Consider the following 70,873-nt stretch of genomic DNA (forward strand, 5'->3'; position numbering starts at 1 on the left):
ATGCAAGCTAAATGACAAGGATTGCTCTCAGCATGAAATATTTCAATAGACGGCTGTCTCCAATCATGCATCCATCAGCACCATGTGAATTTTGCGTCAGACAATGATTACCAAATTGCCCTTCTGGTAAACAAATAATCGTACAAAAAACAAACTCAACATAAGGTGAATTTAGAAATGCATTGCTCTCTAATGTTGAAGTCTTACAAAGTAAACTGTCAAATATTACCACTATTTTACCAGGATATTACCTTGTACAAAGACCCATATATTTTAATTTTGTACCATGTAAACCATAGACCCTGGCATGGTGGATGGGCTGTGTTGAAAAATTGTCTGGTCTTTCCTACACTTCCAAATAAAGGCTTTTTCTGTAGCATGTCTGACCATACAGTCAACCATATCCTTAGTTAAAGTCAGCAAAGTTCCACTTCTCATTTTTAACTGCATCCATTGACATTACTGATTTACAGCAGATGTTAGACTAACAATTTTTCAAGAAACTGAAACTCATTTAAAAAAATAAAAGGTTTTAAGGCAGTGATGAGGCCTCCATCTTGGTTACAAATGGCATTGACCATTTGTGGGTATATAAAGTTGCCATTTCAAATGTACAAATGTACAATTTTGATGTACAAAAGAGTTGGCAAAGTGATTTTATTTTATACATTTATTACAAAAATAAATTTATCAATAAATAAGATGAAGTTATTTGTGCCAACTATTTCAAGTGTCCTTACCCAGTATGCACCCTCCAAAACAAATAGAACATAATTGGGGGGTAGAGGAAAAGCACACATTTACACACACTGCACATCTCAAAAATAATTCTCATATAGTCAACTTGGATGGGGAATTTCAATATATTAAAAAAAAAAAAAAACAAGAAGGAAGGAAGAAAAAAGGAACATTGTTCAGTGAACTACATAATTCGCTTCGGTGTTGAAGAGTGATGGAATAGTCTTTGCTTCATTGCTTGGACATGGAGAGAGAGAAAAAAAGTCCAAAGTCCAAAGTCCAACAAGTTCACCTGATCAAAAGGGCCAATGTTGCCCCAATCCCAGCAAATCCAGCGAATGCCATTAGGGTGTTCCTCACTGTGGATTCTGTATTGGCAATGCGAAAGAATTCCACAAATCCATCCTGAAAATGATCATAGGCAAAGTTAGATGAATTGTGGAGCAATAAGTTGAACACGTGTAACCTTTAACGAGAACACAATAGTTATGCAAGTCACATCCGGTCATGCTAGACATAAAAAAATCATGACTCACCCATGAATTGTTGCTGATCAGCCAGTCTCGTTGATCACCAAGGAGGTAATTGGAGATCTCTTGGCCCACCAACTCAACACAGTTCTCTCTGCCATTTTTCTTCTGGTACTGGCACACCACCGACCCAAAAGCCACCAGACTGACAATACGACCCCAGTTGGTTGTCCCATCACTGAAGATGTTCTTGGCCACTGACGTGATAACACTCATGTCATCCCCTCTGTCATCCAACCTCAGTTTGGAGATCATACCTGTGTGTCAAAGTCTGGGTCAGAAACTTCACTAAGCAAGCTGCATGGTTAGGGTTAACTAACTACTACTGGACTACTAGCATTGTTATCAACTATTTGGGAAACAAAAAAATCTCACTACTTAAACATTGTTATTTCATTGGATAAAAATGCAAAAAATATTGAGAATGCCACAAGCTCAAGGCCTGCCCCATCATAGCAAATTCTCTAATGTCTACTAAGAATAGGAAGTTCTTCCTAAAAAAAATAAGTCCTGGGTCACTAAAAGGAGAAGTGGAAAACGGGCCTCGTGCAATGAGTCACGGATACATAGCAATCCAAGTTGGGCCACTGTATGCCTAGTCTAGCATGGTTGGACTTTTTTCACTTTCAAAATTAGCTTACCTTTGTACGCGAGTTGATGTTTTTCAATTACGTCTTCCACGACTCGTTTCATAGTCGAAAAAGGTTTGCTTTGGTTACGACTACGTTGCGGCCCAGATTGTCCCGTGTAGTCCAGAAGTACACTCCCTATTAGTTCTCTGGTATCATGCTCCAATACTTTATCACCTGAAGGGCAGCTGCTGGTAAAATCTAACCCATATTCCATAGAAGATGACAATTCGGGAGTACAAGGCAAAGAACCCTCATCGTCATTGATTTTCTGGAGTGACCCATGATTCTCCAATATACCGCTTTTACAGGCGCTTTGGACTCCTAAAATCTTGGGTCGTACTGGAGTGTCGCTGGTCAAAGTTTCCATTTGCTTATCCATTTTGGACGGGGCTCCAGTAGCTGTGCCATAGTGCATCTCGACGACTCCATTTTGAGGCGGAACGAGCAGATTAATAACGCTGGCTGTTGCTCGTTTTGTTAGGATAAAACTCATCTTGGCGTTTACTTTGGAATAAATGAAAGCTCAGCTTCTGATTCAATAAAATTTAAAAAAGTATTTAACAAACGTGTGTTCCGTATAAAGATAGCTTTTACCAAGATGCCGAAATGTCCGCCATCTCTGACGAGTAAGGCAAGAACGGAAACGATCCCGAGTTGGTAAGCCTTAATAACGCAAGAGGCCACGCCCAGGAAGACGTTGGGCTGACTTCGACGACGTAGGCTACCTTTTAAATGTTTTGTTGACTGTTGTTTTATTATTTTTGTATACACTTTCTGATGTGGTGATTTTTACAACATGTTTGCTGTCATTGCTATTGCACACATGCATGGTAATTTACAGACACATAGTCGTGCAACAGTAACTTAGCCAGCGAGTGGGACTGCAAGAGGAAGCCCAAATATGGTCTTTTTGTCTTTCGTTCTTTGTTTCCCCTCCAATTCTAAATCTTGAATTTAAAATGTATACAACTTTTGGGGCGTTTTAAAAAATGAATTTGGTGGCCACAACCTTATCTGCTAGGTCGTAAAAGGAAACTGCAGAGCTCTTGCTTTTATTGAATTAGAAGTTACTCTGCATTCCAGACATTGTTTGGGTTAATGTTCACACAGAATTCCAAGTAATGCAGCAAAAAAATGCTGCTTATCTCGGTGTTTCAGTTACGCATCTGACGTAAGTTGAGTGAAGAACTTGGGTGTTACTTCCCTCTACAGGTCAACGTTTGTAATACATTTCCATACATGCAGTCCACCCTTTATAAATCTGTACAAAGACAAGTATAACGACAACAACAAAAAATACAATAAACGTATACAGTGCCCATAATCATTTGTATTAATGTAAAAGTTTATTTCAAATACTGACAAAAATCCACTCCTCTACCCTTACACAGATGAAACATTCTCAGTACTCTTGTACTTCCTAAATTCTTAATTTCAACATTTAGATTTGTCTACCGTCATCATATTCTCATCGAAATTAGTTTTCTTGGAAGCAAGAGTGCTCCTGATATTCCTGCAGTTATCATGGGCCAGGATAAAATTATGTAGTTTTGCAGTGCGAACACATGAAAAATAAAACTTTGCAAAACAACAATAAACTGTAAGCAGCACAAGATACTATAGAGCACAATGTCTGCCATTTACTCTTTTTTTAAAATTTTTATTCTGGCACATATTTATTAAGCTTAAACAGGATATATACACTCTGTCATGGTATTTAAACATACCCTGCAATATACCTCTGAGTTTAAAACATACAAAACCAAGACAGAGCACAAAAAGTAGCATTCAAGAACTCTCATCATCTGTTGCTGGTCAACAACCTCACTCATGCTCTATTCCAATACATTTTTGACACTTTTCCTGAAGCCTATCTTGTCAGGTTACAATTCTTAGAGTGAGATTGCAGCAAGATATTAATTGAAAATGTATGTTGTTGGGGTCAATTTGATCATCTGTTCGAGATTTGTCGACTGTTTCAGCAGCATTTACACATATATTCATATTATACAGATTCACATAGCTTCTGCAGTACAAATAGACAAAGCAGAAGTAGTAATGATTGGGAAAGAACAAAAAACATCTCCCCAATAAAGTATATTACTGTACAATGGCTGGGAAGTAGCACATTCATACTACACCAAACAAGCACATTCAATGCCAGTTTCACACAAACTTAATATTTAAACAACAGGAAAGTGTGGGTCTCTTTCAATGTTCATGTGACCCTTAGTCACCCTCATTCAGAGTGTGATTATTCCCTCAAGAAATGCTAAAAGAATACAGCTAATTTGTTTGATAATTAAAGATCCTGCTTTATCTGTTTTGGACTGCATGCAACGTTTATTTGATTCACTTGCAGAACCTTGTAATGTTGTTGTCTGAGTTAAATGTCTCCAACAGGTGTCAAGACTGTGTATGCCAGCCAGCACATTGCCCCCTCCCCATACGTCATTCAACTCTGACACTTTGCCATATGTGTCAAAGTGAGCACATCCCAAAAGCATGCAGTGTCCCACTTAAGAGCGTGCAGAGGTTGATCTTGGGACCATTTGACACCTGGTAATCAGATTGTTCAGAGTTTACCTCATAAACACAACCGAGATCTTAGATTTGAATATCTGTAGCCTGTCAATATGGGGAAATCCTAATCTAGAATAGATGGGCACTGCGAGGGCCTCATATTAGGAGTCAGCCACCTGACTCCCCATGTGTGAGTCAAGTGGCTGAACGGTTAGGGAATCGGGCTGGTGATCTGAAGGTTGCCAGTTCGATTCACCGCCGTGCAAAATGACGTTGTGTCCTTGGGCAAGGCACTTCACCCTACTTGCCTCGGGGGAATGTCCCTGTACTTACTGTAAGTCGCTCTGGATAAGAGTGTCTGCTAAAATGACTAAATGTAAATGTTGGAAGCCGATGGAGGTAACATAGACAATGATTTAGCAACTTATTAAATCTAGAACTTGCTGTTTCATCTTCTTTCTTGGTAAGAAAGGATATCAAAAGCAACAATGTGATGAAGTCCACACAATAATTAACCACCAAGACCATCTTATAAAGACACCGGATCAAAAAGTAATTTCTGAACACTGGCTGCACACAGAAAATATATTAATTGCATTATACTGCATCATTCCCTATAAATCATTAAGGCTTGCATTAAAGCCTAAAGGTTACATCAAAATTAAGTAGTCGGTGCACTTCCCAGCCTTGAAAAGGAATACAGGGTGCATTCTTTCAAAGTTTTCCATTGTCAGTGTACAGAAGATGTGTATTAATCATCAGGACAAGGAAAGGAGGGAAGGAATAAGGAGTGTAGTGTGACCACAGACATCCCAGGGCTCCAATATGGTTCATTTCGTACTTCCTAAAACTGATCTTACCTTCAACAAACATTGATGTTACATGTTACAAATCATGCAGCATATTTAAAGAGAGAAGAGCTAAGGGAGTCAAGAAATAAAGCAACATGAGCTGAAGAATTTGCAGTTTCATATCCATTTGGTCAGGTAGGAGGGTGACCTTGTTAAACAAACACCTAAAAGATAAACAACCTATATTCCGTCACCAACTATCCCAATGATTTTAGCAATCCATTTCCTTACAGGATACTACCTCTTCCCTTCCCCAATTTGGTATGCAAGCAATAATAATCGCAGATTGACTTCACCAGCATCAATGGAAACACAACATTGCAATGCGGCAAAAGACGCAATTGTGGTTCCTAACTGCTTCACACAACATTATTTTGGTGTCATTCAGGATGTAAAAACGTACTTTACATTATACAAAGTGCGTTAACTCAGCTCACTCCCCATGACACATCTACTGTTATGTATCTTGGAACACCAAACAAAGACATAATGGAGGCAGTAGAGCAGAGTGCAAGGCGGTTTGATGTGTGAGTGAAGAGATGATGGAAAGGGTCCCAGGCAACCATCCCATTGCATCCCTTCCCTCTCTTCCTTCCTACTCACCCACATATTGTACATAAACAAGCAAATGGACTGACTTTAACAGCTCTCCCCGATATTGTTAAGCCAGCTGGAGCCTGGAAATGAATAGGGGGGGGGGGTGAATGTGCACATCTTGGGAGAAGGGTGAGGAGAGACATTTGCCGGGAGCCCTGGGTTGAGAGAAGAGTGGAGGCTAGCCAGCCAGTTTGCTGGTAACCAAGGAGGACTTCCTTTGTGGAAGGTCTTGAGGTGTGGGAATGTGGTCCCCAGTGACAAGGTTTTTGTCAGGACGTGCCACGGGCAGCTGTTTGTTCATTTTATCCTTGGCCATGTTGTAGTCGCCCGAGTCAAAGTACTTTTGCTGGAGATGGAGACAAGAAAAATGCTCACTGCATTTAGAAAGGCTTGGTCAGGTGCCCCCTTTACAAAGTGGTACTTAACTTCTACTAGTTATTCGTCTTCAGAGCCTGATACAAGGTGTGCATGCCTTTTATTCCTTTCTCATTCAACAAATTGATTCCTCACAAACATTGAGGCTAGAAGTAGATCAGTATCACTATAAAACCAGACCATGGTTGGTGGCCTAGTCCTTGTCTGTCCTCTTCAGCTTGCAGTACTTACCCCTTTCTGTAGCCGCTTCATCAGGAAGTCTGAACCTCCGGGCTTTTGGCCGAGACTGGGGTACTTGGCTTTCAACTTGGCCTCCTCAGCCATCACAGGGTTGGCATTCTTTTCTTGGGAATCCTGCAGCACCCAAAAAGAAAACATTTATTTTGAAAGGTCTTGTATGAAATATTTATGACTTGACCGATGTATAAAGGAAGACATATCAATCTAAACATTCTCACTATGTAATATGACCATTGTCCTCATTTATTTGGGGCAATACCTGCACTGTTTCTTTGCAGTCTAGCATTACGTTACAGGTTACTAAACAATAAGATGTCTCAATTACAATAGCAGGGTACACATTTCGTTTTGGCTTTGAAGTTGGGTACAACCAAAGAAATTACTTATGTGTCTCTGATTATTAGTCACACTGCATGATCTCACAAAAACCAATCCCTAACGCCCTCATTGAAAAAGAATGAATGAACAAGAGCTTCACAGCGATTATATCACACTGTTGCACAATTAATGTAGACAAACAACCTTGCCTTTCAGTTTCCCAGCAATGCCATTGTATTCTTTGTACAAAGCCACGATTCTTTCAACCATAAATTATCTGTGTATGTAGGGTTTGGTTACATTTGACACTGGAGTTGTTGATAAGGTTTAAGAGGGTCTGTAACACTAAGTGGGATGGCAAACCAATGTATAATACTTGTCAATTGTTATTGTGACCAACGCCTAGCAAAAAAAATACTCTGGCTATGATGCATGCATGTTTTGTTATAAACCATGCCGTTGCCTGGAGAAACCTTTTCTACCAGTATAACTGGTTAAACCCATCTCTCTAGTCACTTCCTGTGTTACAGGCAGGGAATGATGACAAAGGAAATGTAGGTTGAAGACTGTGTCCATTTTCTGGAGAGCAATTGATTGGGTCAAAACAATTCTATCAAAATGGAAATGTACAGTCAGCATGGCCAAACTTGAAATTCCTTTTAGTCGTAGAGTAGCATTAGGCTAGAGAAACCTATCTCCGAATGAATACTGACAAACAACAACAAAAGGGAGGAACATGACTCAAGGCATGGATGAACAGATTTCCATGGGAGTAGGGGGACATGTGGCACTGACTATGCTGATTCACTTGGATCCATAACTGCAAATGTATGAGTTGCTATATTCAGCCCCACACATGGCAAGAGAGGCGAGGCCCAGTTAGGCTACTTTGTAAGTGTGCTGGTATGTTTATTCTGACCAACTATAATAACCAATCAAATGTAACATTAGGCTATAATGAATTTAGTGCACTCTTTAGTGTTACAACATCCTATTACAATGTCTTCCATATAAAGGTATGCTAACATTACTGACCCCACAAGAATGTAAACATACCTCTTAAAAGCATTAAAATCAGCAGCACATCTGTACTATAGGACAAGCATTTTGACAACAGGCCGCCATTTGACACTCATTATTAAATGTATCGCTACACAGATGCACACAGCAGGCATTAAGTGACATAAAAACGACGAGATATTAACATATTCTGCGGATTACCATAACATAGGTGCATAGATGACTGTTCTAGTATGACAGAGATTGCAAATGACATGGGGAAGCCCATTTTTATTAATGATGTTAACATAATTATTGCTGGTCTGACGTGAGCAGAGGCAGAAGCCTCAACTCACTGCAGTGTTATACCAATCACAGGCCCTGACATATCCCAACCTGTAGACTCGCAAGCAAGGGGGGGCTGAAGGCTTACTACAAGACAGCTAGGTTTAGCTAGCTAATGCAATTTTATGTTTACAGTAAACGTACACAATCGCCAGTCGTTCACACGACCATTCCAGTACGTCTGTTGGTCAGTCAGTTATTGCAAACTTTTATTAGCACATTTTTAGGTCGTGATGCTACAATATCAGTTCAATACTGTAGCATCAGTTGAGCAGAATTTACATGGAAAAGCTAGCTAGTTTCATTAAAAACCAACCTGTTTTTCGTCGTCGTAATCCATATGTGTGTCTGAGTTCAGATTTTCTGACGACATTTTGCAGCTTAAGTGGACAAGGGCTGTCCGATTTGGCAAAGTAGATAATGTATGAAACGTATTGTTCATATACCTGTGCTTTCTGGCTAAACCTAATCCGCCTCTTATGGACACGACTGCTCCTCAACAAAAATGGCGACGAGATAGTGACATCATAATATGGGAGTTCCCAAAAGTGACATACATATACAGTAGCCAATGGATGAATGGAAACCTATCTTTCTATTTACAAGAACAGCCAACCAAAGGTCAAAAATCGTAAAGAAATTGTGATTGACTGTACTTTGTCCAAAGACTTCGCCGCCAGGTGTTGGGGCTGCACTGCATTAAACCACAAAAACTATACATTTATTAATTCAAATAATACAGAAGCAATCCCAAACGTGCATGTACTTCAACAAAGATCAACCAGACATCGTTCAGGGAAAGTTTAAACGATGTAAATAACGGTGCATATTGTGATTTCTGATTGGCTCATTCAGCTGTTAGAAGTTTAGGCGGGTGGACAAGGACAGGTATATTGTCTGCAGCCCTACCGCGGGAAAGATTTTGCCCTCAGAAAGCGTGCAGTTTAGCTACATAGCAGGTAGACATTCAAAATAACACAATTAGACATTAGTTGTGTTTGAGTTTTCAGATAGACAATTGAGACACTCGGTTCAATATTTTCCTTTTTGAGCTATCCAGGCAATGTAATGTGTGTAGATGTGTTGTCTGTGGATAGAACTGTAGGCATATAACGTTAGCTACTAAACTAACTTTGCCTACTTAGTTAGCTAGCTAGATAACTAAGCTAGCCTAGCTTAAGTTTCACCTTGTTTTCAGTGTAGCTCTCCTTCTAATTTCTTGTTGAATCCTGTGAATTGATAACTGCTTATTTTTAGATCATAATTAAAGACAACTTTCTCTGATAACTTGTCCTGACATGGCATGTGAGCAACGTCTGAGGACCGGCCAAGTACGTTCCCTAGCTAGCTAGTTAGGAGCTGCTTTTGGGCAACCTGGCAGATACAGTCTTTATCTGACTTATTTTTAATCTAATGTCATCACATTTTTTTAATGTTAATTATTTCACTTTAGGGTACTCAATTACTGCCTAATTTGGTTGCCACAGAGCAGCAATCTTTGATTGTTGTGAAGAAACTGCTTGCCATTGCAGTCTCTAGCATCACCTACCTCAGAGGTCTTTTCCCAGAGAAGGCTTATGGAAGCAAATATGTTGAAGGCAAGAAACACTTGTAATTATTCTATTTGCTTAGTATTTGTTGTCTGTTACTGGATACTTTTTCAGTATCCTAATGTTTATTACTATTAAAACCACTGAATAATCTTGATTGGAGCATTTGGGAAATCTGAATTTGAGATATCTTTTGCTTGCATTTTCTCTTTCCATCCCTCCATCTCTCCCACAGAGCAAAAAGTGATGATCCTTAGGGAGGAGCGCAGCTGCCCTGGTGCCAGTCAGATTGTACAGTGGTCAGTATCTGGTCTCAGTAGGACATTATAAAATCAATAGCCTATGATTATGATATTGGGCCAAAGCTCTATCATGTTTCAAAGGCCAGAAGGAGACTGAGTGACATTCTATCTTGGCTAGATCACACTGGTCTTAAAGCAACAGTGTCAACTCTGTCTTTCTGAACGGAAGTGTTCGAGAAATGTTAGATAATTCAGTATTAATTCACTTTTCTTTTTTTCTTTTGGTTTTAAACATTACCGGACAGGATGCAAGGATGCTTTGATGCCCTTCAGCGGAAATACGTAAGTCGTTACATGGAGTTGTTGGACAGAATAACCAAGTTGGGTATCTTTTGTTTTTTGTCACTTATTTTGATGCATGTTCTTATCCATCTGATAGCTGCGAATGGTGGTCCTGTCTGTAAGTACATGCAAAACATGTTTAATATAAATTATATAAAAGTTATTATCATTTCATGTTTTGGCAAGTGAACCTCGATTTAATCATTTGTTGTTTTCATTAAATCTGTGTTCACCTGCCACCTTCTAGATATATACAGATCAAGATAATCCAAAGGTACGATTCAAACCGTGGTAACATTAAACATTATGTTGATAATTATCACCACAATTCAAGACAGTAAGACCTTTACTTTAACTTGTTTTTGGTCTTTCTTAACCACTTGTAGAAGGTAACAGAATGCTACCAGTTCAGGATACAGTACACTGACAAGGGACCTCAGATGGACTTTGAAAGGTTTGATTCTTTACTAACTTGTAAATCCGCAATCGGTTAATATTTCATGACAATAATTTTTTTCTTTGAAAATATTTCCTTTCCATTAAGCAAAAACAGTAATAAAGTGTCCATGATGGCTTGCGGCAACACCAAAAAGGCCAGCATCCTGCTGGTGCGTAAGCTCTATACGCTTATGCAAAACCTGGGTCCCCTGCCTGACAGTGTCTGTCTCAATATGAAACTATCCTACTATGACAACGGTAAGCAACACCCCTCTTCAGTGTACCTTTTGTATAGAGTCTATTTATTCTTTTGTGGTCTAGCATTTGTGTGTGTGTCCCATCTCAGTTACCCCCGAAGACTACCAGCCTCCTGGCTTCAAGGAAGGAGACAGCGACAGTATAGAGTTTGAAAAAGAACCTGTCAGGTTGACCATGGGTGAGGTGGCCACTCCCTTCCACACACTGAAGATGGACGTGACCACAGAGAGAGGAAGGCTCGAACAGGTAAGGGTGGAGGTGGGGGGCGATTTGAACAGGGTTTTCGAATATACTGAATGCTACTTTGAATATGCATCAAATTCCTGCAATGCTACTGCTGTCTGAATGCTAATGGGTTGAGAGTTTACATTTACATTTAGTCATTTAGCAGACACTCTTATCCAGAGCGACTTACAGTAAGTACAGGGACATTCCCCCGAGGCAAGTAGGGTGAAGTGCCTTGCCCAAGGACACAACGTCATCTGGCACGGCCGGGAATCGAACTGGCAACCTTCCGATTACAAGCCCGCTTCCCTAACCGCTCTGCCACCTGACTCCCTCCAAGTGAAATGTTATGGTACCCACTTTTCACAGGTGGATGAGGATAAACCTGTCTGTGTCAGAGACAAGTGGATGCTGAAGATGGAGGAGGAGGTGACTGTGAGACAGATCAGCAAGCATGAGGTAGACCTTGGGTTCCCTCGAAAGGAAAATAGAGTTTACATAGAGCTGACACAGGTCTCTGTGATAAACAATAGTAAGTTATGTCAACATTTCTGTCTTATCAAGCTCTGAGTATATCATAAGGTTTAACATAATGCAGTATAATAGGTGTAGAAGAACGGCCAGACATCACTAAGTGTTTAATTTACCATTATTTCCTAATGTATGATCCAATCATATAGGACGTGGATGATCCAAACAACAATCTTAACTTTGACAACTCGGGTAAGAGCTCCACATAGCTGTTCCTCGCCAAACTCAGTTGCAGACAGTGCATTTGCTATCAATAGCAGTCTGACGTCCATTTAGCATTGTACTGTCTTTTTCACAAAACTCCCTTGACAGATATCCTGGTGAGCTGCCAAAAGAATATGCAAGTATGTGAGACATCCACGGAACGCTCTCAGGTGAGTGTGTCAGTTGTGTCACAGTGAAAACAGGAATTAGAGCTTGAAAGGCTCCACATTATTCAATATCAGTAATCCTGTCACCTCCCCTCATCACTTGTCTCAGGTGGACATGGTGGTAAAGAACACCTCTGACCAGGAGATGACCCTGAGCAGGACGAGGAGTGGACGAGTCATTCAGTCGACTACCGTCAGTTTTACATTTTATTCTTCTCACAGGACTTCTTGTTTTGAATCCCCTTAGTTACAGCTAATTAAATGCATTTGCTATGACCAGGAGAAATGTATGGTGGATTGTAGTAAAAACGGAGGTAGTTACTGAGTTCTTTTGAGTTGGCTGGGTTTCACTCGTGTGATTTACTGCTTGCGTCTTCTTCCTGTGCAGGAGAGGAAGGGGAAAACAGAGGTGCACAGCATCAGCAAGATGAAGTCATCCCATGTCCAAGAAAAAATTGTAAGCATATTGGTTGTTGTCATGTAAATGCCATTGCTTCAGTCCTAGTTCTATCTGTATAAGCATGGTGCATGTAGTGTGGTATTTGTTAGTTTGAAAGGTTCGATAGAACCAATTTAAATTATTTGTTTCCATGTTGTTTTCATTTTCAATAGGAATTTATAACCTATTGTTTGAACATAGTATTCCCCCCAATAGCTCAAATAAAATTGCAGCAAACTCTTGTGTTAACTGTGGACTTGATCACCTCCTCTGTGATTGGTAGATGTCCCAGTTTGAGTTCCCCTGCAGCCAAGAGGTCCCACCTGTGGCACCGAAGAAACGGAAGTTTAGTGAACCTAAAGAACGTTACTAACGTCATGCTTCTCCAGTCCAACAATGCAGCCACAATGAAGACATAACTCAGTTAGATTCCTCAGTTGGAAATATTTTTTGGAAAATACTAGTTTTTAAGCAAAGTATAATGTAACTTAAGTCCCTTATTCTGTTGCTCTTAGTGAGATTCCAAAATACTGTACACCTAATTTTGTTAATACTGTTTGTTCAATGGTTGCGTTCTAAAATGAGATGGAGTGTGGATAACACTGCTATTCAAGTTGTTTTCTGTTGATTTTCTGAATGTAATAGGTTTACATATTTTGTTACTTAATATTTATGTACCAAACTGTATCTTTATAATTATATATAGTCTGAAGGTTCTGTAGCATTACCTTATGTTGGTATTCCAATAATTGTATGTATTTATGTTGATTCAAAATAAAAGTTCTTTAGTTTTGAACCAAATTCTTAGTTCAGGCGCAGCAGCTTCTAAATATTTCAGCAACAAACCTGGTCGCACCTGCTTTCATCTTGTGGTTGGAAAAAAGCTTGCTCTTGCTACTGTTGGCAAGATAAAAGAGCCTTTGTTTCCTGTCTGCAAAACTGATTCTGTTTATGGCACGTTTGCAAACGAAAATCATGAAATTGACTAACATACTGAATTGTTTGAAAATGATAGCGCTCTAGAGGGAGAGACTTAACTACATTTGCATGCGATGTGTCTTAAATGAGGCCGTTAAGTGAAAGTGGATTATATCTGTACACACTGACCTTTGGGCAGAGATAAGGGGCCATCAGCAGCCTGCCGCCTGGACGGTCGGCTGTGTGTTTTTAATCTCATGTTGTTTTTCCCAGAGAGGGACATTTGCTGATAGACTGCCTTAACCCACTGCAGATCAATACTGGAGGAAGCCTTTGTGATGCATATCCAAACAGGCCCCTCTCTCTCTCGATCAGTCTAGGGAGGGATGGAGGGGAAAGCAAGAATCCATCAAATCAACTCTTACATTCAAACGTAAGGGCTTTGTCTCCAGGACTGAAGAATGTGTTTATGTCATTGACTCTTTTTTATGGGCACAGGAGATAACATTCCAGTATAAAGAGGAATGGACTGCAAAATCCAGTGCAATGCCCTCTGCACCATTGTCAATACGCACACACAGCAGTGAATTGGCGATCTTTATGAGCTGTGAAATGAATCAGGGTTAGCCAACCTTATATTGACTCAATGGTGACATTTTTCAAGAATTTTCAATTTAAACAGCAGGGCTTCTGCTTGTATTGATAAGGTATGAAATGCAATGACAGTAAAAATAAACTCCCCTGTAGTGTTATACAATATGGTGTAGTTATTTACCTATGTATCTATGACGGATAGCATCTACCCCACATACAACATTGGCATCCACCATCCACATTTTAACTGGCAAATTAATCTAACAATCTTGCTTTATATTGCATTGAGTGTGCATTATGTAAGGTCTTTTCAAAATAGGATTGCTTTCATGGTATTTCAATCATTGGCAGTTGACTGCTTAATGGGATGAAAATAGAATTATGAAGCTATTATAACTAATTACCACCATATTCACTCATAAGACAAATGTAAATAAAAGCTTTTTTTCAAGTTACTGTACAGTGCTTGATTAAATCAAAAGCACTAAAAAGCCCAGTCTCAATTAATTTCACCTCAACCATCCGATCCTCCCTACTGTAGATCCGTCTCTGCATTACTTCTGTACACACGTCTGGGAAAAAATGAATTCAGAAATTAAATTCAGGGACACACATTGAACCACTCGTGTTAACAGATCAATCAGCTGGTCAAACACAAGACTGCTTTACAGGCCGCCTCTCCCTCCCCATCTAAGGCTAGGACTAGGGAGCCTGAGTCAATACGAGAAGGCCAGGGCCGTCCATATGATCAGCAGGGAAGCCCTTGTCAGAAAGACGTGCGGACAGACAGACAGCCTCGTCTAACCCTGGGTCTGATTAAAGGGTGGCTCTGAGAGCATATACAGTGCTGTGATTATGCCTGCAGGGCCTATAGCCCCCAGAGGGGTTTGCGATTTAGGAGAAAGAGTGGGGGGACTGGACACTCATCCCAGAGACCGTGACCTGTTTGACCTTGCCAGAAGGGCAGCAAATGCTTCTGAGCTGATGAACGCTTGTATGGTATAGTGGATAGCCCTGTGGTACCATGAACATGAGAAGCAGGAGAGGATTCTTATCATATACCATAGATTAAAAAAACATAAACGAAACAGGCTGAACCCTGTTGAATGGATGATGTCTGAATAAATGTTAACAGTAAATCTGACATCAATTCAAAATAAGAAAAAAATATGACTTCCCCACACAAATGTATGTGAAGATAGCACCAAGGATAAAACACAATGTTGTAATTTGATGTTAAATTACGTTCCTCAATTTCACCACAAGGTGGCGATGTTTGGCTGTACAATGTCAAGATGATAGACTAAAACCTGCATACAATGGCGTATGAACCATGGTAAGGCATTTTTGTAGCATAAATCAACAGCACACATCAATGGACACCTTCCGGTAGCTTGTTTCAATTGAATACAATGCAGTTGACCACCAGAATTAGCATTGCCTGTATATGACACTACCGAGTCATATTATTGATTTGAATTAGAAATGTGAAAAGGGTCTCTGCGAGCAGGTGTTTGGGAAGCTAACAGATTCAGGGATTTAGCTGATGGTTGTATATGGTCAGCGGTGATGTCTACCTACTTGAAACAGATGCTCAAAGCAATGGGATGTGCTTCTATTGTGATCTGAGTGGACAGCTGAATTGTTTACTCAAAAGGGCTCTTTTCTTCAGCTGCTGGGCTGCTCACAATGGGGCCCAAGTTCTGACACCAAGGATTTCTACAGGGGGGTTGGGGTGGTGGAAGGGGGTCCCAGGGTGAGCTTCTGGACATACCCCCTTTTTCTCTGTCTCTCTATGTGCTCAGATGGACATCTAACCCCCCACCTTCACTACACATCCACCCCTCCCATTCCCCCAACCCCCTCTTCCCCTAAAGCCATCCGAGGGCAGGGGTTTAAATGTCACGCTTGGCCATCAGAACACCCAGCCCCCGGCTTGTGTCTCTGGGGGAAAACATGCAAAGAGAGAGAAAAAAGGGGAGGGGAGGGAGACACTTGCCCTCACCTATTGTCCATGACGCTAGGCATGAGTTGCTAACTGACTCCGAATCAAGTGTATCCTCTCGCCACGCGTGCTGTCTTGTCCCGCTTTGGTCAAACACAAAGCTCTTTTTTTTCATCCATATGTGAAAAGAAGTTTTGGCTATGGTGAATTTGCAAGCGTATTGAAGGACATATAGTTTAAATGTAGACAGCTGGTCATAGGTCGAAATTAGAAATAAACATTTTCATCAGAAGACTCCTTTGTACTATGGTGTGCTCTTGCATTGCCAAAAAATCTATGCAAAATGTAACATTTAATACCATTAGAGGGCTTTAAAATCTAAGGGGCCTCGTCGATGAGACTAACGTCAACCTGGAATACAAGTAAAGGACAAAATATACGAGCTGTTACCAACGTTATCCCCGCCAAGGTCCTGGCCCGTACTTTACTCACTCACAAGATTGAGTGCTTTATGTATTTATTTGTTCTAAATAGTGGCAAACTTGACCTTGAGGAGAGATGTGTGGTCTTCTAACCTATCCTGAGAATCATCCCTGCTGTCAGGGTGCAGGGAGTGACCTTGAACCGCGAGCACAAGCGCAGCTGAGTGCACAAACTCATTTAACTCCTGGGTTTGCTATCGACATGCTGTGATCGTTAACATTATGGATGATGAATAACTACTGACTGCTGTACCTATACGCTAGCGAACCTAGGCAGGACAGGAGAAAATGCATGCTGACGGTTAGATGACTTGGGCTGACACATCTGTTACAACAGATTTTCACTACAGTGCTGGAGCAAATGTTGACCTAATCCTTACAATGGCATTGTGAATGGTATAGTGAATAAGCATAGGCAGTTTGTGTAAAATCCTTTGGATTTCCTTTTACATTCCATGGTGAATGGAAGGAATCTCACACAGGCACAATAAGTGAATAATGCCCCACAAAATGATACATGTTATTCAAAGACATTTTCAAAAGATGAATAGTACATTTAGATTAAGGATTGTTTTCATGTAATTGTATTTAGTAGCACATTCATATTGTAAATATAAAGTCTTAATGTTGGCCAGGTCTACAAAGACCATGAAGTAAAAAGCTCTTCCAATCTAATGTGATAATGTAAAATGTGATTTACAAATGTGGGCCATACTTAATAATTTCTGGACACTTTAGTTTCTTTAGTACTAGAAAACGTCTCCCCTGTGCTACCGCTTTGCATACTGCACTATGCTTAGTTCAGACAGGGCCAGTTTCACACCGTCCCATACTTTGACCGTTTTCACTCAACTAAGCTGGCGGGTAAAAAAAAAGTTCCCTTCCCTGACTCTTCTCTGTCTTTCCCTCATGCAAGAAGCCTGTGGATGCTGACTTCTGCCCTGCTCCTGTTTCCTTCTCTTCGGGCTGAATAGGATTTTCATCTCAGCAGGATGCAAGGGCAGACACTTTGCTTCCTACTTGCTCCCTCCTCCCCACCGCTGTGCACAAACACAGGGTGATTTCCATTTCTCCAACAGTCCACCGCACAGCGCTAACACCACCTCAAGGCTAGCAAAACACAGCAACATCAGCAGAAATACAGCCATGGAGATGGGCTGGCCTCAGACACTGCCACTAGGACCTGTTTGGAGCCACAGGATATATAAAAATATAATTTTAAACCCTTTAATTAAGTCCAATCTTACTAGAGCCAACCAGTAAAAGAACAAATTAATTTAGGCCATAGAGAAGCTAAACTTATCACCTTGTTGCTACACATACTTCTCCGGAAACATGGCATTGGATCCTCAACAGAAAGGGGTATGTGACACATAGCCATAAACATCTTTGGTTCCGTATATTGAGTAGATCAGGCACACTGTTGCAGTATCACAGTATCACCATCACAATTGACCTGTAACATGTGGCACAACTACAACTAAATTGTGGCTGAAATATTGATGCAATAGCATACAAAGCATTAAGAGTGGGGGGCATGAAAGGAGTCAACATGGGACTGGTCTGCTAATTTCATATGGGAGCCTAAGGGCACATTCCTCCCAGTGAAGACCAAACATATTGACATATTGTGTGTAGAGGGAGAGACTGTATATTATATCAGGTGGTGTTGAAGGAGAAAAAGGACCGGGTAAAACCACATATCTCTAACAATGCCAGTTTAAATAAAATGCATTCTAGGCCTACCTCATACTGTACCTTTTGTAAAAAATAGGGCCCAACAGTGACATAGGAGCACACTCTAAAATTCCACTTGATAGCTTTAAAATGAATGCACTGTTCCTTTACTTTCTTGTTATATGTCCGGTTGTATCGTTTCAGCTATGAAAATCACAGCATCATACACTTATCACCTTATCAATCGTTTGCATTGGAATTTCAGAAGGTCATGTATGGAAGTGAGATGAATTGTTATACAAACCTGGCAAAGAACCTCGGAAAGAGCATTGACTTCTTGTCGAAGAAGATGGTGGTTTACCATCACTTGCTCCTCGGCTAATTTCTCCAGAAGTGTCCAAAAGCCTTTGTCCTCAGTATACTTTCATTTCCAGCCTCTCTAGGAATTGTGATGACCGTGCCTCGGGGCGACAGAGACACCTTGAGGAGCGCCCACCTTTAAATCCGGCGCTCCATGACTTCAACCATGACCCCTAGCTTGGGGGATCCCTCAGGCGAGTTTTAAACGAGCTCCCCCCGGTCTGCTGCGGTTCCTTTCACACCATTACTTTAAAAAGAAATGAATTGGCTGTCCTATAACGGTTGCTTGACAATATTTATTCGAATAATAGGGAATAGACAGATTTGAATAAATGGATACAAATTATCAAACCACTTGTGCTGTTACAATGCAATGTGCCTTAATTGCTAGCGTTTGATTTGGGAATGACAGTGACAGAATGACACATCAGAATGCTCAAGGCCTTAGAATCGCACGTTCCTTTTCTTTAGCAAGGTTTCCCAACGCTGTCGCTAAGATCCTGGGAGCACTGCAAATACATACTGCTTTTTATGCCATCTAATTTAAAGTCAATTTTTTTAACCATAAAAATTCGACTAAAATACTATATCTTACATTTTCCAATTATTTTTTTTCTCTCGTTTTGCTATTATGGAGGACGGAAGGCGAGAAAAGCATACAATATCGGGATATTGATCCACGCCCATCACTGCAGAAAAAAAGTCGGTTCAGGGGGATACACAATTCCGACTGGACACAGCGATCGATAACATACTCTATCAGCCGTTTCCATGGAAACTCGCGGGCAGTGAGGACAGAGGCTGTCATGTATTTCATACCTGTCTCTTCCATATAGCATGCCTACGGTGATAATTAAAGTATTAGTAAATAAAGTCCTTGGTTTATAGAGTTATGTTATAAGAATCATTGGGAAAATAAAAAGATAATTTTTTGATAGAGAAAAAAAGAGAGATGGGGGTAGGAGTAATAATCCATGTTAACGAGAGGTAAACACATATGCCACCATTCATAATTTTAGGACATATGTTAAGCCAAGAAAAACTGAAGAAATTCTTTCTGAAAAACATGCACAGATGACAGCAGTTGTTTCCTGACATTGGAGAGGGCCTCTTTTGTGGTTGACCCCAATTTAGAGGTCGAGCAAGCATGATCAATGTGCTGGCCATTAGCTCACCATGAGCAACTGTACAGGCTAGGCCAGGGAGCAAGCAAAGAAATATGTGGGGTGGAGAAAAAAATTGAGAGAGAGAGAGAAAGCAAGAGAGAGAGCGAGAGAGGGAGTGGTGGAAGAATTGCCTAGGCTCTCCACTATGTCAGCATGAAAGATCAAAATGGTGCATCCAAGTCAGACATAATGTCAAGAGAACTTGACACCCAGTCAGAATACCCTGGTCTGTCTTTTGTGGGCATCATTGAACTTCTCACACTTTGAAACGAGGGAATTACAGGCTCATAGCACTATGTGGATCTGACTGCCCTAAGTGAGGGGGATAGATATCATGATCTGGGTAGTGTTGATCATGTGTTGTTTTATTGATCGGCAATCGAAACTACTGCTGAAAATGCAGGGCGCTGGAGAATTGCTTGTATGTGCTTGCTACAGCGGCTCTGTTGCACAATTCTGCGACCACTGACATTGAAGAGGGAAATAGCGGTTTCAGAAAGGCATGTACACAACACAAAGACCTAAAGAGCCCTGTAGATCATTCACCCTGTATTTTGCTGCATGATATTAATTAAAGTCTACACATGTTGACCCATCTTGAAATAATTTCAAATGCTGTTGAATCATAGTCAAGACATCCAAATACAAACTGTATATATACAATGAATTATAAAAATAATGAAAATGTATAATTGTAAACTGAGTTTACGGTAAACATTTTTGTTGTTGTTTTCTTACTGTTTACATGTTTGGAGCTGTTTATCCAACAGGATTCTTCTGTGCTTCGCCACTGGTCCAGGAGTGTGTCAGGGAGCATCACTGCAGTGTGCAGAAACAGAGAAAGCACATTAGAGGCGATGGCTGCCTCTGATTTGTGAACTGTGACAGAGAGCTATTGAGGGGCACGTGGCTCAGTAGTGTTGTTCAGGGGCTCCTGGCCACTACATTGACCTTTGACCCCTCTCATTGTGTGTGTGTGTGTTCTTTTGTGGGTTTGTGTGTGTTTGGCGTGGGGGTCCAGTGTGAGGAGCCCAAGTGTCAACCCCCTCCTCATCCTCAAACACACACACACCCTACCACCCAAACACCTCCGTTCATTCAACCCCCACTCACCCTACCCCCACCACCCCCCCACCCCTCGCTTCACCTTATGCCGATCAATGACAGCTTCATGTAGCTTCTCAGGCCCACAGTGACGTGTGTCCTATTGATTTATCGATATTACTCCAGGCAACCAAACCCAAAAGCCCCCTCTCTCAGTAGGCAGCCAGCCTCCAGCCCAGAAGAGGCATACCCCCCCCTGTGCAGGATGGGCCCATGCCAAGTCATCGAACTGCAGAGAGCACTGGGGATCCTTGAGAGCATCACATTAGCAGCAGACATCCAAATGGAATGTGTTTCTGCTGAGCAAAAGACATTCTTGAGAGCCCCTGCTCAGTTTCATAAGACGTGCCTTTCTTGCCCAGACGTTGACCAGGGACGGAGAGAGACATGAACTTGCTCACATATAGGGTTACAGGCTACTGTCACTCCCAAGTTTACAGTCTCCTGATATTGTAAAAGGTTATTTTCATTTTGTTTTGTCATGCCTTGGTCTTTGCCTCATCCTTGTGGCTATCACACTCATCTGCCCTATTCTCTTTTCAGGTTCCTCCCCCGCTCCCCCTCTCCACTCAGCATTGCCCCTGCAGGCTCTCTGGTGTCCAGTGAAATACCAGTGGAAAAGGGGGCAGCTGGACACTTCCAGTGGCCTGGCTTCTGAGTGAGAGAGAGAGAGAGAGAGAGAGAGAGAGAGAGAGAGAGAGAGAGAGAGAGAGAGAGAGAGAGAGAGAGAGAGAGAGAGAGAGAGATGGTCAGGGGAGGGAGGCTCAACCATTAGTGTTGTCCCCGCTGGCAGCTGGCTCTAAAAAAGGGGGATTGGAGATCAGTGACCTGGCCACAGTGTCCAGCTGGGGGGTCATTTCACGGCCCACCTCCGGCCACGTGCTGTCCAGCCATCTGGGTGTCCTGCCGCAGCATCTTCCTATCACAGGGTTGACCACCGACAAAGGTCAGGAAAGCTGTTGGCTTTAATCTGCAGAGAGAAACTCTAAAAGGTCAACATTGCAGCTGTCCACTAACATGTTAAGTTTAATGTTTTCATGCTTATCTCTAAATACTAGGTTCTCCTTAATGGTTTCTGTTTCTGTATCAATCAAATCAAAGAGAGAGAAACTATTTTGTTTGTGTGTCCACTTTTGTAATGAGGATCCCAGGATTTCTGAGCTGCCCAAAAATCAAAACAGTATCCCACCTAAACCCTCTGAGAAGACAAAGTAATGTGTCTAACAGGAGAGAAAAAACACTGAAGAAATCTTCTTCACTGTTAACTATCAGTTCATAATAATAATAATAATAATAGTATTTATATTGCACTTTATATTTAGCTAAAAATCTCAAAGTGCTACAGGTTACAAACAAGAAAGGACGCAAAAAGTTCAGTCCGTTTGCTGGTGATATGACGGTTTGAAAAAAAAAGTGCATGGAAGTAACTCAGCCCATATGGACAGATTTTACTTAGCCAATTATTCAGTTTGATGGATTTGATCAAGGGAAAGAGATGAACTGCGATGAGTCACCACAACCTTACCCATAATCCTCAAACCACTGCATCCTTCCCCTGTAATTTCATTGAGTCCTCCGCCATTTTGTCTTCAATTGTTAAAGATTTTCATTCTCATCCTTCCAACATGGCCAGAGAGCATCAAAGCTCATTGCTGACCCATTCCTGATTGTAAAGGTTAGGGGACCTCCATAATAAATAGAGGTTCTGATAAAGGTGTCTGTTTTGCTGTACAGTACATACTGTAGCACCTATTAAATCTGGATTCTGAAAATGCAATAAATGTTTGTGCTGTTTGAGAAATGGATCTTTGTATAACTAATTCGATTCACATGTGAAATACAACAGATGTCTTAGGGTAATTAGTTGTTGCTTTCACAATTGCTCAATTGCACACGATACATGTGTACACGATCTTGCACCACTGATTTCTTTGATTCCTGTACACATCTCTGGCAAGCAGACAGACACAGAAAGAAAAGCAAAAGGATCCTGCTTTGATATTGGATTAATTTCCTCTCCTCCACCTCTCACTCCAAACATTGGTTAAAATGGAGGCTTCTTGACAGCATAGATACATCAGCACTTAAGTCAGAGGCCCTTGGCAAGCACAGGCATTTCTTATCCTGTAACAGCATATGCTTAAAGAGCGAGGTGTGGAACATTGAGAACTGCATCGTCTTCATTTGGCCACAACAAGGGGGAGGGGAAAAGGTTGGGAGAAAGGGAGGGGGGAAGGGAGCCTGAGCGAGGTTCGTCCGAGGTGTATCGATTGATTTCCCAATAGCCTCTGGTCCATGAGCCGCGAACCCTGGCCCTGTTGCTAGGTGACCACACCATCCAGGATGGAGAAGGGGGTGATGAAGGGTGACAGCGGAGCTGAGGGTCAACAGGGCCAGTGGTCATTCTAAACTCCCCCGGGACGCCTTGGACATGCAGATAATGCAGAGAAACTGGACCTTGGGCTGTAGGGAGATACACATACATTTGTCATAGAAAAAGAAAAAAAAGTAATAGAATACTTTAGTGGAATCAGGTAGTGATATGCGGCAATTGCTTTAAATAATGCTGAAATCAACTGAATATGAAATGCAATGTACTGTACTGTAAATTCTGTGAAACATATTCAAACCACCAACTAAGAAATGTCAACATGGCTGAGGCACATAAAACATATTGCCAATACAATATTTGTCTAAGAGAGGATTATTTCAGTTTCAGGCTAAGTGTGCGTTCTCTCACTACACACCATTGAGAAAAAGGATTCTACCAACATATATAGTCTATATAGACGAAAGAGTAAAGATAGTGTTGATAGGAAAACATTGATGTAAAAATTGACAATTGGATGTCTGAAGCAATTGGTAACAGTCCTTTGAAGGGACAGTATGTCCAGCATAGTGCAATGCTTTGAAAATACATCTCACCAAAGTTAGAAAATATTTTGTTGGCAAACATGCCAGTTATACTTTCAATTTGAACCTTTTTTCAGATTTCCATAGTCTCCAATACTATGATTTACCAGACCTCAGAGGAGCAAACTTTAAAGATCCTTTAAAAATAAAAATAATTCTAATTTTAATACATTGCACACAAAACTATACACCTTTTTAGATATTCTTTTAAGATCACCATTGATACACTGTATAGAAGAACACAAATACAAGGATTTGTTTACAGCTGGTACATAGCTATCAAATAACAGGTGATGGCTTACCATTGTTGTAATCAGTGTTGCCTAAAATGTTGATTGAAATCACATAACAATATTGTGATCCATAAATGTGATGGAAAGTAACAAACAAACGATGATCTACATTATACCATATATAAAATATTAGATGCCTTTGAAATTTTTTTACATATTGATTGTTCATTGTGAGACGGTAAAATGATATGGAGGACCAACAAGGGGAAAAATAAAACCACTGGCAAATGTAAAAGGATCTACATCACTTTTGGCTTAGCAGAGAACTTACCAGAAGGCAAAACCACACTAGGTTAAGGTCAGATAGGGGAGCCCATGCAGGCGGCCTTAAAAGGCCACCTTGCATTGTAACTGTGTCTGTGTTCTCTCTGTATGAACAATTTCCCTTCATCCACTGCCATGTCTCTCATGTCTGCCTGTAGAAACACCAACCGTTTTTATTCCTGGGTTAGAATCCATGTCCTGAGGAGGGTAGAAGCATCTCCCCTTCCCATTCTATTTATAATATCAGGGGTTGGAATGTGTGTATGTATTTGCTTTGGTGTGAGGTAAAGTGCTCTTTCTTTACTCTTGGTTTCCAAGCCCTGAGCTGTGAAAGTATGTTTCTCTTAAACATTTCTATTCCTATTGGGACTAACCTTTTTCTGCCTTCAGGATTCTGTGAACCTCACTGCCCGAATAATCAAATAACTGTAACACCACCACCACTACTAAAAAATCAAGAGGTATAGAGTTAAGGGCTATGGACATGAAGAGCTCAAGTTCTTGGACAGGAAGGAGTAGGACAGAAACGACTGTGGAAGCAAATTGAGTCGAGCTTTTCACTCTTGGTAATTAGATTGATGTGACAAATTTGCCCTAAACAGTTTGAAAATGATCATCCATTACAATTACTAAAGAGGGCCCTTGTATAGTGCTTGAACTTTGTGTGTCTATTTGTTTTTATGTGTGTGTGTGTGGTGTGTGCTTGTGTGTGTCTGTGTGTTAAGCCTGGGGAGAGTGAAGGGGGTGGATGAGATGGTATCAATCGCCAGACCAGGCCATTGAATGTATTGATTAGTTACCTTTCTTATTAACATGCTGATTAAAGAGAGAAGGGAGAGAGAGCGAAACGGTCGGCAGAAGCAAGACACACATTTGCAGCTCGAATAGAGAGGAGCCTCTCCACAAGCCGGGAGAAAGAGCTACAGCAAAAGATGCAGGAAGGATTTAAACGGAGAACGAAGAAGAGAAAATCAAGGAGTAATTGGAGAAGTGGAGAGAGAAGCTTGGAGGCTACGAGTCGAGGCTGCAGCCTGGAGGAGGGGAGAATGGATATGGCAGAGGCTGACCTGACAGGCAAATAGACGAGAGCAACCCTGCCGGCTCGAAATCCCCACTAGAACTGGCTGGACAGCACTGAGCTGGGGAAAGACTGACTGTCTTTGAGAGTGGCTGACTGTCTCCTTCCGGGAGAGATGCACACACTCGCACTGACAGGCCGGGGCAAGGCTTTCATTACCATAACAGAAAATAGAACAGTACGTATGTTACTAATCAATATGGAGATGTTGTGTAAATGGTATTTATAATGCAAAGTGGCAAATGGCCATACGTGGTTAAGCAACGCGTGCATGCGTAGGGAATTCCAAAAGATGGTTTAAGATATTTTTAAGGAAAGGGTTTTGATTCCAAGTGGGACTGAAAGGTGTGGAGGGCAAGCAAGGGGGTTGAGAAAGGGGTGGGTAGAGGAGTATGCTAAGATGCTGTGCGTGTGTGTATATATACGTGTATTTTTGTGTGTGTATGTGTGAGTGTGTCTGTTTGTCTGTTTGTGTACAAATGTGTTTCAATGAAAAACAGGAGGAGGGAGAGGGAGGACATTTCATAAGCACTGGCAGGATGTGGATATCTTTCGAATACATAGCTCCAGATACTGTTGCTTTCAATTAAGGTATAGATACAAAATATTCTGCTATCGCCAAAAATTAAGAAACAATGGTTGTTTTACAATTCGTCCTGGCTCTGACCCTAACACTGAGGTAACATAATTAATTTAGTTGTTTGTTAGATCTTGATTAAATGACCCACACCACATGTTTGCAGAATATTCCATATCTATACCCCAATTGACAGTCTGTACAGTAGCTATCTATCTTATCAGCTATCCAGTCACAAAGCAGATCAAACTGGGCACAAGAGCACCAGAACAAACAGCCAATAATGAGCCATTATTAATATGATGCATTTAATTATCAACAAAACAACAAGGCCTGTTCCGATACTGGATATCTGTACATCAATATTCGATCAAATTTGACTCAAAATATTCAGCCAAAAGTCCAGATGTTATGTTGCGTTGTAAAACTATAAATCCAGAACAGCTTCAGGCCAACAACAATTTACAAATGTTTTCCGAAGTTTGCATAACCTCTTGACTTTTAAAGACACCTAAAGCACAGCATTGCATAAATTAAAAAATTTCTCTCGTATTAGTAAGGAGCTCAAGTATTAAACTAATGTCATTAACATAGAGAATGTAGACTGTAATTATTCCAGTTAATAATAGTGAGGCGTTATTTAAATTATTACATGGGAAATAGTTTGGCACAAACAAACGCATATTTAATGTCATTGTATCGATTGACACGCACGCGCATTTAGTCATTCAATCTCACTCCTGCACGCATGCACAGGCACACACACACACACACACGCACACACAAACACAATACAATAGTTGGATTGCTGGATAACTTGCAAAAACAAACCCACATTCGTAAAAGAAAAAAAGACACCGTCCAATGACCATTTAATTGTTTTTAAAGAAATACAAAAATCTGTCAAATATCCGTTTTCATCAGCAAGGTTTTATAAAATAGGCTCTCTCTTGGTCTTGTAAAATCAAATAATTAAATATAATTTTAAATGAACATCTTTACATAATAGCCTGTTCCTGCAAGTAGTTACAGGTAGTAGGTTTTAATTATATAGTACCTTTGGAGTCAAGAGGTTTATTTTATCGAACATTTCTGTAGTATGGAAAATGAAAGATTTCGAGTGAGTCTCCTATCTCTCAAGATATGATTTTACAGCGTTTGCCACACTTCTTTAATCGCCAGCATACATATAGATGCTCTGACATGCACAGTTTACCCTGTTGGATATTTTGACATGTAAGGTAAATAACTGATTACTAGACCAACTGATTGATTCATGTAGCCTGTGTTGGCCTACATAAAGGTGGGCCATTTAAACCGACACAAAAGTTATTCTTGCCAGAACTCTTTAGCGTGTCTCATTTGCGGTTATTCTGGCACACGATCAATTCAAAAACTACAAAAGGTATACTGCAGTCTAAAGAGAAAATGTATGCTATTCCTGTTATTCAATTATCTTATTTGTTATTCAACAAACCAATTAGACTGGAGTAGATGCGTCCCAAAAAAGTAATGACCCCTCTGTAGCCTCAACTTTTTCAGAAAGTTTAGATTGTAAGGAACTGCTAAATAGACGATTCTCAAAATACATATGACGACTTTAAACGAACCAACATTACCTCCTTTTGTTATTTAAAGTTGTACTCTGATTCAAATTTGTAATGTATTTTTAAATGGTGAGACTGATACGCTTAACAAGTGTGTTATTTGGGAAAATATTTTTTTAAATCAAAAACAAAACAAAAAACAACAAGATTTTGGCTAAAATATAATTAATTTGTAAAATGAGAGTGTCTTGTACAAACTGATAAAAGAAAAAGAAAACAAATACGCAATTCATGGCTGTGGTTAAGGATTCCAAAGATTAGTAACATTTCATCTTTTGAAAACGTTTTACTCAATCAATAAAATTATGATTCTAAAATTAAAATAGTAGCCTATCGTTTGAAGTTTGAAAAAAGTCACTTTGAAAAACTGTTTATTATAAAATGTCGATAATGCTGTCTATCAGCACACCTTTTTTACGTCTATATTCTCACCTCAGACAATAACCTATTCGCATAATTTTCAAATAGGCCTATCTGCAAATTCCCCTAAACAAAGCCAGTCAAACTTCACAATGGATATGCAGCCTATATCTAAAACACTTCAGTACTTAGTTCATGAAGTATTTTTTTATTCTAGTGTATGAACTCACTTTTGTTATACAAAATGAGGTTCAGGCTATATGCCCTTTACTGAGCATCTGCCTGTTGTTTTGTTAAACTGTATAGTGTTTGTTGTATGTCTTGTCTGCCATGGATTGTTTATTTACAAAGTGTTAGAGGACGTTTTATAAATGTCAAATGCTGAAATAAAAACAAACGTTTTTCCATTGTCTGTTTTCAACTGTTTCCTTAATAACTGTATATTGTGGGAAGTATTTTCAATATAGGCTTTCCATTTGCAGTGTTTTTATGATCCGAAATTGTTCCGACCACGGATGGGCAATTAGGTCCTCTACAACTCTTTCACCGTAATTCAGACTCATCATTGTGCATTACGGTAAAAGGCCATTATAAAATCATTCAAGTCATTGAAAAAGTAGCCTAGTTTTGACAGCAGGAAAGTCAACGGTTATTGACTTATAAGGAATGTGTATGTGTGTGTGTATGAGGTTGAGCGTGCGGTAGGCCCTATAGTCTATTCCGTTTGCCAAACAAGACTAATAGAAAGTTTCTGAATTCTGTAGGCCCTACTATAACCTATAGGGATAGGCCTTCTGCAGTAAACGTAGGCTAAAGACAGATAGCTGATACCATGGCCTATAGGGACACAGTGTTTTTGTTTAGGGGCCTATGTTTCACCACCAAGGTAGCCTACACAGGTAATGTTTTGCGGGAATTCAAAGACTATAAATAATTAAATCGACTGCATATTAAATCACCCGGCCTACCCAAAATAAAAGCATAACATTCAACCAGACGATGCAGTTACGCTTCTTTAGAGTGGCGCAAAAACGCACAAGTCTGGTATAGAGGTCATTGCAGGAATAAACTTAGATTTTCACAGTTACCCCAGTGAAATTCTTATCCTAACAACATAACTACAAATTATATTAAATGGTTTTCACAAACTCAACATTTTACTTGCCTGATGTTTGCGTGACAGTGAATTTTTATTTATTTATTTAGGCCTATTTATTGATTTTTTCAACCTATTGATTGGGATTGTGGGTTCAGACCACTGATGTATATGAGCTGTTGATTATTTATTTTACAATAGCCTACTAGGGTAAAGCTGTGAGTTTCTGTTTAATAAGTTATTATATATTAACTATGAAGCGAAGTAGCCTATCCTAAAGTTGTGTGTCACACTCCACGTCGGCAGTTTAAGGATAACTCTGTCAGTGTGCCTGCTTACATTTTCCAACCACAGAAGGTGAACTTTCACCTCGACCTCCTAAAAAGACCTCTTATTTTCGCTCTGTAGCCGCTGACCATTTTACCTCAAGCTACTTGCTATCCATACATGTATCTCTCCATCCTGGCTTTGGCGGCGCAGATCGATAGGGCAGCATCTGCTCCGGGAAGGCAGCGGTCCCACACCGCACACGGAATTTTTTCAAACGCTAGAATTGCTCATCTCTGAAAATTAAACTGACAGTTAGATATGATTAGTATGCCAAGTATCAACTAGATCTTCTCTCAACTCCCAAATCTCCCTATCCCTGATCTACACGGTCACACACACCGAGCGGCCTACAGTGGGCTAAGTGCTGTGTTAAATGAAAAGCTAAAGCTGAATTTTCTATAGGTTGAGTATCTTATTTAAAAAGGTCGCTTTTAAACGAATGACCTCATTGATATTGTTTTGGGACTAAAGACTGAAGTGCGCAATCTCATGTCAATAGGCCTATTCAACCGTGGGTGGAGTGCTGATTAAGAGGTTACCTAAATGAATTACGAGCATGTTACCTACTTGACAATACCTAAGGGTGGAACTTAACCTAGGCTATATTTCGGTGACATCTGTACAATTTGAGGGGAAACATTTACTGTTTTTCTTAGATATTTTATGTATGGCATTTAATCTCCTCGCAAAAATACGTAGGCCTATGTTAAATGTAGCCTATAGATTTTTTACAGTAGCTAAATAAACCAGTGCTGTGAAACTCATAATTGAATAATAGCCTACACTTTTTGTTATGGCTCATAAAATAAAAACTGTTACAAAATATCCTATAGCGTTCCTTAATACATGTCAGACAATCATAATCACTATATTAATGACAAAATAAAATATACATATCCAATTTAATAATAGACGTTGCAAGAGGCATAATGAATTTATGCCTTTATTGCAGTAGGCTACAGATGATAAAATGTAGGCTATGGGCAATTGTTATAGTATTTGAGGGCACTTTCAGGTGAACAATATGACATCAGTTCTGCAGCATTACACACACCCACATTTGTAGTGGGTAATCAGGTGAGGCAGATGTTAAAATTCAGCTGTGGCCAGGACTCGCATGCTCACATAATTCATAAGCTCTGCATGCTATTAGATAAAAAGGCTTAACTTTGGGGTTGTGAGAAAGGGGTTGTCTTCACCTCGTTGGTCAAACCCAACCCCCTCCCTAGAGACGTTGGCCGAAGCGAAAGGGTTAATTGGAGTTGGAATTTCATTGCACATCTGTCAGATTTTAAGCCTGTGACGTACTGAAAGGAGCAAGTGGGAGAGGGGGGAGGAAGAGAAGAGAAAGAGTTCGTGGTGAAATCGATGAAGTGGCAGGCTGAGGGAAGAGGTGGAGGAAAATCTCACGAGATAATGAAAGAAAAGGATAGCTGCTAGGTAAAGAAGAGCACGGCTAAAGCTATACGTTTCGCTGTAGAAATAAGACTAAAGGACAAGAAAGGACGTTTAGCTCATCGCCAATTGTTTGGCTTTTCCTTGAATAAGCGTCTCTTTATACATTACCAATCGTATGATACTGCGCGGAGAGGTTGGTTGACCGGAGACAAGCGACACAATCGGAGAGATGTGGACCGACAACAACCTCGAATGCGCTCAGATAAGGGTTTAAAAAGGTGAGAATGCTACAATTAAAACACCACTTTATCGTTAAATGTTATGATTGTAACTATTGAAACGTAATGTTGGCATATTTCGAAGAGCATCTTTCGTTGCCTGTTTTACGTTGAGAGGCATGCAAGCCTGACGTCTGTTTGTCTTAAGCATCGCATGCGCGCAAGTCCTTTATTCTGAACTTTGCATGAGACAAACATGTAACTGTAGATACACTCTCACAATTTCTGACTATAGCATTCATCACGATGGATGTTTTGTTTGTGCTCTTGGAGCAATTTCCCCTCTCTTTTGGAATAGAGTGATCAATATGATAATTATGATTTGTAATGAAATATTACAACTTTGCAATCTGGTTATTCTTTCAATGGCGAGTATAGACCAATACAAATGCATAAACCTATTATGTTGTCTCCTGTAGGCACAAAAACAACGATTATATCGAGGACCTCAATTGGGCACCAAAGAGGGGGAAGCAAGTGTGTTGTTGCACAAAGATAATGTGATTGTTGATGTTACTTAATCTTCTACTCACTCAATGTCTTGGAGTTTGAAGGAGCTTTGACACTAAAGTTTATCAGATAAATAATTAAGACGCACCATAAGAAAGGAAATAATTTTTTTCTGAAATCAATAAATCCATAGTCGTGCATGAAAGGGGAAAGACCATCCAGACAATAACTGTGAAAAGAACAAATAAGAACAAAAAAAGATAATCTTATCGAATTGAAAATGGATGGAAGCCTAGGGGAGATGTCCATCCACAGCCACTCTGAGCTTGCACATAGCCAAGATGGCAGGGCTATACTGCATTCAAGGGACCTTTCAGCAGCGTTCCCCAGGCCCTCCCTCGGGGGCCCTTCCATGTCCCTGGAGCCCGAGCACCGACCTCCAGGCTTCGACCACTCCATGTCTGCGCTGGGCTATGGAGGCGACGCTCCGTCTAGCTGTGGCAGCACGTACACCACCCTTACTCCCCTGCAGCCTTTCGATGACAAATTTCACCATCACCACCACCATCATCCCTGCCTTCCGGTCAGCAACGTCATTGGGAGCTTTACTCTTATGCGCGAGGACAGAGGCCTTGGCAGCAACTTCTACAACCCCTATGGCAAGGATCTGGCAATGGCACAAAGCCTCTCCCCACCCTCCACAGGCTCTGGCTTGGCTACTCCAATGCACGGCTATGGCAGCTTGGGAAACAGCCCCAATGGCAACCCTGGCCAGATGCTTCCAAGCAGCTATGAGGTCCATGGTGGAAACATCTTCTGCCGGACGGCGGACTTTGGTCGGGACATGTCCCCACCAGGGCTTGGAAACGACTCTTCACTTGGCCATCAGCTAAACAAGATGGAGTCCCAGCAGCATGCACCCAACCACCACCCTCACATCTACAGCCAGCACTACCAGCACCCCCACCCCAGTCAGCAGTCTTCCAAGGCAGGGGAGCACCCCTACTCCTCCGCCTCGTCCTCTTCCTTGTCTTCGCCCTGTGAGGGCATGCTGCCCAGCTCCCAGGGAGGTGGGGGTGCAGCTGGAGAGGAGATCAACACCAGGGATGTGGCCCAGAGGATCATCACTGAGCTGAAGAGGTACAGCATCCCTCAAGCCATCTTTGCAGAAAGGGTGCTCTGTAGGTCACAGGGTACTCTGTCTGACCTCTTGAGAAACCCAAAGCCCTGGGGCAAGCTCAAGTCTGGCCGTGAGACCTTCAAGAGGATGTCCCGCTGGCTCCAGGAACCAGAGTTTCAAAGGATGGCCTCTCTGAGACTGGAGGGTAAGATCTATCTCTTTCTTCAGCAGGCACACACAAACAAACAACCAAATCAAAACACACACTTCATTTCTCACACCACATTTTTCTCTATAAAATCCACTATTTCTTAAACAATATCTTTCTCAGGGCAGAGCCTCAGACACATTAAGTATATCATATGCTGAGGTAAAAGATAAACTCATACTGGGTCACCATTTTAAGATTCAAGTAAATAAGCATTGTTTATTGAATGTGTATATAATGTCCAAAACTTACAGTAAAAGAAGGATTTGTTCCACACATTCTATACACATGGTTTTTGCACACAGGGGTTGCTTTGTGTGATTTTCAATTTTATACACAATTTCCATTTAGCACTGCTAGGTTGGCCTAGCAGTGCCAGATCCATTACTATGCCTTCAAAAAATCATGGACACTTGGCCTTCCATTAAGTGAACCATAAAGCAAATATCATGGAATTACACAGACAGCAGTAAGGGATTTAATAATTGAAACAATCACATACGATGGGCAGAGAGGACATTGTAAGTAGATGTTACATTTCTGCAAGGATTTCTGCAATATCTACTTGATGCTTGACTGAAGTTTAAAGTTGGCAAGATAGTTGACACAAATTAGGTCTGAGCCTTTGGCAGGCAATAGGTAAATCATTCCTAATTTAAGATCTTCATTGTAGCAGTCACTGTAAAATTACAATTATTATATAACTATTACTATGTTGAAAGATCCCTCGTGTTATCGTTTATACTCACACATTAAGCTCGAGACCCACATATATTGTTTATCTGGAGAAAATAGTCAATGCAGCTTCGAGGCAGCTTTATGATGGGAAAAAGAGACCTTCTTAAAAGGCAATGGCTAATCTGTTGGTTGATATTTGATATTCATGGGGGATACGCATTGAAGACAAGATAGCACAGTGTACAGTGCTATGTTACAGTGTTGTCATTCCATAGGGACTGGGAATCCATCTGATACATGCAGCTGAAGAGGTCTGTCCTAGAAAGAGATCCAAATGAACACAGTAATATGAGATGAGCAGAGGGGAGTGTGTGCCTGTGTCGGCTAGTGTTCTGTTCACTGCAGGGGTCTGTGAGCTGTGCGTGTGTGTAGGCAAGCACAGCTAATCACAGTTTTTCACTATCTGTCAGCAACCCAACTGATTAAGCCCAAAAGCACAATAGGGTTTATAAGTAATGATTGTGCACTCTTGCAATCCGCTCACAATTATTGATCTTTGATTGTTTGGCTCTCTGAGCACATGTGTACATCCTCCATTTGACAAAATGCTGTACTGTGTCTAGTTTGCTAGTGATTAGTGTTGTTAGAGTTCGGAGAGATTGTTTTATTCAACAGCTTATGTTGTTTATGCTGTTTATTTAATGAGTCTAATCTTGATTTAGGGTGAGGCGTTAATGCATTCAATTTAAAGTATATATGGGATGCTAGTTTCAGTAGCATTCTACGGTTTTTATTATAGCAACATTTTTGGATGGCCTTTGTCTTTATTTTTATAGGCTAAAGGTTTAATGTTTGGATTATCTAACAGTTTGACATTTTTGGAATGCTGTTGGTTTATGTATGAGTAGACACAAATATATATTTGTCACACTGCTGAAAATTAAAGGAGCGAAAATGGAGAATGTATTGAAAGTGCGCCAACCTCCCCACCACCACCTCCCCCCCCCCCCCCCACACACACTCAGTCTAACTTGCATATTTAGTTCCTGGCAAAGCCACAATTTGGACAGCTCTGCACTTTTCTACATAACCTACTTTCCGAGGGGGTTGTTTTTTTCCCCTGGCCAACCCCCTTTTGTTTAATTACAAGCCTCTATTGATTTCCATGGGAAAGCACAGCACGCCTTGCCCACACACACCTCGACCGCATCGGCAAATCGAGACTGGAATTAGAATGCACAGTGCTGTGTGCTCCATAGTCTGAAGATAACTCAAGTGTTCTTCGCTTCACGCCTCAAGTTTTAAGATGATCCACCTAATGCAGCACTCCCTTAAATACATACAAGGTCCTTCAGCAAGGTCCTTCAGTGCAAGTCAGGATTGGTATTTTTGATGTTTTGGCTCTGCGATTGTTACGCGAAACTTTTAAGATAAATGGTGGGCCCGATTATGGAATTCCATCGTCATTTCTATTACCAGAGGCATGATGAGGCGCTTATATGGAGCAGGTTATGTCTAATGCATTCTGGTTCGTGTGTACGGTACTGCACTCTGTACAAGATGCATCTCCAAGCCAACCGCTGCCTGTTAATCAGGAGATCTGACAGTAGTCCGAGATTGCAAGAGAAAGACCACACAGTGGGGCCTTACCACTTTAAGTTGAGAGGAGTTAGGGAATATAACTTTAAAGAGGATACCTGAAGCCCTTGACTAAAGGTCTAAATGAATAGGAAAGGTCAATGTGGTTTATGCCTTGGCTTCAGTGACTGCACCATCCCCCAGTGATGAATGCCACAAAGCCTTAAACACCACCATGTACAGTTGCATTAGATTTTTGTAGCTCAAATGTTACGTTCCGGAACACATCTGCATTTTAAAATTGTAAACAGGAAAATTGCTCTTTCGCAACCTTGGTCCAAAACAAACAATGTTGTTTTTATCTGGCTGTTACAGCTACCCGTTCTGGTGATAAAGGGGTTAACCAGCCTCTGTGGGTCGAGGAGTCTGAGCTGCACAGATTTAATCAATAATTTCTATCAGCCCCTGGCCCAAGAAATCAGCAGGGGGTGGGCTGGGGCTGGAGCTGGAGGGGGGGAGACAGGAGGGGGTCGACTAGGAGGGGGGTGGAGGTTCAGGCGCCGGGGGGTAGGGAAAGGGCTTTCAATCACGTTTCAGCAACACGAGACAGGGGCATACATCATGATTAGGGGCTGTTCCCACGATCATACGAAGCCTATGGGGGAATATTTATGTCTCGAGGAGTAGCCCCACTGCCAGGGATTTATAGCATGGTAATTGCAAGCCTTTTACACATGATTACAGCATAAGGAAGCATTTACTTAATGGTTGGCGTTATGATCGCCGTTAAGGGAGAAAGGAGAGGATGGGATGGAGGGGGAGAGGAAAAGAGAGGAGTAGGACACCCTGACTCCTCGCACAACCCTTGAATCCAGGGTACAAGCAAGCTATCCACCACTATCATTTCCTTTCTTTCATTACTTTTTGAAGCTGCGAGTGTATGCTCCATAGCTGCCATCTTCTGGAATATGTAACGTCCGTGAAAAATGTAGCCATTGGAGTTTCTTTTACATTTGAGTTTTTTATAATATTGACATGTTTCTGACATTTCTGCCCTAAAGTATTTTAATGAGACATGGTTCGATAACTCTCAGAAATGCTAATTACCTGTAGATGCCTAAAAACGAACAGGCCTTCAAATCTCAAGTTGATGAGAGAAGAGTGCTTCAGGGAGTCAAGTGTTTCCTTTGGATAATGATTTGGATCAAATGCACACTGTGAATTACAGCAAGAGTATAATAATTGTTGTGCATACGGATTAATTTGATATCCTATTCACATTATAGGGACTCTGTAGTTTCATAACAAGATCCAATGTTATTTTATGATGGCACTGGTACAGTATGCAGCAGTATGGTTTTAGACATGACAGTTATGCTTTTACATTATGTGTTTAGGATCGACTTTGGCTTACACAGTAAGCATAAGTATTGTTCCGTATTCTATGTTTTGCTATAAGCAGACATGAGCCAATCAATTAAATGTCTGCTTACTCTTAGAAAAACATTTCTCACCATCAGCAAAAAAACAACAACCGCACAGTGCTGATTGAGATGTCTTAAAAGTGTACATTTAGGTAATTACAAGAGTCGCCCAAATATGTCTTAGTACACTTATGGGCCTCGAACACTCAGTGTGCACTGCAGACTCTGCTTGTTTCACTCACCTCTGACGTAACCCCTTTAATAGAAAATAAATTAGTTCCCCTAAAGTGACTCACTCTCTCCGCCACATGTAAATTACTTTTATGAGAAACTAATGATGTTGAAGTGTCCGGCAAGGCAAAGAGGAGGAAGATGGAGACAAGGCTGACAGATAGAGAGATGACGGGGGTGGAAGTGTGAGGCAGATAGATTTGTATACAAATACAACAGTGGGTGTACAGTTTCCAGTCCATACAGTTGTATTGCAATTCAGTGGAGGTTAAAGATTTAGCTGTGGATATGCACAGAAAGAGACGTCTATAAAAATATACATGTTGAACTGCCTGTCTATTCTCAAATGGAATTTAGCACAACCTACACATTTTGTTACATCTATCCTCTCTCTCGCTCTGCCTTCCTTGCATTTTTACACTGACTTAATGTAACTTAGATTTTTTATTATTTATCTTCAATTGCATGAATTCTCCCTGGGATCTTTTGTATCAGAAGGGAATGTTATTTTGGCTGCAGTGAGAAAGGAAAAAATACAGGCTGTTTGACCATTGACTGCTAACTGAGATAGACAGGGTGTAGGTTGATGGGATATATTTGTCTAACTCCTTCAGACGATGCATTGAACTAGAAGTTAGTCTCTTACGGAAATATTCCGTAAGGACCTTTTACACAAGTGAATACATTTGATTATATACTGTATTATGCTAACTATCTGATAAAGTAAATGTATATGGCTAACAGGATAATACTAATCCTTGGTTGCTTGGCTCCACCTTTGTTCTTTCTGGCCTATGTTTCATAATGATGCTGTAGAAGGCTACAATATTTGTGTTCATCAGTGTGACACTACTATGATTTTTCCCTCTCCAGACCTTTAGCTGAGTAGAGCAGAACACATCAGTCTATATGCTAGCTGGAAATTGGCACACACATACTGCAAAATAGACCTGGGTAAATAGAGGTGCTATCAGCTCAGTAGATAGCTCAATAACTCGACACCAAATGGACTCCATAAAAAAGGAGGATACACAAGTTTGTTGTTAGAATTGGGTTTGACAAGGCCTAAGTTACAGTGTAGCTGGACATGCTGTGATGTTCCAGTGGATTCAGCCACATAGTTGCTCGCAACCTTGTCAATAGTTGAGATGTGTATGACCATAAAGAATTCAAAGGAATTGAGGACATTGACAAACATCCACTTAAAAAAATATATTTCATTGTTTTATCTGGTTGATGCTTTCTTATTTCATTTCTGTCTTTTTCTTTTGGGCTGAAAGGTTTGATAAATTAGCTTTGTCTAGTTGTCTAATTAATCCAAGTACAGCTTAACCTACTTGCATTTAATCAGGTGTGACAGGCTGAATGTCTTGATTCCTCTACTGTGCAGGGGAACATGTTGCTGATTCATCACTTTTAACTAATCAGAGTTGCCTAGTTAGACTGTTTTCTTTCAACAGATCTTTTTTTTCTCTCTCCATTAATCCATTTATCCTAGTTAGCCTGCTGGCCTGTTTTAGTTAACAGTCCCCACACACATTCACTCCCCTAACCCGTCCACTATTTGTTTGCCTATAGCTTGCAAACGGAAGGAACAGGAGCAGAGTAAACTGGAGCGCAACCAGGGGCCGAAGCGCACCAGACTGGTGTTCACTGACCTGCAGCGGCGTACACTCATGGCCATCTTCAGGGAGAACCACCGGCCCGCCAAAGACCTGCAGGTTACCATCTCCCAGCAGCTTGGCCTGGAGCTCTCCACCGTCAGCAACTTCTTCATGAACGCCCGGCGCCGCAACATCAACAAGTGGGCGGACGAGGGCCGCCCCTCCTCCACCGGCTCCTCAGGCTCCAGCATGTCCTCCTCTGCCGTGTCCTGCAGCACAGCCTGATGGGATATGGGCGGTGTGGCATGGAGCCGTCGGGAGAATAGGGGCGCATAGACTGGTCTAGGCAGAGATCAGGCGTAATAATGTACTCCTCATTTTCAGAGGGAGTGATAGCGTTAGCTAGTGTATGTTTCGAAGACGACAAAGCATTTCAAACCAAAGTGATCACCACTGGGAATGAAAGAGGTGATAGAAATGATTGTGTAAGAGGAGATGCTAATTTGTATAGTCAAGGGTGCAAAGTTCCTTTTAGTTTGAAGTTGGCCATGGTAAACACCCCTGACTTCAAAATAGACACCATTTCATCACATTATTTTGATGAAGATATTGAAAAGGAGGCAGATTCTTACCCTGATGTGCCCCTGGGGTGTAAATCATCAGGATGCACCCGTGAATCTGGAAGCCTTTTTGTCCCTCATATTTAGGCATTGTTTACTTTCCTCCATGTTCATGCCCTGTTTTTCTCTGAAGAATCAAAAGACGTAGGTGACAGAGAATAACACAGGTGTATCAATTGCATAGCTCCATCAGGCTAATCATTTCTGAAGAACAGAGTGCTGAGAACTCCACCTAACAAGGTTCACAGGATTTCTAGTCCCAAGGAGATGATCCAAGTTCTAGGTGTGGAGTATCAGGAATGTAATTTACTCTACACGATTTTCAGTTTTCAATCATTTCCAAGACAACAGGATCACCTAGAATATCTCATGTGTCTCATTGATGGTTTCAACTTGAATTAATCAGAGTTTTCAAGGCAGGAAACCAAAGTGTATTTTACTGGAATTTTCACGTCTGTCAACAAGGGCAGGATGCGAAGGATGCCATATCAGAGACTTATTGGTGCAACCTTCTAGCTTTAAGACATTGACTGACCTTCCAATCAAAAGCGCCGTAGCCATTTTGACTCAACATGTCAATCTTTTGAATACAATGAACATAAAGGAGAGGTACTCATGATACAATGTAGAATAATGTTGTAGTATGTTTTCCACTCATGTTTCAAAACACTCAACTAAACACACCTTTGCTCCATTGCAAATCTTTTTTTACAGAAGTCTAGAAAATGGAGGAATGTGATTCTTTCAGCCCTTTTGTACAGATTTCAAGCACATCACTCTATTTATAGAAACATTTTGGAAGTGCGGGTTGTTGTTCCAGTCCTGCTATGTACAAGGTAATTATTTTCCACAAAGAGATGGTTTTAACATGTCTCCATATAGTCAGTTTAGTTGGAGCGATATGTTTAAAATGCAATTGCTGAACTGATCAATGTATTTATTACTGCATTTAAGTATTTATTGTTTTTTTCCTCTCTATTTATTTAGTTATTTATTTATGCTATCTATATACTGTAAGTATTTATTTAACAATGCTTTGTATGTCTGTGTGAAACTGAAGATTTTTTTCTGATGGGCACTTTTAGAAATAGGATCCCATCGTAATACCAAAGATTAAGATTGTCCTCCCTGAATGTACGGCCTAACTACTTCCCTCCCCTGTAGTCTCAGTGATGTTACGTATCTCTCTCTATCTTAAAGGCCTGGCCTTTGTTTTTGTAGAATTATGGGGATTCCTTTAATCTTGTCAAATGTCTCTGCGATAAACTCTTTTGCTAAGGCCAAGCTTGTTTGAATGTTGTGGTAATAATAATAATAATAATAATGTGACATCCCATAGGTCTCACAGGTTGCTTGTAAAGTTGTGTTTAAACACTGTTCAGCAAAGTGTGCAGTGTTGCACTTAGTCTGAAGGCTCTAAAGTGCGAATCTTCTGAGACCACATGCAAACGTGTATTGTGCAGCTGCTGGGGGATTGCATGGAAGTAGTGATTCCCCTGGCTGCAGTGCAGACACAAGCATTTATGTCCCACTATGTGTGCTGTCGCTATCCTCCAGACTCATCCCTTCTGCCAGTTCTCAGTTCCACAACCTGCCAGAGTTCTCCAAGGTTCTCACTGATGCGGCGGGGCTAACTCGGCAATTTTCACCCAGCCTGTCTTGTAACCTTTGGAGGGGCATGTTGCTGGGTCTCCCTTCACAGCATGCACTTGAAAGACAGGCGGTCATGAAAGAGGCCATCGACTTTTTCACAGACATCAAAGGGGGGCTTTTTTTACACCATCCGTCTCCTCTCTAGGTATTGGGTCTAGAGGTCTGCTCTCGGCCAGACCTGTGGGCTTTAGGGGGCATTCAAAGGGGGCGGGGAGATCAGAGGGGTGGCTGAATCATCTAGAACGTGAGGCGATGTTCAGGGAATAGGGTGAGGGGGGGGTTGAATTAAACTTTAATGAGCAACAATTGTAAGCATGCTTTGAGCAAAGGAGTGGAGGCGGGAGGTTTGGTGCAGAAAGAAAATACCTAACCAGGTTTTCCACCTTGTCACTGTTGTTTTAAGAGAAGGAGACACCTTTCATTTGTTTTCTTGTATGTCTAAATGAGTCTTGCAAAAAAATGGGGACAAGCCAAAGGCTTTGTCTGTAATCTTCTGCTGTGTGTCAACTCAAGGAGATCTGCCTTTTCTACAAGGAGAGAGTAGACTTTACTGTTGCAGATTTCAGCCACAAACTAGACTGTGGTGCCCCTTAGTGGTTTGTAAGGAAACATCACCCTAGAACTAGATCTACGTGTAATTTTTTGTGGCTTACTTTATGGGAGTTAATACTTCTTAAATTATTTGAATTAAAACCCAATACAAAGATGTTTAAAACAAAAACTAATAAGAAATCCATCTTGTATTGATATCCATTTAATTACCATTACTAGTGCAGCCCAGTATTTATGTAACTCCGGGTTCGCATTTTGAAGTGGAACTTAACTGACACAAGGTGATTTGTTCAGAGGAAAGTCTTTTGACATAGTAACCCTAATGCTCCCTTCATCCCCCCCCCTCCCCCAACTCATACCCCCCGTGTACATGAAGACTTACCCATCTACCTCAACTGTGTGAGATGTTGTGTGGCCAAGCTGTTCCTTAACCAAAGATCCCATCCTGTCAGGGTGTCTGTCTGTCGCTCTATTTATCTATCTGCCCATCTGTCTCGTCATGCCTTTTCCAAACCAAGTGTGCTGGAATCAATCTGTTATAGGGTACAAACCAAACCCTGTCCAGCCAAAGCTTAGTCCAGTATGCTAGAATGTCATATTTATACATGTTCTGTATATAATAAAATCATTTTCAAGACCAAAAAAAGGAGGTGACAATCCAAGCAAGGAGGATCTTGCTGTAATCAATGTTGCCTATTCCATGTTTTCCATCTAAAATCATGTGGTTTACTGTAACAGTTCACAAAATCCCAAAGTACTAAACTGAAATGCTCATTCGGATACAAAAAAGGTCAGAGGAGACAAAAGCTATTTTTCCACATTTGTAAACCATTCTCCCCTTCTCCAAGATGTTTAGTGTAGTTGAAATACTGTTTGATCCCACTGTTGTAAGTAGGAATAAATGAATCAATACAAAAGCTTTAATGAGGACAAGTTGAGGGGAATATTATAGTTGACTTAGTCTGAGTTTCCTCAACTTCGCCCACCAAACTATAGTGCCATTCTTGTTCATGTGTTAGACTTACCAATGAATGTGGCTAACCAACCAAAGGCTTAAAAAAACACAACACTTTAAACGTCAATCATGGTGGGACATTTTGTATCAATAACTAAAGAGAATCCCTTTGAATACCTCATGTGAAATTGTTTGTTGTGATGTTGCACTAAAAAATAAAAATGACTCATTTGTAACCCAATGGTGTAAAGGGGTCTGCTGGCTTTATTTAAAATGAATGGAAACACAGAGTATGAGTATGGATGTGGTGTGTGATGGACTGTGGTTCAGGGAGCAGAACTAACCCTTTTCAACCCTATCTCCTTGACCAGAAAAACAAGAAACCAAAAAAGAATTGTTGGCTTATGGCCAGCTTCTATATTAGGTTTTGAGACAACTACAGAGATTTGGTTTATACAGAACTTGTAGCCTGACTTTTTGTTATATAATCTGTGTTGATGGGGTGAAACAGCACCTTCAACAAATCCTGATTTGTGTAAAATAACTTGTTTCCGCCCCAAATTTTTATTTCACTTTCTCGAACTTATTTGACAGATGGTAGGCAACATGTAAATATAGGAAAATAATTGGCACCTTGCAGTAATATAATGGGGGTTGATTTAAAAAGTTATTGTTTACTGTAAAATATCTGGAGTATTTTAAAGTAGAGTACAGCAATCTACACTCATACAAACAAAAATTGCATGATTTTTATCAGGAAAGCACAAATAATTTTATCTTATGATTTTCAAATGCATGTAACTAAAATATCAAAATCAAGTACAAAAGTTTGATTGTTTGCACCGCTTAAGTAGTTGTGTACATCCTTAGTATTACTGGTCATCCAACATACATGAATGACTTGACCTGTCCAAAGAAGTGCAGATAGTGAAAACAGGACTAGATAAGAAAGGCTACTGGATACATGAAAAATTACCAAAAGATAACTTAAATCGACATTTCCAGTTCAGGTTTCCCAGTAATGCAACTTGATGCATTGCTGATGTCAGGAGTTACATGATGGGGTAGCATCCGTACAGAGCAATGCCACACTGGTTGTTTCTGTTACGAGACATCCGGATGTACCCATTTTCTCCAAATCTTGTTCCCCAGCTACAATAGGCAGATGGAGACATTTGTAAGTTCCTAACAACAGTGATTGACCATAAACCTCAGCATACAACTTTGAAAATCTTTTTCTTTCACTTCCCTTTTATGCTTTGTAAACAGATAGGAATCAGGTGGATTCCATTTATTTTCTGTCTAATATTTGATTGAAAAATACCCACTGTTTATCCCTGATTAATCAGATACATTAATTAATTAAATGAACTAGGTAAAATGTCCATACCTGTTCTTCACAAGCCAGTAGTCCTGTCCATCTAGTGTGCCATACCCCACAACAAGGACAGCATGGTTAATCTTCTGTGTGCAGGTTAGGTCATTGTAAACTCCTGAACAGAAACAAGAGTTGACAGTTACAGCTAGGTCTCATGTTGAATCACATTCAAATTACGTCCAATGGAAATACTGTAAGAACTCTATGACAGTACAGGAAGTCAACCATACCACTGCGCCAGAGGATAAAACTGGGTCGAGTAGCATCAATGGCGACAGAGATTGGTCCAATCATAGCCACAGCCTGCTTTAAGGTTGTTTCATCTCCCTCTGGCAAGAAACTGTATCTGGTGCAGTTGGCAGAGCGGTAGGAGGGGTTGTAGTGGCAAGTTCCTTGCTAAAAGATGTGGCAAAAACTCAACATTGTTAGTTACCAAACCACAATGTAATGAAACGGCCAACAACAATCAGACACAGAGTAATGAGCTTTTTCTTGTTGCACTTAGTTTTTGGTAAGTCACTTCCATCTCTAGTGTGAATAGAATCATCAACACTCACAACTCCTTGGTATGGGTAAGACGTGTCTGAGTCAATGCCTTTGTTGTCAATGACGTACTGGAAAGCCTCGCTCATGAAGCCTCCATTGCAGCCCTTGTTGCCATATTTGGAGGAGCAGTCCACCAGGTTCTGGGGGCTGAGGTCCAACAGTTTCCCTGTGGTCCTCATCAGCTGACCCTCCAGGGCCCCCACAGAGCTGAAGGCCCAGCAGGATCCACACGAACCCTTCAGTACAGAGGATTTTTATTTATTTATTTAAGAAGTCAGGGAGTCAGGTGGCTGAGCGGTGAGGGTGTCGGGATAGTAATCTGAAGGTTGCCAGTTAGATTCCCGGCCGTGCCAAAGACGTTGTGTCCTTGGGCAAGGCACTTCACCCTACTTGCCTCGGGGGGAATGTCCCTGTACTTACTGTAAGTCGCTCTGGATAAGAGTGTCTGCTAAATGACTAAATGTAAATGTAAATGTAAAAAAAATCTCAAATGAAAACATCGTTCATAATGGGGGGCTTAATGTACACTTAAACATAAAACTTCTTTGCAGTGTGTTAAAAAAGTAATGATTATGTAAGTACATTTCACAAGTAAGTACAGGTTAATATAAGTCTGTAATAACAACATATAATTAAACCCCGAAATGAAGGAATGCGTGTCAGTACTTGCCCTGTTGCCCTTGACCAGAGCAAACGGCAAATATGCAGTACCAAACTTGCTCAACAGCATTTCAAGTCATTACTTCCTCAATCAAAAGGAACCAAGTCAAAAACGCATGACATGGAAAAGGTCCCTTAAAAAAAGGAACTGAACTCTGACAAGAGCCATCTTTTTCAGATATGATCCCCAGACTGCTTATTAGAATGACTGTATTAGTATAATCATGGCAATTGTGTAATCCTGGAAAAAACAAAGTAATTTGTTAACCATGTGCGAAAATAAGCCTGACAGTGCATTCATACCTGGTTTTTGACTTGTGTGACATAGCCTTTCTGTCTCCAGTCCACTGTGTCAGGCACAGGGGTGCCTGATGAGGCCACAAATGCAGAGGGCTCCCTCTTGAGGTCAGCAGGGACTTTCAAAGAGGCAAAAGACTGAAGAATTTCCTCTTCAGTCTAAGGACACGTGACAGGACAAAGAAATAATCAGGGTAAACAGAGTGTATATTTACAATGGGGTGTGTGGAGAATGCAGGGGGAGGGCAGTGCCGTGCAGTGTAGAGTCTGAATAATTATAAACATGGTATTTTGCTGGTTCCTGTAATGTCAGCAATGCAGTGAAGAAAACTGTAAGACAACAATAATGTTTAATGTAACTGGCCCCTCTAACAGGTGCCCCAGCTGGGCCACCTCCCAGTTGAAATGGCCTAAAACCTCCCCTGGTTCAGACATTTCTCTTCCCTATAAAATGGTTATTGTAGGTGTTAGTGAAGAGTGTTGCAGTCTGTCAGCACTCTGTATGGTTAAAAAAAAGTTTGATCCATTGTCTCTTCATTCAGCTTAAAACCAGTTTTGCAAAATGCCTGAGGAAAAAATATTAAATGAGAACAAGCAATGTGACAATGGGGCAAGAATAAATTTTTCAAGACACTCACCTGACTTTTAACATTGCATTGTAACATTGCATTGTAACACAACAGGTTTTCAAGTTTTCGATTCAATATACAGTTTGTGAAGTCATTAAAAATAATTATTTTCCATAAACTTAACCAAGTCAAGTTCAATATGAATAATGAGTGGGTATTCCAATGTATTACACCCACAGCCAACACTTTATGAATAAGCAAGGGGTACACTAAGACACAACTATAATGACAACAGCCAATCAGATAGCAGGGTCTTAACCCAGCCTTCGGCATGGTCAGCATTGGCTCACCATGTCTCCCATATGGTTCATGCCGAGGTCATAGGTGTGCATTCCCATAGATGCCTCCAGGTTGTGTAGGCTGATCAGCTGAAGATTTCTCTCCCAGACCTCCCGTCTGCCTAACTCTTCAACCTGTCCACATAGGTCACACACAAGTATATACATATATACACATGACATTAACATGTTATTTGACAATACCTCAAGGACACATGGATGGATCTGTCTGTGTCCAAAAGTTGTTGGCTGTGTGGATGTCATTGTGGTTTTGAACAAGAGCATGAACTAGGCCTACTAAACATGTTTTGAGACCAAACTTAACCACATACATCCTCAAAAGTCCTACCAACCTCAGTCTTGTAGTTCTTTCCATGTTGCTTTTTCCACATCTGCCAGTGTAAATCCAGTTTGGCATCCAAGGCCGCTGCCACCCCACACATCGCAACTAGCAGAAGGCTCCCCAACATTGTGTCTGTATACATCTAAGGCAAAGAAGTTCATTTGAGTATCATTTGATTATAAAACCAACAATATGCAATGCATTGTGGTTCCTAAACCTACCTTGGAATGGAAATTATGACTTGACATTTAAACAATGTCCATAGAGAGGAAGTGGTTTAGTGATATAGGTATTGTAGCAACCTCGCTGGAGCAAACTGCAGCACTAGCAAGGATTGAGCAATCCTTAGCTCTAACTTCCGAAATACTGTTGAGCTATATGCTTCACTGTTATGCAAGGTATACCTTTTACTATAGTGGCTTTGAGTGTATTTAATTAAGAAAGCAGTGTGGGTGTGTGTAAGTGTGTTTGAAGTTAGTGTAGTTGGTAAATTTAAATAAATAAAAAATGTGAGTTTGTGCGCGTGTGTATTCTTTACAATAAGCTACGAAACAACAGATGAGACTCATCACTCAGAAGACATGGTGTATCGGATCTAATTGAATGCACAGGAACGCAACTGAAATGCATGGTACATTTTTACCCCATTATTATTCTCAGTCCAACAATATCTTCTTCAATTTATTTAATGGTAATCAAAGGGATGTCAAAGGGATAGCCTAACGATTAACGTCATATTGCAAAAGAAGATGTTTCCAGGAAACTGCAGTTTCATTTAGGGCTAGGGCTAATTAAAAACAAGTGTTTTTTTAACCTATAACGGGGTTGATCTAATTTAGTTTATGAATTTAGCAATATATAGATTACTTTAAGTAGGCTATAGTTTACCCTTCAACCACTTACCTGTTTTAAGGTAGACCTGAAAACATTTACACGAAGCCTATCCCTCCAACGGTGCGATCTAGCGTCTTATTATCATTTTAAATAGAGGGCAGGCAAATGACTCAAAGAAATGTTTTAGATAAGTATGTTGGTCCGACAACACACATATCATGGGCTACTCATATTTAGATGAGTCTTTATTCAGACCAACTCAAGTGAATGAAACATTGCATTGTAGCTTTAAAAAGCGAAAGTAAAACCACTTTCCTATTAGGCTACAGTGCTTTTAATGAATTAGTACATTAAAAGTCGCCAGTAATAATACAAACATACATTTATATCCCATAAACCAGTTTTGGCTCACCTTTTCTATCAGTTGAAGTCCTTGTCTTGAGAGATTGTAGGTCTGCTTTTGAACTCCTTTTCCTGCTGGAAACTTAACCGTGAATGTCACATGGTGTATATCTTCCTCATAATGACATCAGTTTATTTAAATAAGCTAACTGAACGCTGACAAAAAATGATATTTGTCATATTACTTATTGAGTAGAGTAAGGGTGCAGAGAATTTCTGATAACTGTTTTGCTTCACTTTCCTGAGTATATGAAAGGGTTAGGGTAAGTTGAGTACATAAAATATTTAATTAAATGTATTATCTACATGTCTTCAAACAGAAGACATTAAAGAACAGACTCATAATTATAAGAGGGGAATACTATTCTAGACCACTCAACAGAATCTAGACAGACTCTTCTGCTGCCCCTTATGCTTCTTGTGAATGAATGGATGAATGTGTTTGCGTTTTACATTGCACAAATACAATACAATTCACCCTTTAAAATGAACATTTTATTGTTATTTTTTAGATAACATTTATATTCAATAATCAGAATTTGGTGAAAAATGCAGAAAAAAATTAAAAATATCAACACCATCAAGATTCTAACAATTACCCACACAATCCCGCTACACTAACATGAATTTGAGACAAAATTCCCATTGCACAGCAATGGTATCTGATATACTGAACACAACCTATGTAAAGAGCTGTGTTTGCTAGGTTACACATACCTTATCACAATCATAGTTGTACCACCATTCTGTCTGTCTGTCTGAATTCAAAATCATTAATGAGATGGTGTTTTTAAAGTGCTTGCATAAGAACTGTCACATAACCTTAGACAATTGTACTAAAATCCAAGTTAGGCACTTCTGACCAAGACGTATTGAAACCCTTAACCTTTTATAAGACACAATATATCAACTTTTATCAAGTTTCACATGATTTCACCCTCAATGATTTGTCAAGAACCTTAATAGACTTTATAAACGGTTTACAATGGTTCATAAAGCTACACCAAATTTAGAGTGTGATGAATGTGTTGTTCCAGGACTTTTGTTTAAATCTTCATGCACTTCATGCCCTGAGCAACACAGTGGATCACATGATAGGGTAACTGGCAAGGTTGGCGATGCCACAGAGATTGCCACGGTTTCGTGCCATGAGGATGTACCCTTTGTTGCCCCAGCTCTCACTCCAGCTGTTAAAAGAGAAAGATCAAGACAAAGGAAACAAGAAAGAAAAATAATAAACTGTTAATGCTGTTTAAAAAATAAGTTATGAATAAAAGTTCATTCTTCGTTGATTCTTTTAATTTTGTACACATTCTGTCACATAACTACATGACTAAACATATTCAGGTCAACCTCAGTTGGTATGGTCTTTGAGCTTGTAAAAGTTCTGTAAAAAAAACAGTTGTGGCCATCTGATGCTATCCCACTCTTCTCACCTGTTCTTAACAATCCAGTATTTCTTGCCCTTGGGGGTGACCCCATAGCCGACCGCAAGCACGGCATGATTGATGTCATCCTTGTTACAGTTGCGGTCATAGTACACACCTAAGTACAGTATGACAGAGAAAAAGAAGAAAAGGGATGTAAAACCACTGATACGTGATAAATGTGATCCAAATTAATCTAGCATCAACTAAATGAATAGGACAATGACAAGGCAATTTTCAAATCCTTTTTTCTTGACTCCACATAATGTTTCACTTCTTTATTAGTACAATGCAATGCCCATCTTCTTCTTTTAGCACTTCAAGGCTGAACAAACAACCCAAATTGTGTATGCGTAAATAACCTTTTTGGTAGAACTGGAAAGTGGAGAGGGTGGCATCAATGCCCACAGACACGGGGCCTACTTTAGCCACAGCTACAGTCAGTGCTCTCTCATTTCCCTCTGGGATCTCCTTGTACCCGCGGCATGAAGCAGTCATGCCAGACACGTTGTAAGCACATGTCTCGTCCTAAGAAATAAAATATACGAAAGTCAACATTCTGAAGCACTTGAATCACGAGACACAGAGCAGAGCACACCACAGTTGTCACTTCCCATAACTGACAACAGTAATGTAGTCCATGGGTAAATTAAGCCGTTAAGATCTGCTGAAACAGATACTGATGTGACAGCTGAATCACATTTCCCTTTTTCCTGTGCATTTACTTTACTTGACAAGCTGAGATACACGCACAGTCACATGTTTCCCTGCCCCTTCTGTACCTGGCCAATGTATGGGTAGGCGGCCTCTGAGTCGATGCCTTGGTTATCCCTGACGTAGTTGAACGCGTTGGTCATGTAGCCTCCCCCGCAGCCGTTGTTTTCAGTGACACAGTCCACCAGGTTCTGGGGGCTGAGGTCCACCAGTTTCCCTGTGGTCTTCATCAGCTGACCCTCCAGGGCCCCCACAGAGCTGAAGGCCCAGCAGGATCCACACGAACCCTGGAGGACAGAAAGAGTCCAGTGATTGTATTTTTATATTGTATATTATGGCCATTTTATATTTCAGATTCTTTATTTTTATTCTAAAATGTACATACTTAGGATTAGTGAGACTTTACATTTACATTAAGTCATTTAGCAGACGCTCTTATCCCGAGCGACTTACAGTTAGTACAGGGACATTCCCCCCGAGGCAAGTAGGATGAAGTGCCTTGCCCAAGGACACAACGTCATTTGGCACAGCCGGGAATCGAACTGGCAACCTTCAGATTACTAGCCCGCTTCCCTAACCGCTCAGCCACCTGACTCCGAGGACTTTGTACCTTTAGTATAGGTAGACCACTTATTTAAGTTAAGATTCCTATATGATGAGTGTATACACCTTCCTGCCAAAGTAAATTCCTTGTCTGTGCAAACTTTCATGGCGATTAAAACCCATTCTGATTCTGATTCTGATCAGTCCAGAGGTGTGTTCTTACATCTGGCCACTAGAGGGCACCCTTTGACCATTTCTAATGGTCTGCTGACCCTTTAGGGAATGAGCATGTTTTCTTTCATCCGTCCTTAGCCCATGTTCCTGCAAAGGCTCTCCACCCGAGTGGATTCATGTTCTATTCAACACAGTCCCTTCCAGACTCTTTGTCAACCGACTAATCTAATGTGACCTTATGTTCATTATTTGCTATAAATATTTGACTAATTGGCATTTCTTGCCAGTAAGAACAAATTAACTCATATTTAACATGTGTTCTTAATGTACCACAGGACTAATTACTCCTGTTTATGTAAACAATGCCTCACTGTCCAGTTAGTTCCGAATGAGTCATTACTTTTCATAATTAGCAACATCCTCTGGTTGCCATAACAATTTGCAGTAAATCTTGTTGCAAAAGGGCAGATTGTGAGTTTATTATAAATGCAATAATTGAATACCTTTACTGGAACAGGGGTGGTTTTCTAAACACAACACCAGAGGAATGTTTATGCACCTATGCTTCCTCATTGTTACTCAATAATTGTTTTGGTTCTCATTTATCGGTGCCCGCAACTATGATGGCGCCTCTGATTTCATATAAAGTAGCTTGGCCAGTTGTGTTGCCATTATTGCTTTATGAATCTACAGGTAAAATAATGAAACAACAATGAAATGTCGAGACAAATTTAGAAACAAAATGGTGAGATTTCATGGAGAATCACTAACCTGGTTACTATATTTATCCCATAGTATTCTTTTCATTATGTCAGAATGAAACCATGACTAGCAGAAATCCTGGAGAGGAACTCTGAGAACTCTGACCTGGTTTTTGACAGGGGTCACCATGCCTTTCCTGCGGTAGTCAATGGACTTGGGGAGCCTTTCCACAGTGTTGTCAGGAACAAAAGTGTTGCCTCGGTCCCGATTCAAAGGTACCTGGAGACCCATCATCTTCTCAGCCACCTCTTCAGATGTCTGGAGCGAAAGAAAGGGTAAGGATATTATCAAACAAGCTTTTTATCGTGAAATGTGAATGATACATTTACACTGTAGCAGGAAGTGTCAACTCACCATGTCTCCTAAGTTATTCATTCCCAGTTCATAGGAATGCATGCCAAGGGCAGCTTCCTGGTTGTGGGCCTCAATCATGCGCATATTCTTCTCCCAGATGGCTCTCCGGATCCCTTCCTCATCCTACCATGGGACACATAAACAGAACTTATCGGTTGGTCTTATATGAGTAGTATATGCCTGGCATAGTGATAGAGGGAATGAGCAGACATGGCTCAAGCTTAACGAAATGGCGGAGAGGTTAGGATTGAAGATTTGATTGAGGAGTTAGGAATAATGATTACATGCGGGGCTTAGCCATGAGAGAGTGCTTTCCTGTGTTCTGAAGAGCACTGAAGAATGTGCTGAGCTTAGATTAAACAACACAGAAAACACACACACACATCCTTCCTGCCTTCACCCAGCTGTACCTGGCTTCATCCTGTGACCTAATGCCCTCAAAGTGAGAAGGCAGTAGATAATACCACAAATGCTTCATAAGTCCTTCCCAAAGTCAAGTACAGTTCATTTCTGGTGGACTTTAATACCTATCTCAGAATCTGGGCGATAGCACTTCAATGCCTACATTCTGAGCTGAAGCAGACTTTCCACATTCAAAACTGTTTGTAATAAGTTTGTGCTGGAGGGTCGATAGTTATCATAGATGGGCAGGCAGACAAACAGACAGAACTAGATAGTGAGATGGGTGGAGAGGCAGATACTGACCAGGCCATTGTACTCCTTGTTATGGGTGGTCTTCCAGTTCTCCCATTCAGTATCCAGGGATACCTCATCCATTGGATGGGCCAGGGTCGAACCCAAGAGCAGCAGCACGCAACCACACAGCAGCATTCTTGGAAAATAGGCCTGCAGTTTTGTTTTAGACACACAACTGTTTCATAATCATGAATTACGCCAATTGAAAACCTGGACTCAATTCTAGTGAGCTGTAATGTCAATGCCTTTGCTGTTTAGAATCAAACAGGTTCGAATCAAAAGATCGAGATTGAATTTCTAAATAATTGAATTTCCAACTGAAAAAAAGTCAGTTGTAAAGTTTTCATAACATTTCCAGCATATGGGAAATCCCTTGTATTGTTGAAATCGAAACAAAATTTGGCTACGCAAATACAAACTACATAGGCCTACAGTTTACGCCGACTGCAAATTCATAATGCGTATGACTCTTAAAGAATAGCTTGTCTATTAGCCTAACCATGACTAAAAGTTGACAAAATGTTTTTTAACAATCGTTTTTTCTAGAAAATACTAAGAACACTATATCGTATATGAGCTTCCCAACAATTAATCGGCAAATTCTACTCTAACAAAAAGCCGAGAGAAAAAGAAAGCTGTTCTCAAGAGATGATGTTTGCAATGGACCTACAAATATTTTCACTGAAAAATGAGAGATGTAGCATTACCTTTGTATTTGGAGAGGAGTTGGGCAAAGTCTTCTGAGGACTTCTTTCTAAGCACTGAAGTATAGGTCACTATGTGAGTTTTTTATATAGCTTGGAATTTGAGGAAGTACGACGGTAGCTCCAAGTTTAAGGGGGATTCGGCTACATCTGGATTCACTCAGCCCAAAAAGGCGATCAGATGATGTCAGGTGTCACATTTCACGGGAAGCCTTCAAAGCCAATTTTTCAGGAACTACATTTCCTCATTCTTTTACACGCCTTTTCATATAGGCCTACTATGTCTACGCTAAGTATAATCACCAGGGCTCTTAAGTTCTATCAAAAGTTACAACTTTTATTACCATACCTGTCAACTTTTGATACCAAAAAACGGGGAGGGGGGGGGGGGGGCAGGCGTAACCTATGCCTGCACCTCGTCCATTCATTGTATATAGCGGAACAAGTTTATGTTAATTCTCAGCGTGAGAAATACAAGGTGTTGCGTGAGAGCGTGAGAAAGGGTTGAAATGCGATACCTGAGAGCCTTAATCACGGATATACAGTAGCCTATATGGGAAGATGATAATTACAGACTATGCCTCGAGGAATCAGTTACTGTCATATAGTCAGTTTAGTTTGAATTTGAGTGCGTCTTGTAAAATCTGATGGTCCACCAATATTGTAAGAAATAACTGATTAATTCACAGTTTATTGGTATTATTTTAAACGGCTTACGGTGTCTAACCATGGGGGAGAGAAACGAGGCAATTCAGGAATGGGTGAGGTTCTCCTATGTTTGTATGACAACTGATAAACTTCCCTGTGTTAGTCAACCCCCTGAGGTCCAGTGGTAATGTGTCAGGGTCGTGTGTGAACACTTTGTCATGATGTTTAAGTCTGTTCAGACATGACACAATTGCATGCTAAATCCATCTCTCTAAATGAGTATGTCTTGTGACATACTGTATACTGCAGCAGTATGCTGTGTGCATATTAATCATATGTGTATCTCAATGAATGAGGGCCTATGCTGTCACAAGCTGCAGTTGGGCTGGTTTGCGGGATCTTTTGTCTTATCCTGTAGATATCCCGTATATATAGCGTTACGCCTTCGGCGAGCACAACCATTATCCTCTCACATATATATTATTATTATTGTTTATTTTCGCGCCCCTAACTTAAGTTACTAACGTCACTGCGTCACTAACGTCACGAAAACACGCGTGACTACCTGTAGTCATCTGTTAACTTGGGGGATAGCTAGGCTAACTATAGCTTTACTGCAAGGCAGCTGCAGAAACGTCTCAAGCAAAGAGGCCAGGGTGATAACTATTTACTCATTTTACTTTGTGATGTGAAACACAATTGTGAAATGTAATGTACAATATTAGCTGATATTATTAAGGAAGTAGGCCCACATCTACTTTCGGAAACGGTAGTCTACTATTTCACTGAAGCTTTAGCATCATGACATTAGCCTCTGTTGCCCGGGCAACACATACTACAGTGGTCTATGATGCATCTGTTTTCAATCGCTAAAATAAACATTCCTCACAAATACATTTTCGTTGTAGGATTTATTATGACATTACATTACAAGTAAACGATTTGTTGGTGAAATTATCATTACCTGTGTTTCAAACCAGTGTTGCTCACTGCAACGCTCTGTAGCCTACGCGAGACACACTACAAAAACATCTACACAGCTGTTAGGAAGTCAAACGGCGACAGAACATGTTTGGGAGTCCCCTTACTTAAATCAAAAGTCTTTCAATAGGTGAAACTATCTGACTACTAACCTGAACTTCATTGCCACAGCCTAAACTTTGTCAATCTGTTCATGAAAATAATTAATTTCAGCCTAAACCGTACAACGGAACGTTAAATCGAATTCAACCAACCACAGTGATTTTGAAGATACTGTATAGGAATTTAATCAAAAAGTGGTAAGACATGTATAGGTGTGATGGGGGAGAGGGGCTCCTAGGAGGGCTACTGTTAGGCTACTGTTGGGGTTATGGTCCCTTTTAAATGAGAGGCAGTTAGAACCGAAACTGTACTGTACTGTAGCTAGTGGTACGTGCCAGTGGAGCGAGTGGTACGTGACAGTGGCTAGTGGTACATGCCAGTGCCTCTACTGGCACCTAGTGGTACGTGCCAGTGGAGCTAGTGGTACGTGGCAGTAGCTAGTGGTAAATGCCAGTGCCTTGAGTAGCATGTGAGCCGGAGAGCTGCAGTTTCAGGACCGCAGTTTCAGGACCGCAGTTCTAGGAGACTAGCTACTGTCACGTACCACTAGCTCCACCGGCACGTACCACTAGGTGCCAGTAGAGGCACTGGCATGTACCACTAGCTACTGTCATGTACCAGTGGAGGCACTGGCACGTACCACTAGCCACTGTCACGTGCCAGTGGAGGCACTGGCATGTACCACTGGCTACTGTCACGTACCACTCGCTCCACTGTCACGTACCACTCGCTACAGTACAGTACAGTTTCGGTTCTAACCGCTACTGTTTTAAATGTTGTCTAATAAGAACATTGTTGTCAACATTCCGTTCTCCAGTCTTTTTGCCTAATCCTGAGGATTGGGGATAGGGTTAATGCATACATTCCTTCTAATGAATTGCATAAATCATTTTATTGAATGATTAATTGGTTAAACTATTTTATTAAATGTTCAAATAGTTTCTATTGCTTGCTTCATTTTGTGTAACTATTTTAACATTGTGCCAACCAACCCCATATTGTGTGCCAACCAACCCTGTGAGGGGGCTGGTTGGCCCAAATGCACAACATGACTTTAATCACAAACCACCACATTTTAGAAAATATTTGTGTACTTTTAAACATATTTAATTATAGCTTAGACCATAATGTTTCATTTGTTGCTGGTTACAATATTCTAACATAAATGATGCCAAAGAAATATTGCAGACAGTGAAAAGTGTGCCAACCAACCCCGGTCTCCCCTATGCATTTTTATATAAAATATACAGACATATCAGTTGTAAAAATTTCATTAAAAAACGGACCCCTGTGCAACCGACTTAAGCAAGCACACCCTACAATTTCCCCAGAAATTGTACCCTCTCTAGTTTACATTGTTATGTTGAATGGACTGTATTAGCACAGTAATATAACCCATTTGTTTGCATGTTTACAGCCTTTAGTCTTTTAAAGCTGCAATATGTAATAATTTTAAGGAAATTCGAATATGAGAAACAGCGCATACAATTCTTGTCTGAAATTATGTGCTTTCCTCCAGACATAAAATGAGACAAGAAGGAAGGCTCACCTTGCTTGGTACGATCAGTAGCCACTTATGATTTGTCTGCCAGCAGGACACTTGGAGCATCTGACCACTGGAGTATACCAGTTTAAGCTCCTTTAAGAGTCTTACTCCAGGCTGTTTAATACAGCCAGCCACTCTATTTAATGAGACTGCGGCAGTAGCGGAGATAGCGTGGGTGCTTGGGTGCGGCCGCCCCAGGCAGGGGCGTAGCCAGGACATTATTTCTGGGGGGGCCAGCTCTGGCCAGTCTTTTCTTTGGGGTGGCACTTGGTTTTAATTTTAAAATGACTTGGTAGCAGAGGGCCCCGTGATGAAGCTCCGTCTCCACTGTACTGAGAGTCTAGCTCCGCCCCTCATTTCTCCATCGATCTACCAGTGCCCACCCCCCCATACATTAGCTACAGATGGTTGCAGTAGATTTGTGTGTATGTGTGTGTGCATAGACTGGGCCTACTCAGTAGAAAAACTACGAATGAGCTATTCTTGCACACATGCATGTATGCGTTTCATTACAGTTGTGGGCTCTTATTTGAACTGTAATATGTTAAATGTACTGGACATTGTTGTAACTGCTGCATGTGTGTGTGTGCTAACCCTAACCCCTAACAGTTATTGATTTATAATAATCAATTATAATACATTATCATTTATCATCTCCGAGGAAACTAGGCGAGGTCCAGTTAAGCAGGAGAAAATAACACAGTGTCTTTCACTGTAGCACACATCTGTTTCCTGTTTCCTGGTGTACCATTACTATACACCATAAAACTGGAAGCAGAACACTTCCTGGATCCTTTTGTACCATCATATGACCATCCTCGTGACTGAGTCAAGTAACGACCACTTCAGCTAAACTGAGACTTTAATAGTGTAACCAAAACACTAATCTTGCATCATTGTATTGTTTTTTTAAGTTAGAAAAAATATCTGTCTATCTCTATTTACATATATATCTGCATCTATGGTGTACATGGCCACTATGTTTGTGGTTTACACCATTTTAATTCAATTTAATGTGTATATAAAATTGATATCTGCTCAGCTATGTTCATTCAGATCCTCCCAAATGTACTGAAAAATATGGAATGCTTTATCCTGCTCTGAACTGTGTGCATTTTTCACTGACCAGTTCAGAGATTAATACATTAAACACCAGAGGGTTTAAAATCCATGTTTTCATTCCAACAGATTATAATGTGTACCCTATTTCAATCCAAGCCGAATCTTGTTTTTTATTAAAGGAAAAGCTATTTGTTTTTCTCTTTTGATTTGCGAATGCTTTGTACTCTATGCTCTCCCTATTAATTGTGTTTAAGAGAAAATGGAAATTCGGAAAGGCAGATTGTGGAACCCATCCCCTCATATTGGGATAAAATAAAAGTTTGGTTTGGTTATCGTCAATACCATAGGCCGTCTGTATCGGAGCAGGGAGCCAGAGGGCAAGATTTACTCAGGTAGATGCAAGCCAGAAAGTACCTTAAAGTAGGGTAGGAATGGACATCTTACAACAAAGCGGTTCAAGAGAGATGTTCTGGTCAGAACCAGGGAATATTTTCATCCCCAGGTGATCTCCCACCAAGAGACAAGCTCAAGCAAAAGGAAGTGAGGCAGAATAGGACTGCAATTCATTTAGAGGTATCCCTGTGAACACTAGCATATTTTGAGACATTGTTTAGACTTTTCATGTCTGCCTCCTTGTGGCATCAAGACGGTCATGCTTTAAAAAGGGGGAGTCAGGTGGCTGAGCGGTTAGGGAATCGGGCTAGTAATCTGAAGGTTGCCAGTTCAATTCCCCGCCGTGCCAAAATGACGTTGTGTCCTTCACCCTACTTGCCTCTGGGGAATGTCCTTGTACTTACTTTAAGTTGCTCTGGATAAGAGCGTCTGCTAAATGACTAAATGTAAAAATTGAAAGAAGTAGGGGCACCCCGGTAGCTTACTGGATACGTGTCTGTATCGTGTAGACTGAGGCCTCATCGCAGCGGCCTGGCCTCACATCTGGCTTTGGTCCTTTGCTGCATATCTCCACCTCTCTCTCGCTCCCCACCTTTGCTGTCAAACTTCACTCAAAGTCTGTGTAATAAAGCATGACAAATGCGGATCTCTGCAGGAAGCTATATGATGCAGCTGCAGTTTTTCTTAGTTTCTTTTGTACCTATTTCTCAGATCACCATTGAAATTCTCAAAACTACTTGTTCAACCTGCCCATCATCCAGTCATTTATGCATATCATAAAATAAATTACTTATTATTATGAACAAATTGACAATGCTTTTGTAAATTCATGCAGTAGTTCATCCACTCACCCCATAAATGACTTATTGATTGCTTGATTGACAAAAAAATTCAACAGCTGTTTGTATTGAGTCGAGATCAGTAAAACCCGCTGTCTTGGAATCTCTTGTTATTTGGCATTATCAATACGTTTTTTCAGACGATGCACACGTCCCTATTTTTCTTTAAAGGACTAGTGCTCAGAAGAAAAGGCACTTCCTATCATGCAGACAGGGTGAAAGACCGCATATTCACCATTTTTGCCATGGTAAATCTGCCAGGTGCTAAACTATCTTCAAGTTTGCTCTTTAGGGATTAGTGGTCTAACACGAGAAGCGTTAGAGGAAGTGATGTTTGCCACATGGTTCTGTCTCCAACCATATTTTTAGACTGGGGTCAAACTCTGTCGTGATAAGAAAATTAAATGGGCAGGGAGACCGTGTCTAAGTGATATTCACTTTATAGCTGTGCCAATAATCTAAAGTAAAATACTTGAGCACTCTGCATTATATGGGTCCTTATTAAGGAAGCCACATGAGGAAACAGCTGAGGACTCAATGCTTTGATACATGGACCAGTATTAGTTTGACCTTTGGAACTCTAAAGAATTCAATCTGAGTTTAATGGCCAAGTAACCTTTTCCACATAAGATGCCCGGTTTGGATTGCTTTAAGTTAGTATCTGCAATATTTAGCATGGTTTGTTGAAAACCAATGTGTGTGAAAAAACACAACGCATACGAAAAATATATAAATAATAATAAAGCGAGAAACAAAAAACAGATGAGGTGTGTTTAACAATGTTAAAAATGATACATGTCCAATCCATGAAAGAGCAGTAACTTCCTGGACATCCTACAGTTGTCCAAACACAATGAATTTTCTCCCAATGTCACCATCAGACACATCACAAAGTGTTTCAGTGATATCCCTATGTGAGCAGAGGACTTGTGTTTCTTTACCTTACCTCACCTTGGAGAGAGGAGTGTGCGTTGTTTTGGTTTTCACCCTCTTTTCATTACGTAAAGAACATTTACCAATGGATTCAAGCCACCCAAAACAAATAATCCCCACGTAAGCTACATGGTTACAAAAACAAGTGCTGGCCCTTGTCCAAGCCAAGACGGACCAGATGTCTGTGGCAGTCACTACAAAAAGGAAGCCCTTCAAAAAAAAACTAATTCTTTAGTTGCAAGACAAGCAAAATAAATGGGAAAATGATCATTTGAAATAAATCGTGTATATGATAAACGGCCCAGATATTCTTTGCATTGTTTTCAGAGGGAGACTAAGGTGAGAGGATTCATTATATGTTTGTCTTTGGTCATGCTCAAAATGAATAAGTCAAATAAATGTAGTATGTAGTAGATATATAGGGCAGTTTTTTCAATAATTGAGTTTGGAGAAACTAAACTTCTCAGGGACAAAGGTGAATCTGTCTAATAAAAGGGAACTAGCTCCATCCTTTATTCATTTCAGACATCTTCCCCCCAGTGGCCAAATCTAATTAGACTGCTTTGGGTTCCCTCTGTCATCCCAAAACTCAAATGGATAGAACACAAAGTACAGACACAGATACAAGGTTACTCATATCCTTTTGTACAGACAGTACATTATACTGTCCAAAGTACAATGTGTACTGTCAGCTATATTATGTCACCAGTGTGCACCACTACAAACAACACTAACATATCTCAAATGCATTTTTGATCATCATCCCATTTGATCTGGATGCTTGATATAATATGTTCCAAAACAAACTCTGACAGAGCCCCAGGCAACCTCCCTCAAATTAACACAGCCATGTGTTGTGTGTTGCTAAACTCCATAACCTTCTGCACCTGCCTCGGTTTCAGACTCACTTTTCCTCTCTTCAGCTGGCAGATGCTATGTTCTGCTTCAGGGAAGAGAAGAACTGCAAGCCTACCCTTCTACAACAAGCAAAGACTGGGCAAGCAAATGAGGATTCATTAAAACAGATTGTGAGGTTGTTCCCCAATCTACTGATTACTGGTGTCAACATCACACAATTACCATGTCAACTGATGTAGCCTAGGTTTGTTCTTCACTTTTGCATGTTCTTATGTAAATTAAAATATAATAGGACATTAGAAACAAATCCACAACAACACATTCGATCTCCTCTGAATTGTGTTTCAGGATTGTGTTTACACTTTGCATTGTCAATAAGGACAACTTTCAGTGAACTGGCTTCCTGCAAAGGCTTACTACAACAAGCCTTTAGTTCTCCATTTTAGATTCAGCTGGTGATCTAAATCCGGATATTTGGCTGACCCGTGCACATTTGCCCATCATTCCCTTCAAATGTCGCTGTGCAGTAGTAATGTCCTGTCCTGGATTGGTTCCAGCACTTACTCAGTCTGCTGGATAAAATCACAAATCCTGTCAAAGGACTGACAGCACGGGGAGTTTGCTACCATGGACGCGTATGTTGCCATTTGACCATGTTTGTTTTTAGCATTTCAGTAAGCTGTCCATTCATATAGTTAGACAGGTTGACTTGCTTGTAAGCTCAGTAGGATGCAAGGACGCATCACTAGTACGCGTGCAACTAAAGAGAGAGCAAGCACGGGGCAAGAAGGCGGGCCTCAAAAAGCGTCAGAAGTGAATAAAGAAGTCGACCTAAATAATTTTCAGTAGCGTAGGCTAATTATCTAAACCCCCTCCCTTCCCCCGAGGATTCTGCAATAAATGAAGAAGGTGATGAAGAACAAGGACAAATTAAATTGCGCGGCGTTTCAAAGCAGATGTTTCAAAGTATTATAGGTCATCAGCAACTGGACGAAATGCGTATTCGGAAGAAAGTATTTTGATTGAGTAATGTTTAAACGATGACAACTTGTGAGTAATGTATTGAAGTCTATGGCAGGTGAGTTTCTGTATTCTGTATTCTAGCCCATAATTCACTCTTCAAATTTAGTTTTTTTGTTGTAGCTTTTTTGAGACTTATTGTTGTAAGCTAATGTAGGTTATAACCAATTTATTTCTTGATAGCTACGCCTTCCTAAACTTCGCTTCTGTTCAGTAAAAAAATAAAGAAATAGGGGGCACCTGTGGACTGTAAAATAACCTATTAAAGTTATGACAACGTTTATGAATTTTTATATATTTCAAAAAGGCTACTAATGTTTGGGACAATACTCATGGAGAAGCACACTAGCGTTATAGGCTAGTGATCCTGGATTTGTACAGAGACTTGCTTAAACTAATTCCTGCCACAGCTGTAACCTCATGTAATCTTCAGAGTGCGTGCCAAAATTGTGACTCATGTTCATGCTGTAGACTGATGCATGTTTCAGTGTTAATCTCCTGTACTGTCTCTAGTATTGATGGAGCTTGGTTACTATTTTGTAAAACACAGGTTAATTGTGCCTAAAGGTACATCCGTTTTAATTGTCAAATAGGTGGATTGAAGTCCTGTTTATTTTGAAATTGAATTACGCCTATAGGCAAATGCCTGTCACAGGTCACATAGTCCCTCTATCAGAATGTTCTAGCATTCCTGATTGTATATAATGTTAACATTCTAATCAGCCATGGGAATTAGCAAGAATAATCAAATCCTTCAAATGATACAGGAACATAGGTGAAAGGTGTCAGATATATGATGTAACCTACAATATGATACTTTCAGTTAAAAGATGTTATTGAATATGATTGAGGGCATCGTGTGTACGTTCTGCCTAGATGACAGATGAAAGCAGCAAATGACAACCATGAAGTGCAGCCTAGCGGTGGGAGCAGACTCAAGACCCAGTGAGAGGGCCAAGTGGAATATACTTGGAGATGAGCCAAATGGGCAATTTAATCTAGGTGTCTAAGGACACTATTTTAGTCTCCATGTTGTATAAAATTTATACTGACATTTGAATATACTGTATGTTACTCCTGGGCCTTAAGGAATGAGGTAAATGGCATTTTCTTGTTACCAGTGATTTTGTTTTCCATGGTCATTGTGTACAGCCAAGCTTTAAAATGGACTGACTGATAATTCGACTGTTTTGGGAGGCAACATTGCTTGCAGGCGCAGGCCATTAGGAATGGAATATCTCATGGCCGTCTGTCCAGTTCCTGCTTTTACTAGCCCATCTCTGGCCCTTAATAACAGGCTTATCTACAAAGCATTGAACCTAAAACCATTTAGAGAGTCTTGCAAGCCCCCATTTTACACTCGTAGTTCGAGGGATTAAGACCATGATTTGGCTGTGAAATAAAAGAAAACTTTTTATTGAGGATAATGGACTTTTTTTTCACACCAACTTGTAGGCTGGCAGTTTTTAATATAAATTGTTTTTTTTCTCTCTCTTTTTTATATGTCATTCACACAGTGTGCAACATAACCTATTTGGACGGATTGAGCAGAAACAAGTCTAACCAGGACAATGTCTGTTCCCTGCAGCATGTTGCTGAGCATAAACAAGTCTAACCAGGACAGTATCTGTTCCCTGCAGCATGTTGCCTGCTCTTCACTCAGGCACTATTCAGGAAGTAGTGCTCATTTGAAGTTCATCACTGATTTAGCCCTTCATAGCTAAATACCGTGACTTAATATGCATTAGGAGAATGGTATAAGAGTCAAAACATGAGGACTTAAATGGCATAGTCCTAGGGATTATGCCAACGAATGCCTTTGGCCTCATACTGCAGGAGTTTGCAAACCGCTCTGGGACTTGTATTCAAACACATTCTCTTATCAACCTTAATTAGATTACGTCAACTTAACTAGTTATGTTTGCATATATTATTATCAAAGGCCAATTTATTATGTAAACAAAACAATACAGACTGAAACACAAGCCCAAATGAATTATTGACGCAAGGTCACTACATTAACAGTGACAGCAGAGCATAGCATTGCGTGGGACTCTAGTAGCACTCCAAAGGCTTTCAATTACTCCTTACAGAGACGGCTCTGACACTTCAGCTTAAGCATCATAATAGCTGGTTCCCTCAATGGGAATCAAGGTTGGATTGTGAAACGCTCCGATCAGATTAGCAAGCAGCCCGTAAAGTGTGCCAAAGACAAAAAGCTCCACCTGTCTAGTAATGTGGGGGATTATGCATTTGAGGGCTTCTGTGAAAAATGTAGTACAAGCTTTTAGGGACACCAAAGTAGCGTAGCCTACATATTCATAGTATACTATCAGATATAGCCTTGGCCCAAACACACAAGTTATAGGATAGAATATAGATGGTGTATAGCATGGCTCCAGATATTTTCTGGCGAAATCATTTTAAAATGATGAAATGTTCGTATGTGATTCAGTTTGCTTGAATATGTTTAAACACCCGTCTTTCACTGTCAGACATATTTCTTTCCCCTATTTCACCAGTGAACCTTGATGGATCCAGCCCATCAAGGCTGTTAGCTAAAGCGACCTAATTTGTCATGTCACATCAGAGCTGCACTAAGACTAATTCCCTTTTCTCATTTATTTGGGCTATAATTAATATTGCAGACAGTGCACTTTGTGCAAGCAGTGAATTAACTGTCTCCTGCTTGCAATACAGAATTGTAATACAGGGTACCTTCCTACTCAAGTCTCTCATTGAAAAGAAAGATTGGAGTAGGCTTGTATCGTGACAAATGTAGGCTTTGAACCTATTAGAATCTGTCTAAGTGTGTAAGAACACACACCAGAACACATTAACCTCCAAACTCTCAAAAAGCCCACACCGCCATACAAACTACATTGATGCGTTTTTTTCACAAACCATGAAGTATATGTGCGCACACATACACTGTACATATGCCACTAAAGAAAATATAGCCTTAATTAACTTTACAATGATGCACTTATTGTTTGCATTCATCTTCCAAAAAAACAAGAAAAAGAAAGAAGGCCACAGAGGCAGTTTACAGGGAATCTTTATGTGAATTATTTATATTTATATAAAATATATATAAATATTTATAACACTTTCTCCCTGCTTCTCCTGGCTGACCCAAAGGAAAGAAAGGCATAGTATAAGTAAGGGATAATGCCCGACGAGGTGTACATTATCACCTGATAATGGTCACCCTTGCAGCCAATCAGAATCGAGTATTCACCCAGACCATGGTATAAGAACTACAAATTGTACTGATATTTCCCTCAGCCTAGCAGCTGTTCTGGTTACATACCTTTTAATACACACTTGTAAAACACTGGTGATCTCAGAGGCTGCTGCATTGTAGCTATTGCCATGGGCAATAAATAAAGTATTTCGAAGACACACACAACACAAGAAACCATATACAACACGCACAGAGTACTGTACATAGACAATCATCAGTCTGAGCGTATGATCCTGATAGTTGTTCCATTTCAGCCATGCTAATTGTGGATTTGAGCCAGGCCCTTGTCTTTATCAATCTGAAAGGCTAAGAATAGCATGTAGGCAAGGGTTAGAAAATGGAGCCGGCTTTCACTGAAGTTTTTTGTGTAACCCCTTTGGGGGATCCAGAGGAAGAGGTGTGTGTGTGTTAATGTGGGATTGATGCTTGCCATGAATGTCTGCTTTGGATACCCATCACGATGCTCCAAGTGAACCCAAAATGTTCCCCTCCTTAGAGTAGGACAAAATACAGTTTGTCTTGAAGTCAGTCAGTCTAGGCATCTTAAGAGATTGGAACACAGAACACCTATAATTTCTGAATAAAAATTGAAGATGGTGCTTAGGTTTTTCTTCAGTAGATGGACAAATATGAGGAATCTCAAATTGACCTTTGCGAGTCCATAATGGGTCCTTGGCTGTGCAAGCCAGGCAATGCTATGGTTTACCACTCTCTGATCTTTGGCATCTGTTCACTGTTTGATTTAACATGATGAGAGCTAGTCAGACTTGATGAGTTTTGTGTGATAATGGAAAAGGGGAAAGCAGAGCATGGAAGTCTTTCAAAATGTAATAACATTGGGAAGATTTCCAAAGCCCAAACATTATGACTAGATCCCCTGATGGATTGTAGTTAATGTTATATCACATTTGCTCAGAAATTGTTTGCCTTTGGTGGTGATTTGTTGTATAAGAGCTGGTCACTGCCTAGGTTTGGACAGATTTGGCGTTATTCAAAAGTTTTACTGAACATTGTTACAGGTAAAAAAGGCACTGTGCCATGAACCTGACAAACTAAAACAACAAACCACCACTGGGTTCAAACATTGATCTAAAATTAGAAATTAATTTATTCCCTCACTTTCTAATTTGGCAGGCAGGGTCAGCTCCCGCTGTGACCCTTTAGGTCATTGACTGCAATCTAGTTTGGTGGTGTTTGTGGAGCATAGAAGGAAGAGGAATCCCATACCGCTGTGGTCAGAGGGCTCAGAGACTGACAACCCTGGCACATTCAGACACTCACCAGCCTGGGACCTTGCACACCTGCTAGTCTCTGTCTTTCGCAAGTCGACATCGGGGGATCAACACGTTTAATTCGTGTGAGCCCTCCCCAGTATTACATACAAAGTAAATACGGTGTTAGAAAGGCTGGGGGGAGGGGAGGTGTTCCAAACATTTGAACCCAAGTGGTGGATTATGAGTCAGTGCTTCCAGTCTCTATAAGAACCAATTGCGTGAATAGCAGGGGTGACACAAGATATTGGTGCTCTGGGACTGTTGGCACACTCTGGCAGATGCACTCAGTGAGAGCAGACAGAGAGGAGCTATCTGTTAAATTGTGGGCCCTGAGAGATCTCCACCTCTACAGGTTTGACAAAAATTGTATATTTCTTACTAGACATACACATTTTGTACTTGAATCTATTGTTTACTGGATTGATTAATAACGTGCATCAAATGTAGATTTTTGATCTGGGATCTATTATAGTGGTAGTGTTTTTTTGTCACTAACCAAGGGACCAGCCTTGTTTTCCTTAGATTTTACTTGAGTTCATGTCTTGAATTTATGTGTTAGAAATGCAATAAATGAGTCAGCTCATTTTCAACCATCGATCTCACAACCACAGTGACAGACACAGCTTGAGACAGTGGACGGTCGTTTTTTAATTTAATTTCTATTTTCTAAAATGAAAATAACAAAACTAGACCTAATTTTTGTTTTGGATATTGACATGCAGTGCAAGTAGCCTGCTATCGCCAGACCAATTAGCAAATGTATATTAGTCTGGAGCCTCTCAGTTCCTTTTCGACATCCACGGGTCAATTATCAACCCCGAACAAAATGCCTCTGGATGCAATTGATAGATTCAATCAATCAGAGCAACAAAACATAATCTTGTTTTTTTTTTTTAAGGCCTCAAATATGCACCTCCTGTACAGTCATAGAAACACCCCGTATCAAGTACATGGTTGTGGCCCAGTACTTCTCATGCACTAGGAGAATCTGTTTGAATGGAAGGGTGGCCAGACAGATCGGCTCGAGCAAATAAACCACAAGCTCGCAGACTGGTCTGGTTCCCAGACCACAGTGCTTTCACAATATTTGCGGAAAAAAAACATGTATTGCAAATGTTGAATTGTATGGAATGTGGATATTTTAAATCAAGGTGCTGTTCATGTGCGTAAACAAATGCCGCACCCTGCCTTTTCATGTCTCTAGCCCTGACCTCAGTTGGCCTGTATTATGCTGATGCTTGGCCAAGGGGCAAAACTCCCATACCAACTGGTCCCTGTCAGGGCTTTTAGAGACCATAAGCAAACATGGGCCTGGATGCATGATGGCATTTTCAGTGGTGGGTGCTTGAAACGTAAACATAAAACCTTCCAAGTATAAAGTGTGCTATGTTTTGTGCATTACAAATGTGGGGCAAAACTATGAATCATGACATCTGTTGTTGCGCTTTACTTACCTACTTTTTCTTAATCCATTTTATTTATTCTATATCATTTTTACATTTGTTTGTCTCAAATACTTTTAACATGCGGCTTTGTGCATTAATTGTTATATGTTCATTAATAGTTTTATTTGGCTGTTTAAACTTAATATTCAAATTTTCATTTCTCCAGGTGATTTCTAAGGGCATGCTTTTAGCAGAAACAAAACTCCTTAATCCAGTCAGATTCCAACTTGACTACAACTGGTTATGAACACCTGCACCTCTAGATTTAATTGGTGAGCCATTCAATAGTACCTTATTACAAAATACATTTATATACATAACAGACATATGAGATTTAACTTTAATAATGATTAGTATAATTTTCTTAACAAGGAGATAAAAATAAATAATAATTGTGCAGCAGATGGATGTTGATTTTTTCAACCGATGTCCTGTACAGCAGGTGTTGGCTCTGGTTAGTATTAGCCACCTACTGGTGGAAAGTATCGTGTTCTAGTTAGAAACAAAAAACACAAAAAACGTAGTATTCCACTTTAACCTTTCATGTTCTTTGTGTTTCCTTTCTCAGGCAGGTGGAAAGATGTTTGTGGAGTCTGTCGTTCGATGGGGAGCATGGAGCATCCTGCTCCAGTGTGGATTGGGTGTGTCAGCAGGGTTTTGTCCACCTCGGTGTGTGTGTCGGCCTGACACTATGGAAGTGAACTGCTCAGGCAAACACCTAACCTCAGTGCCTGAAAGCTTACCCAGTGATATGAAGCGATTGGACCTATCCAAGAATAAGCTAAAGACACTGGGTCGTCGCCAGTTCTTGGGGCTCAACCAGCTTCAGGAGATGGACCTGAGTGACAATGTCATCTCAATGATTGAAGTTGAGGCTTTCCAGGGCTTGCAAAACCTCAGGATTCTTCGTATTAAGAATAATCGTTTAAAGATAATTCCTGTTGGGGTCTTTTCGGGCCTATTAAGTTTGCAGTTCCTGGACCTCAGTGAAAATGAGATCCTGGTCTTTCTTGACTACACCTTCCGAGATATGGGGAACCTGCAGTTGTTGGAGGCTGGGGAGAATGACCTGGTGTTCATCTCCCAGCGGGCGTTCACTGGCCTGCAGAACTTGCAGGAGCTTAACCTGGACCGCAGCAACCTAACCTCCATCCCCACAGAAGCGCTGTCCCAGCTCCAGAGCCTGACACGCCTCCGCTTACTACGCCTCACCATCTCATCGCTTCCCAACAATGTCTTCCGCAGATTGCACCGCCTGCGTAGCCTGCTGATCTCCCACTGGCCCTCCTTGGACACATTGGCCAGCAACAGTCTCATCGGCCTCAATCTGACCTCTTTGGTCATCAGCAGCAGTAACCTCAGCGCTGTTCCTTACTCTGCCCTGCGCCACCTCGTATACCTGCGCTATCTAGACCTGTCCTACAACCCCATTACCAGCATCCAGGGCAATCTGCTAGGGGACATGTTAAGACTGCAAGAACTGCACCTGGTTGGGGGAAACCTGCTGAGGATCGAGCCTGGGGCCTTCAGAGGACTTGCTTACTTCCGGGTGCTCAATGTTTCCTCCAATCAGCTCACCACCCTGCAGGAAGGCGCCTTTCACTCCGTAGGGAACCTCCAGGTTCTCCGACTAGATGGAAACCCACTGGCATGCGACTGCCGTCTGCTCTGGGTCGTCCGAAGGCGGTTCCGCCTGAATTTTGATGGACGGCAGCCCACTTGTTTGTCTCCTGATATGGTACGAGAGAGGGAGTTCCAGGGGTTCTCGGAGAAGGAACTCCCAAGAGTGTTCATCTGCCGGCCAAGCCGCATCATAGACCGCAGAAGACAAGAAGCCAACGTAGAGGAGGGCACCAACATACTGTTCTCCTGTAAGGCTGATGGTGATCCAGCACCCACAATCACATGGATTTCATCCCAGAAGACCCTTCTCTCTCCCACGGGCCGGATCAGGGTGTTGTCTGATGGGACTCTGGAGGTACGCTATGCCCAGGTTCAGGACAGTGGCATGTACCAGTGCACAGCAGGCAATGCAGCTGGCAACGACACCCTGTCTGTCAGCCTGCAGGTGAAGGGGTTCCCGCGAAATCGCACAATGCCCTTTTTTACCGAACAGGGCTGGATCGAGTCTTCCTTCCCACCCACCGCTAATTCCTCTGCCCAGGTGGCTAACCCATACCCATTTGATGCCAAGACATTGATCATAGCCACCACTATGGGCTTCCTTTCCTTCCTCAGCTCTGTGGCCATCTGCTTTGTCTTCATGTTCTTCTGGAGCCAGAGCAAAGGGCAGATCAAACACACGGCCACAATCGACTTTGTGCCTCGCGCCTCCATGGGGGGAGGAGGGGAAGGAGGGGACACTGGTAGGTTCACCATGAAGCTTATCTAAGTCCTCTTAGGAATGGACAACAAGTAATACTGGGGAGCTTTATTGACTATTTAAACCCTTCTGGATTGAGTACTTATTGCATACACAGATTCACAATGCTCTATAGGAAGTGGTTCTACTTGTGATGATTCTGAGTGGGTATTTAAGGGAAGTAGATGAAAGATTTTCATCAGACATGTTAAATTTTAAACAGTTATTTCAGTGAACATGCCTCTTAACCTCACATTTTGACACTATCTAGTGATACAAAAGTAGAACACTTATGAATGAAGCAAGTCTGTTTCAGGGTTGAAAAGATATATTACGTTTTATACATTACATTTTTGTTGCAGCATAAAGTTTGTCAAAAACATTTATTTTTTGAGAATTAGAGCGTTAACATATACAAACGACAGCAACTTTAGATGAAGGATTAGACCAAACATATCAGGTTTGCTTGGTTAATACTGTACAAGTGATGTGAGCTTTATGTACTCTTTGCTCTTGCCAGTACAGGTCAACCAAACATAGCCCTTATGACACCCACAAGGGAGACCTTCAGAGACTGCATTCTTAGGATTTCGTAAGGCTCTATGAGACAATTATGCAAACACATGACTGTAGCTAAAAGCCTATAAGTAGTTACATTAGATGTATACGATGATGTACCATAGCCAAATAGTTATTGCTAACTTCAAGGTAAAATGTTGTCACTGCTCATGTTTTGACTAGTATATCTAGTATTAAGACTATTACAAGGATCGTGTTATTTTGGAGACATAATTTGTGTGTGGATACTTTAAATTGTAGTCCTCGTATTGAGTTGTAATTGACTGTGGCTTTTGGCACTATGTTTATTTTAGTTTGTACATAAGAATGTATACAATTCAATTTCATACTTTAACAATTTTGCTGGTGCAACTTTGATCGTTTTTTCATATATTTTATAGAGAGTTTTCTGCTATTACATGCTCATTCATAAATGCTTCGAACTGTATTGAATTCTTACCCTCATGTAACCTTTATATTCATTTTTTTCCCAAAAGATCATAAACGTAAATAATTATAAAATGTGCCTGAGTAAGATACTCGCCATGGAGAAGCAATGGAAAACTGTATTCATTATTTTCTTGTGAATTTATGTGAAATATAGGTTGAGGACATTTTTGTTCTCTGGGTTACTCTATAGCTAGTCCAACTGATCAATGTCTCCACTATGCCACTCTCGTTTTATGTATACTTGTAGAACCAAACAGATACGAAAAATTGTGTAAATTAATTTAAACATAAGTAATCAAATGTGTTTTTCTATCTTGTTTGTAACGTATATTCCTTTTGATTAAATGCCTATATTTA

General features: G+C 40.7%; 7 protein-coding genes across 8 annotated transcripts; 3 read left to right on the plus strand and 4 right to left on the minus strand.

The window, feature by feature from the left end:
- Positions 1-643: 643 nt before the first annotated feature.
- mcl1b (MCL1 apoptosis regulator, BCL2 family member b) lies at positions 644-2,540 on the minus strand. Its single transcript, XM_067238177.1, has 3 exons — positions 1,910-2,540; positions 1,275-1,525; positions 644-1,143 (listed from the first exon to the last, which is right to left on the minus strand). The coding sequence occupies exons 1-3, from the start codon at positions 2,391-2,393 to the stop codon at positions 1,027-1,029; spliced, it is 852 nt and encodes a 283-aa protein (XP_067094278.1). The 5' UTR covers positions 2,394-2,540; the 3' UTR covers positions 644-1,026.
- Positions 2,541-3,556: 1,016 nt separating this feature from the next.
- ensab (endosulfine alpha b) lies at positions 3,557-8,638 on the minus strand. The gene is made up of 3 exons (XM_067238605.1): positions 8,465-8,638; positions 6,478-6,600; positions 3,557-6,217 (listed from the first exon to the last, which is right to left on the minus strand). Exons 1-3 carry the CDS (start codon positions 8,588-8,590, stop codon positions 6,050-6,052), a joined length of 417 nt encoding a protein of 138 aa, XP_067094706.1. The 5' UTR covers positions 8,591-8,638; the 3' UTR covers positions 3,557-6,049.
- Positions 8,639-9,434: 796 nt separating this feature from the next.
- On the plus strand, positions 9,435-13,129 carry hormad1 (HORMA domain containing 1). The gene is made up of 13 exons (XM_067238703.1): positions 9,435-9,479; positions 9,602-9,746; positions 9,934-9,997; positions 10,246-10,282; positions 10,380-10,400; positions 10,530-10,556; positions 10,669-10,736; positions 10,827-10,978; positions 11,067-11,224; positions 11,573-11,673; positions 12,181-12,298; positions 12,494-12,562; positions 12,828-13,129. Exons 1-13 carry the CDS (start codon positions 9,447-9,449, stop codon positions 12,915-12,917), a joined length of 1,083 nt encoding a protein of 360 aa, XP_067094804.1. The 5' UTR covers positions 9,435-9,446; the 3' UTR covers positions 12,918-13,129.
- An 18,585-nt stretch (positions 13,130-31,714) lies between these two features.
- onecutl (one cut domain, family member, like) lies at positions 31,715-38,562 on the plus strand. The gene is made up of 2 exons (XM_067238828.1): positions 31,715-32,759; positions 38,252-38,562. Exons 1-2 carry the CDS (start codon positions 31,715-31,717, stop codon positions 38,560-38,562), a joined length of 1,356 nt encoding a protein of 451 aa, XP_067094929.1.
- Positions 38,563-42,298: 3,736 nt separating this feature from the next.
- ctss2.1 (cathepsin S, ortholog2, tandem duplicate 1) lies at positions 42,299-47,536 on the minus strand. Of its 2 annotated transcripts, none has more exons than XM_067237941.1 (8): positions 47,435-47,536; positions 46,199-46,330; positions 45,858-45,980; positions 44,945-45,097; positions 43,993-44,217; positions 43,666-43,831; positions 43,448-43,550; positions 42,299-43,209 (listed from the first exon to the last, which is right to left on the minus strand). In XM_067237941.1, exons 2-8 carry the CDS (start codon positions 46,328-46,330, stop codon positions 43,110-43,112), a joined length of 1,002 nt encoding a protein of 333 aa, XP_067094042.1. In that variant the 5' UTR covers positions 47,435-47,536; the 3' UTR covers positions 42,299-43,109. The 2 variants fall into 2 exon arrangements, with proteins under 2 accessions (XP_067094042.1, XP_067094043.1); XM_067237942.1 differs by lacking the exon at positions 47,435-47,536 and adding an exon at positions 47,092-47,195.
- A 365-nt stretch (positions 47,537-47,901) lies between these two features.
- On the minus strand, positions 47,902-52,946 carry ctsk (cathepsin K). Its single transcript, XM_067237943.1, has 8 exons — positions 52,802-52,946; positions 52,104-52,244; positions 51,399-51,521; positions 51,150-51,302; positions 49,634-49,852; positions 49,214-49,379; positions 48,861-48,969; positions 47,902-48,611 (listed from the first exon to the last, which is right to left on the minus strand). The coding sequence occupies exons 2-8, from the start codon at positions 52,227-52,229 to the stop codon at positions 48,512-48,514; spliced, it is 996 nt and encodes a 331-aa protein (XP_067094044.1). The 5' UTR covers positions 52,230-52,244; positions 52,802-52,946; the 3' UTR covers positions 47,902-48,511.
- A 14,780-nt stretch (positions 52,947-67,726) lies between these two features.
- lingo4b (leucine rich repeat and Ig domain containing 4b) lies at positions 67,727-69,538 on the plus strand. The gene has a single exon (XM_067238633.1). The coding sequence runs from the start codon at positions 67,727-67,729 to the stop codon at positions 69,536-69,538; it is 1,812 nt and encodes a 603-aa protein (XP_067094734.1).
- Positions 69,539-70,873: the final 1,335 nt, after the last annotated feature.

Source organism: Osmerus mordax, chromosome 6 (genome assembly GCF_038355195.1).
Source record: "Osmerus mordax isolate fOsmMor3 chromosome 6, fOsmMor3.pri, whole genome shotgun sequence".
Classification (NCBI taxonomy): domain Eukaryota; kingdom Metazoa; phylum Chordata; class Actinopteri; order Osmeriformes; family Osmeridae; genus Osmerus; species Osmerus mordax.

Coding starts and splice junctions, on each gene's coding strand:
- ctss2.1 (XM_067237941.1), bottom strand. CDS start 46,330: ATGTATACAGACACAATGTTGGGGAGCCTTCTGCTAGTTGCGATGTGT. Junction 45,981..46,198: donor GAAAGAACTACAAGACTGAG/GTTGGTAGGACT, acceptor CTATGTGGACAG/GTTGAAGAGTTAGGCAGACG. Junction 43,832..43,992: donor CTTACCCATACCAAGGAGTT/GTGAGTGTTGAT, acceptor CACATCTTTTAG/CAAGGAACTTGCCACTACAA.
- lingo4b (XM_067238633.1), top strand. CDS start 67,727: ATGTTTGTGGAGTCTGTCGTTCGATGGGGAGCATGGAGCATCCTGCTC.
- ctsk (XM_067237943.1), bottom strand. CDS start 52,229: ATGCTGCTGTGTGGTTGCGTGCTGCTGCTCTTGGGTTCGACCCTGGCC. Junction 49,853..51,149: donor TGACCCCTGTCAAAAACCAG/GTCAGAGTTCTC, acceptor TCTGTCCTCCAG/GGTTCGTGTGGATCCTGCTG. Junction 48,970..49,213: donor TTTCCAGTTCTACCAAAAAG/GTTATTTACGCA, acceptor TACTGTACTTAG/GTGTGTACTATGACCGCAAC.
- ensab (XM_067238605.1), bottom strand. CDS start 8,590: ATGAACAATACGTTTCATACATTATCTACTTTGCCAAATCGGACAGCC. Junction 6,601..8,464: donor ATTACGACGACGAAAAACAG/GTTGGTTTTTAA, acceptor TGGGTGCTGCAG/GATTCCCAAGAAAAGAATGC. Junction 6,218..6,477: donor TGAAGCGGCTACAGAAAGGG/GTAAGTACTGCA, acceptor CTCCATCTCCAG/CAAAAGTACTTTGACTCGGG.
- hormad1 (XM_067238703.1), top strand. CDS start 9,447: ATGGCATGTGAGCAACGTCTGAGGACCGGCCAA. Junction 9,480..9,601: donor AACGTCTGAGGACCGGCCAA/GTACGTTCCCTA, acceptor ATTTCACTTTAG/GGTACTCAATTACTGCCTAA. Junction 10,401..10,529: donor TGCGAATGGTGGTCCTGTCT/GTAAGTACATGC, acceptor GCCACCTTCTAG/ATATATACAGATCAAGATAA.
- onecutl (XM_067238828.1), top strand. CDS start 31,715: ATGGATGGAAGCCTAGGGGAGATGTCCATCCACAGCCACTCTGAGCTT. Junction 32,760..38,251: donor GGCCTCTCTGAGACTGGAGG/GTAAGATCTATC, acceptor GTTTGCCTATAG/CTTGCAAACGGAAGGAACAG.
- mcl1b (XM_067238177.1), bottom strand. CDS start 2,393: ATGAGTTTTATCCTAACAAAACGAGCAACAGCCAGCGTTATTAATCTG. Junction 1,526..1,909: donor ACATCAACTCGCGTACAAAG/GTAAGCTAATTT, acceptor TTTGACACACAG/GTATGATCTCCAAACTGAGG. Junction 1,144..1,274: donor TGATCAGCAACAATTCATGG/GTGAGTCATGAT, acceptor GATCATTTTCAG/GATGGATTTGTGGAATTCTT.